The 69,011-nt window shown below is 43.7% G+C and overlaps 9 protein-coding genes and 1 long non-coding RNA gene across 14 annotated transcripts in view; 5 read left to right on the top strand and 5 right to left on the bottom strand.

Moving 5' to 3' along the window:
- LOC112886457 overlaps positions 1-94 on the bottom strand; it is a 1,948-nt gene extending 1,854 nt beyond the window's left edge. The window contains exon 1 of the long non-coding RNA XR_003227387.1: positions 1-94. This exon is cut by the window's left edge and continues 1,166 nt beyond it. This is a non-coding gene — a long non-coding RNA (uncharacterized LOC112886457).
- A 1,951-nt stretch (positions 95-2,045) lies between these two features.
- On the top strand, positions 2,046-2,883 carry LOC112883946 (thaumatin-like pathogenesis-related protein 3). Its single transcript, XM_025949218.1, has one exon. The coding sequence runs from the start codon at positions 2,096-2,098 to the stop codon at positions 2,612-2,614; it is 519 nt and encodes a 172-aa protein (XP_025805003.1). The 5' UTR covers positions 2,046-2,095; the 3' UTR covers positions 2,615-2,883.
- A 1,985-nt stretch (positions 2,884-4,868) lies between these two features.
- LOC112886430 (thaumatin-like protein) lies at positions 4,869-5,742 on the top strand. The gene has a single exon (XM_025952332.1). It carries the CDS (start codon positions 4,926-4,928, stop codon positions 5,457-5,459), a length of 534 nt encoding a protein of 177 aa, XP_025808117.1. The 5' UTR covers positions 4,869-4,925; the 3' UTR covers positions 5,460-5,742.
- An 8,103-nt stretch (positions 5,743-13,845) lies between these two features.
- On the top strand, positions 13,846-14,498 carry LOC112887358 (thaumatin-like pathogenesis-related protein 3). The gene has a single exon (XM_025953503.1). It carries the CDS (start codon positions 13,910-13,912, stop codon positions 14,468-14,470), a length of 561 nt encoding a protein of 186 aa, XP_025809288.1. The 5' UTR covers positions 13,846-13,909; the 3' UTR covers positions 14,471-14,498.
- A 1,037-nt stretch (positions 14,499-15,535) lies between these two features.
- On the bottom strand, positions 15,536-19,518 carry LOC112886326 (dihydroceramide fatty acyl 2-hydroxylase FAH1-like). Of its 4 annotated transcripts, none has more exons than XM_025952191.1 (8): positions 19,298-19,518; positions 17,822-17,891; positions 17,077-17,169; positions 16,801-16,997; positions 16,620-16,725; positions 16,216-16,362; positions 15,973-16,132; positions 15,536-15,875 (listed from the first exon to the last, which is right to left on the bottom strand). In XM_025952191.1, the coding sequence occupies exons 2-7, from the start codon at positions 17,870-17,872 to the stop codon at positions 16,013-16,015; spliced, it is 714 nt and encodes a 237-aa protein (XP_025807976.1). In that variant the 5' UTR covers positions 17,873-17,891; positions 19,298-19,518; the 3' UTR covers positions 15,536-15,875; positions 15,973-16,012. The 4 variants fall into 4 exon arrangements, with proteins under 4 accessions (XP_025807976.1, XP_025807979.1, XP_025807980.1 ...); XM_025952194.1 differs by having other exon boundaries at positions 15,536-15,782; XM_025952195.1 differs by having other exon boundaries at positions 15,536-15,776.
- A 3,056-nt stretch (positions 19,519-22,574) lies between these two features.
- On the bottom strand, positions 22,575-23,973 carry LOC112886730. Its single transcript, XM_025952709.1, has one exon. The coding sequence runs from the start codon at positions 23,856-23,858 to the stop codon at positions 22,797-22,799; it is 1,062 nt and encodes a 353-aa protein (XP_025808494.1). The 5' UTR covers positions 23,859-23,973; the 3' UTR covers positions 22,575-22,796.
- Positions 23,974-27,208: 3,235 nt separating this feature from the next.
- LOC112887054 (nucleolar complex protein 2 homolog) lies at positions 27,209-33,577 on the top strand. 2 transcript variants are annotated; one of them, XR_003227485.1, is made up of 14 exons: positions 27,209-27,387; positions 27,468-27,531; positions 27,945-28,050; positions 28,271-28,322; positions 28,405-28,499; positions 29,133-29,198; positions 29,366-29,881; positions 30,669-30,968; positions 31,598-31,924; positions 32,129-32,335; positions 32,607-32,696; positions 32,800-32,872; positions 32,956-33,062; positions 33,147-33,577. XR_003227485.1 is itself a non-coding variant. In XM_025953136.1 (13 exons), the coding sequence occupies exons 1-13, from the start codon at positions 27,273-27,275 to the stop codon at positions 32,970-32,972; spliced, it is 2,028 nt and encodes a 675-aa protein (XP_025808921.1). In that variant the 5' UTR covers positions 27,209-27,272; the 3' UTR covers positions 32,973-33,577. The 2 variants fall into 2 exon arrangements, 1 of the variants encoding a protein (XP_025808921.1); XM_025953136.1 differs by having other exon boundaries at positions 32,956-33,577.
- Positions 33,578-49,690: 16,113 nt separating this feature from the next.
- On the top strand, positions 49,691-50,375 carry LOC112887620 (auxin-responsive protein SAUR71-like). The gene has a single exon (XM_025953844.1). It carries the CDS (start codon positions 49,719-49,721, stop codon positions 50,094-50,096), a length of 378 nt encoding a protein of 125 aa, XP_025809629.1. The 5' UTR covers positions 49,691-49,718; the 3' UTR covers positions 50,097-50,375.
- A 2,313-nt stretch (positions 50,376-52,688) lies between these two features.
- Positions 52,689-60,765, bottom strand: LOC112884994 (anaphase-promoting complex subunit 5). Its single transcript, XM_025950656.1, has 20 exons — positions 60,474-60,765; positions 60,000-60,159; positions 59,785-59,900; positions 59,437-59,674; positions 58,577-58,670; positions 58,381-58,459; positions 58,185-58,270; positions 57,474-57,606; positions 57,332-57,364; positions 56,362-56,616; positions 55,977-56,054; positions 55,568-55,839; positions 54,989-55,048; positions 54,755-54,822; positions 54,546-54,651; positions 54,324-54,465; positions 54,003-54,101; positions 53,637-53,901; positions 53,329-53,396; positions 52,689-53,193 (listed from the first exon to the last, which is right to left on the bottom strand). The coding sequence occupies exons 1-20, from the start codon at positions 60,702-60,704 to the stop codon at positions 53,038-53,040; spliced, it is 2,739 nt and encodes a 912-aa protein (XP_025806441.1). The 5' UTR covers positions 60,705-60,765; the 3' UTR covers positions 52,689-53,037.
- An 831-nt stretch (positions 60,766-61,596) lies between these two features.
- On the bottom strand, positions 61,597-64,653 carry LOC112884995 (phytoene synthase 2, chloroplastic-like). The gene is made up of 6 exons (XM_025950657.1): positions 64,101-64,653; positions 63,236-63,286; positions 62,956-63,128; positions 62,602-62,837; positions 62,131-62,323; positions 61,597-62,012 (listed from the first exon to the last, which is right to left on the bottom strand). The coding sequence occupies exons 1-6, from the start codon at positions 64,519-64,521 to the stop codon at positions 61,863-61,865; spliced, it is 1,224 nt and encodes a 407-aa protein (XP_025806442.1). The 5' UTR covers positions 64,522-64,653; the 3' UTR covers positions 61,597-61,862.
- Positions 64,654-69,011: the final 4,358 nt, after the last annotated feature.

Here is a 69,011-nt window from a genome sequence, read left to right as displayed (position 1 = left end):
AAGACTTTGTACAAGTAGGGGCTACGATCTCGATTCTGCCTGCAAGGCATATTCTAGTACTGACCAAAATGTTGGAGATGGATGGAATAACATACATATGCCTTTAGTGTATACCATACCATGGACGATTAATAAATAAGCATGTAGTTGCAGTATATAAATTGTGTAAGATCGGATCAATGTGATAGATTTTTTTTCTTTTTTGAATCAAGAACACCCCCATTTCCATTGCAAGAACGGAAATACCAGTAGTTTGTACAGCAGCAGAAGAGGGAAAGACGGGGGGCGGGGGGTTGTGACGGACAGGATAACCGGTACAAGTTTGAGAGGAGGATCACCAGGAGGTTTGACCTTCGAACCTCTGGCACCCTAACTACCGATTACCCAGAACCTAGGTCTCCTAGGACAAGTTCCTCGTAGCAAGAGTTCAAGCATTACAAAAGACAACCCTGCCCAAAGTCCTCAGGCTTCTTCCTCAGAGGGATCTTCATCATCATCGCGAGGCTGCGTCGATCCAGGTAGCAGAAGAGGAGAGGGACGCCTTTGTTGAGCCATCACCTTGTGAACGCAGGAGATTAGAATCTTCACGCCTTCCAGAATCTAGCCATGCATTTCTGCTCCATACAAACCTGCCCAAAAGGTCATTAGAGCACACGCATAGATCAAGATTTCAGCCGGGTTCCGTAGCGGCTTGTTATCAAAGCAGGCTTCATTTCTTCATTTCCAAATGGCCCAGCAAATTGCTGCAACCGCAAACGTGTATACTGGACTCCCCCTGGCAGCCAGTGTTGTACCCAGATTTTGTATTGGGAGAGGTTACCCGGGATATTAGTAGCACCCAGACGAATCCCCACCAGCCCCCAGATAGCTTTCGCCACTGGACAGAGGAAGAAAAGGTGATCAATACTCTTAGGAGCTAAGCAGAAGCAACAAGACGGGTCCCCGGGCCAGTTTCTCCTACTCATGTTTTCTTTAGTGAGCACAACATTGTTCTCCATGCGAGCCATATAAAAATTTTAATTCTGTGTGGGATCTTGGCTTTCCAGATGTGTTGAAAGGATTGTCCAGATTCATTGGAGGATAGTGTATTATTATAAGAGTAAGAGTAAACCTCATTTATCAGAGCAAGCCAGGACTCAAATAGGATAGGGGGTAGCCATCTAGAGAACTGCAACTGGGCATTTCTCGGAAGAAACAAATGGACAGACACAAACTTATCTGTGCAAAAGTCATATAGAACGGGGTAAAGCATGCATAGAGGCTTGTTCGCCTTCAGCCAAGGATCTTCCCAAAACAGAGTTGATTGGCCATCCTTCACTATCACTGATCTGTTCTTCAGATAAATGTATCAATGTGATAGATTGGTGCATCCACACACTGATGCATAAGCGTGCGGTGACAAGCCTGCTTTAGGTCTCTCTCCAGAGGCAGAGAGGCTAGGGTGGACCGCTGACTTGTCTGCGAGCCACATATTTTCCATAGATTTTGTCATGAGCGTGCACAAGATTACAATAAGAGGATGTGGTCAGTACACCCTACACGAGCCGGTGCAAAAAAAGAGACGAAATCCGGCTTGCACGTATGTGCTGTGACAAGTCTCCAAAGGCTCGACTGTTGACCAGTGGGCTCTTTGACCACTTCCATCCATCGATGATCGATCTCTTGCAAGTTTGGTCCGACACCAGCCACATATTTTCCACATTCATTCAATATTTTCCTCCGCAAATTTCGGCAGTTAGATATAAGAAAATTTTAGCACAAGACTAGAAGCCGCCCAAGCTGGAACGGAAGGGTATTTTGTTAATGTGTATACAAAATATCTTTAAGAAAATATCAACAGGAGGCTGGAGTTGTAATAATGAATGATAAGATTGCAAAGCAAAGCTCATGCAATAATAAAATTTCTTTTTCCTAAAAAAGATGCTCAATCTCACTGTCAGCCAGCATTGGCAACTCAAGGGCATCTTTGTCATTCCAACAGACCTGACGTTTAATAGCTCTAGCCATCTATAAATACGCATGCATCGTCCCTCTTAACCCCTCCACACTACAAATCTCTAGCTAAGCACACAGGCAACAAGCAGCATCGTCATCAATGGCGTCCCGTGCTGCCCCGTCGGCCCTCTTCCTCGTCCTCGCCGCCTTCGCCGCCGGCGCCAGCGCGGCCACCTTCAGCATAACGAACAACTGCGGGTACACGGTGTGGCCGGCGGGCATCCCGGTCGGCGGCGGCACGCAGCTGGACCCAAGCCAGACGTGGACCGTCGACGTGCCGGCAGGCACGAGCGGCAGGTTCTGGGGCCGCACCGGCTGCTCCTTCAGCGGCGGGAGCGGCCACTGCGACAGCGCCGACTGCGCCGGCGCGCTCTCCTGCTCCGTCTCCGGGCAGCCGCCGGCGACGCTGGCCGAGTTCACCATCGGTGGCGCCCAGGACTTCTACGACATCTCGCTGGTCGACGGCTTCAACCAGCCCATGGACTTCTCGTGCAGCACCGGCGTGAACCTGCACTGCGGTGGCTCTGGCTGCCCCGACGCCTACCTCTTCCCGAAGGATGACAACAAGACCCATGCGTGCAGCGGGAACAGCAACTACCAGGTCACCTTCTGCGCATGATCAGGCAGCTCGTCGTCGATCGAACCATGCATGCATGATACTCAAATTAATATGGGTACTACTAATAATGGAGAATAAAGTTGATGAATAAGGCGATGTCGTGAAAGTCGTCCATGCTTGCATGCATCATTGTAACTGGATTTATATGCATGTACCCTTCAAACTACGGATGATACAATTCCTTTTTCATTATCTATGTTTTGAGACAAACATGTAATTTTTTATGGTCTCGGTTATTGTCTTCTTAGTGACGGCTAACCTGTCACAAATGATGGTCTGGACTCAGTCGATGCCTAATTGCCTATAAGTAGGAAACACATGCATGTCAAGCGCTATCCTTGATAACAAGTTATTCTAAAATTTAAAATTTATCACAGAAAAGTTATTTTACCCTATTTAGAAAGTGTATGTAAGAATCAATTACTGCCAAATATAGGTAAAAAATAGAGGCAAACATGCATGATTATTTTATTTTTTTTAATCAATCCTAAAATTTCTAGAATAACTTATACTTTGGGTATATAGTGCAATAAAATTTGTTGAAAATTTGAACTGTTACACGACATTCAAAAGTGTCTTACTAGACGTACACAAGTAGTTTGCCTCGCGCGGAGCTGATATCAAACAAACGAGAAAAATCGCCATCGATGCATGCAATCAAGGCACGTGATGAGCAAAACGACTGATTAGGCACTGCATGGACGAACACATTTCTATTCTTTTTTTTCTCTTTGGACAAACATGTATACTACTCCAGTATTATGTCCACTGAAGACTGAAGTAGTGGGTGGAAATCTGCCAACCTTTCCAGTTCCAAAAAGAAAAGATCGAAGAAGAAATCTGCCAACCTCTGGGTATAGGAAGTCATGCACGTACGACACGCAGATCGTAGTTTTGTTGGCACACATAGCTTTCAGTTTTTGATGGCATCAGCCATCATGTAGCTCGCTTCTGAACTTGCATGCAGATCGTCAAAGCAGGCAACAGGGAACGGCATTTGCTCGGAGGAATAAAAAAGGACGAAAAGGTCAGCATATAACAGCATTAATAAACTCTTCTAGGTCGATCGATCGACTCTGCACATACATAGAGAATTCGAGATCCCGTGCGATCTCATCAACACTACAATTCAACAAATTAAATCTGATCCATGATGCATACATGGTTCACCGTTAGTTGCGCTTGTGTTGCCACTGTCTGCGTGGTGCGTGGTTTATTTGTAACTTTGCACTTCGGGGATTCTCTCGAAGTTGCGTCGCAAAATTCTATTTCTCTTAATGAAATACGTGCTAAGACACGTTCGAAAAAAATTTCTTTCTCTATAATTCATTGAGCCTGCTGGCCCAGGCCTAGGTCAATATTGAGGTGTGAAATATTATGCACCAGGCGCGGAGGGAGCGCGATTATATATCAGTTCAGCTGATACAATCACTCGATCATTTGAAGCCACCAACCCACGAGTGAGCGGCCCACGAGCAAGCTTCCTCCCCGCGCTACCGGCCACCTCTACCTCCGGTGGCTCCCGCCCCTGGAGCCGCCATCACCGTGGCTGCCGTAGTTCCTGCTCGCCCCCGCACCGCCTTTGACTCCATTTTCAATGGCTCCCACCATCGAATACACCGTCGCCAATCCCGCTGCTGTAACCGAGGTTCGCCGGATATCAAGAGCTCGTCGTGAATCTCCCGCCGCATCCACGGGCCACCGATTATCCCTCGCAACCTGTGGCCGACGTTATCCCGCCGCTCCGTCCACAACCCGCCACCACCGCCTGCTACCTTGTCACCGGCAACCTTCCTCTGTAGCCGGCCATGCCGGAAACAACCACCCGAAACCCCTAAGCTCTTAGCCCTATCTCTAAGAAGAAACAAATTAGCGGCGGCGGCACGACGAGAAAGAAGCATAGCCGGACCGAAAGTTTAATGAGGCCGAAATCGCTTTCAGACAATAGCTCCTGCTTTTTAGTGCCAGTGGTATATAGCTCGCGCGGAGAGTACTAGCTATATAGCATAGTAGCATGTGCCGTCACATGCTACGGATTGAAAAGACAAGGAATTCTTGGGCAGCTAATGAATTATGTCTTGAAATAGTAGCTGATTGCTGGACGCAAATTTCCATGGAAACCTTATGCAACCACATGTACATACGCGAAATCTGTTGGAAAATTTGACCCCAGAAAAACCTTCATCTCTTGATGACTTGTAGCATACCCCTATAAATACTCATGCGCCTACCAGCCAACTCCTCCACGCTTCCCACTACGTAGCCAGCTCGATCACTTGCATTGTAGCAGATCGGCTGACCACCAGTATCAATGGCGTCCCCGGCCGCCGCCTCCTCGGTCCTCTTGCTCCTCCTCGCGGCCTTCACCGCCGGCGCCGGCGCGGCAACCTTCACCATCAAAAACAACTGCGGCTACACAGTGTGGCCGGCGGCCACCCCCGTGGGCGGCGGCAGGCAGCTCAACCCGGGCCAGACGTGGACCCTCGAGGTGCCCGCTGGCACCCAATCCGGCAGGATCTGGGGCCGCACCGGCTGCTCCTTCAACGGCGCCGGCCGCGGCCGCTGCGCGACGGGCGACTGCGGCGGCGCGCTCTCGTGCACCCTGTCCGGGCAGCCGCCCCTGACGCTGGCCGAGTTCACCATCGGCGGCGGCGGGGCCAACGACTACTACGACATCTCCGTGATCGACGGGTACAACCTGCCCATGGACTTCTCCTGCAGCAACGGCAAGAACCTGCACTGCGGCACCCCTCGCTGCCCCGACGCCTACCTCTATCCCAGCGATAACTCCAAGAACCATGGGTGCCGTGGCAACAGCAACTACAAGGTGACCTTCTGCCCGTGAGCGAGCGAGGCGGCCTGCCGCCGGTGGTCGAACAATGCATGGTGAAGCATGCAGTAGTCGCAGTACGTACTGCATCATGGCCACAGACGTGACTTATACGGGTGGCCAATAATAATAAGTTAATGATGAATACTTAAGACGATCTTTGAGTCGTCCATATCCTATTGATGAATAAGACGATCTATGTACTTTCGTGAAACTTCAATAATATGCACGTCTTGTACAGTGTTTGTCCATGTCTTATATATTGATGATGAGGACTCAAAAGTCCCAGCTGAAAGTACTCATATAGGAGCCGGCACTGGTTTTCTAGAAATTGTTGTTCATATAATTTTGTTGTTTCTTTGTGCTCATTTTGTTATTTCAGGTTTGAAACTGAGCTCATGTGCTCTCAACCAGCACGATTGATGATAATTTCTTCTTATATCCTGTCCAGTAAAATTTAAGTTAAACATGACTCTGGATAATAAAAGAAGAACAAATATAAAAAGAAATTTAGAGAGTGAAGTATAGGGTGGATAGCCCAAGTTTCCCTGCACTCGCAACCCCAACTAGTGGTTTGCTATCAAGCTCAATGTAGAATAAGTGAATAACTCATAACCCTCTTAGTCTACGGTATATTAATCCAAAGAGTCCATTGCAGCCATCAGACAACAACTTGATATGTACATGTTGATTGGTCTAACTAGCCTATCAACCCGTGATCCCGCAAGAGCTAATTAGAATTAATATAAAAATATAGCTTATAGCTAATATTATAATTATCTATCTCATGCCCTCTTTCTTCTAACACATACTCTAAAATACATATTTATCATTATCTAGTTACAATAGATTTCATTTTGCATCACACCTCCATGTGTGTTTGATATATATTTAATCAAATTATTTGTTTATGAACTGGTATTCTTATCTCTTCCATCCACATATCGTGGGTAGTATATTTATATGAATAATAACATAAATATTATATTAATAATGATAGAAATAGTAATTTAGAATTTTATATTGGTGCCCTTTAATATTTTGTTATAATTATATAATTTAGATTCAGATTTAAAGGTTACTTTAATAATATAATTGGATAATTTATATAAAAATTTAGGGGGTTATGGTATGGGTGGGTAATTTACACGAAGATTAGGAGATTACTTTAGATAATGGCAGAGATGGGTAATTTAGATATGTTTAAGGGTTACTTTAGTCTATTTTTATAATAGCAGAGGTGGGTAATTTATTAGGAAAGATAACAGATCCAATGACTATTATGATTAGAGTTGTCAGATTGATAGCCGGATGTTTCTGATTTTTGTATGATTAGAGTTGTCGGATTGATGGACGGATATTTTTTTATTTTTATGAGAATTTCTCTATTTTTTTAAAGTGTCCATCTAAGATGCTAAGTGGCTAGCTTCACGTGGAGGCTTCACAAGAAGCCTCCAATTAGCTCCAATTAGTAATAGTAAGATAACTTGTAAACTGCTCAATTTGGTACAACAACTTAATAAATATGCGCATTTACAGAAATAATGTTGCTAGCATGGCAAAATACATGCTAACATATTAGCCCTAGGGTTGATAAATACCTGCTTTGCGGTATATATATATATGTGCCTAGCGCGCGAGGCTGGTGTTGGGCAGTTTAATTTGAAGCTGCAAATTTACACATAACCTCCGAGTGCTGCTCAACATGATCAAGAAGCACCCACCTTCTTTTCGAGATGACACAAACCAAGGAGATTCTTGGCAACTACAAGATGGCGCAACTAAACAAGCCAGCCGATCTACCGATGCCGCAGAGATTTTAATCGTTTTCGCGTGGCCGAGCGACACAAGGTTCGGGCAGCAAATCCAAAGCGAACCGTCCGTCCCCTGCCATACTAACACATCCCGCACGGCAGCCATAGCTAACACAGCTAGCATGCTCTCGTAGTCTCGTAGCAGCGGCGGCTCTTCCCCTCTTTCCAATCCGCCGGCGGATCTGCCCTCCTCTGATCCTCTCCCTCTCCTCCAATCCGGCCAGCTCCTCCCCTCACAGCGAAGTGGAGCGTGTGCCACGGTGTCTAAGGCTTCGGCAGCGGCAAGTAGCTAGAGCTGCAGCACCTCGATCCCCTTCTCCACAGAGGCGGCGGCCCCGCCGGTGGCTTCTGCCCATGGTCAAACAGTGGCGGCGAGTCCATTGAAGGCTTCGGTGTGCCGCGCGATTACTACAGAGCGAGAGAGAAGACGGGGCTTCTTGAGGAGTTCCTCCACCTCAGTGTGGTGCTGGGCGTCGAGTTTTTGCGCACGGAGAGGTGATGGTGGCGTAGAGCCGTAGATCTACGATGGCGGCTACTTCAGGCAATGGCGGCAATTCAATGGTGCTACGGCACAAGGGCGCAGACTTGGATTTATGGCCACAGGTGAAGCTCCTTGCGTCTGCGCCAAGAGCTCGGTCGCGGAGGCCACGCTCGAGTCCGGTTCGGTGAAGTCCACGAACGAACGAACGAACGAACGAAAGAACCAGCGGCGTTCGTGTCCGGCTCTGTAAAGTCCACGGACGGACGGACGAAAAATTGGAGGAGGCAGAAAAGCACGAACGATTTTTTTTCCGTGCTTTAGAAATAGGTTGTTGTAGTAGTAGTAGTAGTAGTATAGAAATATGACACCGTAGACTATATTTTACACGGAGAAGCAAACATTATCAGCAGCTGCAATAAACTACAAACCATCATCTGACCATAGTAAGGAAGGGCTCTGTTCTTCATCGCAGAGGCCGTAGCAGCAAAGAGCATCGCAGAGCAGAGACGGGCAAAATAGAGAAGCAAACGAGGCTTAAAACGAAGATCAAACAACACAAAGCAAACAAAGCAATCACGTATGGAGCAAACCGGCAGGACGCTTCAGAAGACAATTCCGAAAGAAGAAGAAACAAATCCAACCTCTCATACAGGCAGCAAGGAAGGAGAAGGGCGGAGGGAACGAAGGCAGCAGGGCCTTACCTTGGAAGGAAAGGAAGGAAAGGAACAAGGGAAGAGGAACAGTCAATCGCAGCGGATGGAATTTATCCCGAATCGCTCGGAAGCAACCGCGACGAGGCACCGTGCAGCGACGCCATCGCAACAGTAAAAAACCACGCGGCACGCCCAAGGGGGCGTACGAGTAGTTAATCTACCAAATCGATGATTAGTAGATGTTTTGCTTTTTCTCTGATAATTTCTGGGGCATCTTTGTTTCCTAATGTGTCTTGTGATGATTAGCATAAAGGCTATAATAGATCTTCCAATTAATAATAATAATATTGTATTTATTTTCTCTTCTGAAATGGTGATCTAAGGAAAATCCATCTGCTAAGTGGCATTTTGAAATAGCCCCAATATATTATGTGTCTGCTTGTCTAGCATGCTTTTAGTGCAAATTATTACTGGAGTATTGAAAGAACTACATAAATTATTTTTACTTGAATTGCTAATAACTATACTAATACACCTTATACATTGCCAAACATGTAGGTACCTCATTGTCGTTGATGGTATGTGGGACATAAAACCATGGAAGGAGATCATAGGACTTGCTTTAATCGAGAATAACATGAGAAGTAGAATAATCACAACCACCCGTATTATTGGTGTTGCTGAGCATGTCGGCGGTTGCTATAGGCTCAAACCACTTTCTGATGAGAGCTCTGAAATTTTATTCTATGGAAGAATATTTGGATCAAAAGATAAATATCCTAGGCAATTTTCTCAAGTATCTAAAAATATTCTGAAGAAATGTGGAGGTGTCCCATTAGCTATCGTATCCACATCTAGTTTGCTTGTTAATAAATCAGAGGATACAAGAGTGTGGAATGATGTGTGTAGCTCAATTGGTTCTGGACTCGGGAGGCATCCTGCTATGGATGATATGAGGAAGATACTTCTGCTTAGCTACTATGATCTGCCTTCTCATCTGAAGACATGTTTATTGTACCTATGCATATTTCCAGAAGACTATAAGATTCAAAAGTATCCGTTGATACGGAGGTGGGTGGCTGAAGGTTTTGTCCAACAAGCAGCCGGAGACCAAAGTTTCCATGAGATTGGAGAGACTTACTTCAATGAGCTTCTAAATAGAAGCCTGATCCAGCCTGCAAACATGGATGATGTGGATGGTACACCTCATGCTTGCCATCGGATGGGCTGAAGAAGCTGACCTCCCTTGAAGTGCTACGTCGGGTGGCTGTGACGTCTAAATACATTGCTGAAGAGCTGGGCCATCTGAACCAATTGAGGGTACTTGATGTCTCGGTCGCATTATATAATGCAGAGACTGATGATGATGAATGGACGGCGTGCCGTGAAGCTTTGTTGGAATCCTTAGGCAAACTGACCAAAGTTGAGTGTCTTCGTATTCGTGGTCCTAGTCCTATTAACCTCGATGGCTCAATGGCGGAAGGCAACCTACGTTGGCTTTCGTTGGTTACGTCAAGTTGGTGGCCACATGGATTAGGCCTGCGTCGGATGGCAACAATTAGGGAGTGTTGCCGTTGATGAGGACCTGGGCCTGGGCCTTGGCCACCTCCCGTCCCTTGGGAGTGTCACTGTTATTATTGGCTTTCACTATTTGGGAGTCTTCATGTGCAACTTAATTTGTTTGCATTTTTCATGCATGCATATGCATCTCTATTACTGTTAATTATTTCTTCATCAACAGCACCCATGCAATGCAACCTTTTTTCACCATCGACCAGGGCCCACATGGCCTTGACTTCGTCCTCGTCAGCTACGCCAACACCAAGTTTGTCCATCTTCCTTTTAATTTGCGACGCCCACCGTCTCCACGGCATCGCTTGTTGTATATTGCTCCACATGTACACTACCTCATGATGGTCTTAATGTTTCACCGAAGCAACAAGTTATGAAGTGGCAAAAGGTATAGACATTATTGCTGTGAAAATCGGACAGTGAATCTTACGGAGCACGATATGCTAAGATTTCGGAGCTCTGCTTATCTCCAGTACAGGTGCTGCAAATTAGATTCAGAGTGTGCCAGTCAATTTGATCTTCAATTTCAATTTGATCTACAATTGATAAGGAGAAGAAATTTAATCAGTGAAACAACAAGGAACCCGTCGGCTGGTATTCCGAATAGTTCCATGAAGCGCATCGGCCAAGCCATCCGACCCATATTTCCTCGCAATCGGCAATGAAGCCGATTCTAAAGCGGAATAGGATTAAGAATAATAGAGCTGATTCTATAGCGGAATAGGATTAAGAATAAAGATAATATAGTTCACTTTCATTAGGCAATGTTATTGAACATGTAATTTTCAGTATGTCAGCATTCCTACTAGATCTAAAAGCAAGTTCTTTACAACTATTTGTTCCGTTTTTGCAGCATGATCTGAACTATTGTCATAGAGAAATAGGAGCATTCCTACTAGATCTCATCTGTTGCCCCTTTGATTAGATATGTTTCTCCTTATTTCTTTATGGAGGGGTAGCAGGCGCTCTGGCAAACATATCATGAGAGCATGGATAAACTTAATTCACACTGTCCTACCTTTATTTCAAATGCGCGCTTCCGGACATGTAGCCAGCCTACTCGGCCTTTTTTATCCATGTCATATCTCTGTAAAAAACTACAGCTAATAGTGCACATTGGCATTACCCCCTTTTCAGGGTATTTTTAGAGGTCATGTTCACATTCTTGTGCAGTAACAAAGTAGTTTAACAATATTGAACTGGTATTTAAGTAGTACTGAGGTAGCAATTTAATAATATTTGGTAGGCAATTTCAAAATGGTCAGCCCAAGCAATTTAGTAATAACATTTTTTGTGTGCCTATTGATTGTCCATTGATTATTAGGATACATAAGCTAGTTCTTGCATGCTATATACTAACCGATCTGGTTCTCTTTTTTCTCATTGTACGGCAGGTCATAAAAGGAGATCATCAGTTATGCAAGTATGAAGATAACGTGCATTTGTAATAATATGCTGGTAGATCTCTTTTTACTAAGATACATGCACAACACCATGAGTCATGGATGTTCACTTTTGCATGTGATGTAGTTTTGGATTCAGGGAGGCAAATATGTTTGTGTAAATAGCTTATTATAAACCAAATTGCTAGGTTTACAACCATTTGCAGTTCTAAATCATATGTTGTACATCAAGACATATGTACATTCTGATATGCCTATGCTTTTCTTTCTGATCCTGAATCATCAATGCATTTGGGCTGCGGTGTTATTTTTTCCAAAAAGAGAAAGCAGATAAAAAACGGATGATCCGGTTGTCAAAAAGGGACAGGCCGTCGTTAGCCGGGTCCTAGAGTCAAAATCATACCCCATTCAGCAAAACGGTACTAGTCTTTCCGAGTTAACAGACTAACAGAGTAACAGTTTTGCTGGAATCACTCGCATTTTTATCATACCCTTTTGTTGCCTAAAACTAGATCTTATTAGGTTCAACTATGGGTAACCGATTCAACTGCGAGGTAAAAACAAATTACACAGAGAAGCGACGAGGTACAGCAACTGTATGTGTTGAAATAACCCTCCCATCGTTGGTCACAAGCAAGGGACAAAAACTTCCAATTGTGTCATCAGAATGCACGGCTATTCTCGCTCAATCTATCGGTTCACGCTTTCCAGCTGTGCATTTTGTACATTCATCTCTACACCTGATCCGAACAAAGCAGGAACGGCCAGCAATAGCAGCAGCATCTCACATTCACCACATAAAACTTTGCTTCATCTGATGCGGGAAAAGTTCAACATGCAAAACAAATTACTTGTCTCACAAAATAATAAATGTAGACATACCTATTGCTACCAACAGACTGTACACATGGTAATAATCTAACAAGGGGAATAATGAAACATACATCCTATGAATGCTTGCTGATGAACTGGACCTGAACTGCTTTGGAATTCTCACCGGGAGAAAGCACAGAGGTACAGACTAAAATTGTCAATGAGATATATCCTCCTATCGATCGTCTAAAACTAGCCACCAACTGGTAATGGTATCGAGGCCAATGTAATCGTCGTCCCGAAAAGGTGTGCCTAGCTCATCATTGAGTATATATCTTATGAAAAAAAGTACAAGAACTTCTGATGGTGACAGTACTTTCCTACGGTGAAAGCCATATTCATAGGTATGCTTGTTCCTTTATCATGTTCTTACAAAAAAAAGTTCAGGTAAAAGAACTTAAAAATTAAAAACTCATTATACATTTATACTGATAAACTAAGCAAAAGTTGAGGATGCAGCTCAATTGTTAGAATACTAAGCTTGGCAGAGTAACAGAGATCGAGGTTCAACTCCTCGCATCTCCAATTAGCTCCATTTTTTCAGTTTCTCAACTGGATAATTGCTGCAACTGGCCATCGGATAGTGTCTAATTGGCACTGTTATTATAGTGCAAGCTAAAAAAAATAGAGACTTCTCACTAGTACTAATTAAATCATTTCTGATGGAACTAATTATGTTGATGGAAAACATATACATATTCATCAAAGTTACCTTATGAAATCGGTGGTGCTGAAAGTATTTTCTGCCAGTGAAAGACGGATCCGCAGGTACACTTTCCATAGTCGATTATCATGACTTGTGACATATGGAACCAGTGGTAGCGAAAAGTGAAAGTATTTCCTACTGGTGAAAAACGTAGTCGCAAGTACACTTTCCATTGTCCAATTATCGTGACTTATTACTGGAAGTAAAAAGGAGTTCCAAGTTAATTATATTGCAAAACTAAACACATGTTGTGGAATATTACTTCAATTAAATTGTTTTAATTTCTCTCAACAGAGTGAAATATTCTTTTGCTACAAAAGGTATACACCATTCGTCTAAGCAGCCTTATAGTCGAAGTTCTCCCCATTATTGGTTGAACAAGCAGCAACTGCATGCTCCCATATCTGCCAAATACAAAATAAAAAAAATCTGCGAAATACATTTCCAGAATAAACCAAAGCTTCACTAACACGGCTAGAACCAAAAATGTTGGTGATCGGTCTCTATGTACAATTGTGGTGAGCAGTTGCAAAATAAGTGGTGGGTTTCTTCCGCTAGAGGCCACCTGAATTCATCTCATATCTGGCCATGGCAGCTTGCTGCTTGTAGCAGGATTAGAAAGGCGAAGGGCGTCTCAAAGACGCTGAGCCAAAACTACCAGATTCATCAGAATTCTGGAGCCTTAACCCTTAAGCTAGCTACGTTCATGTATGAACCATGCACATTGTTGGTAACAGACTCACAAATCCCAAACATGCCCTGATGAACAGCTAGTCTTCCAACATTACAAGTATTGGTGACTCGAGGGCATCTTTGTAATCTCACCCTGCCCTGAGCAACCTTCTATATATACAGCCTCGCATGCCTTGTGCCCTTGTTCTATGCCTGCCACGCTCTAGTAGCACACACAATTCGTACACAAGCAGTCAAGCAAAGCAACAAACCGTACCGTGTGCAGCACCAATGGTGCCTCCGGTGGCCGGCTCCAAGCCAGCCATCTTCCTCCTCCTGGTGCTGGTGGTCGTCGCCCTCACCGCCGGCGGGGCCAGCGCGGCCACCTTCCGCGTCACCAACATGTGCCCGTTCCCGGTGTGGCCGGCCGCCATCCCGAGCGGCGGCGGCACCCTGCTCCAGCCCGACCAGACGTGGGTCTTCACGGTGCCCGCGGGGACCAAGGCCGGCAGGATCTGGGGGCGCACCGGCTGCCTCTTCGTCGGCGACCACGGGCGGTGCGTGACCGGCGACTGCGCAGGCGCCCTGCGCTGCGAGCTCTCGGGGAGCACCCCGGCGACGCTGGCCGAGTTCACTCTCGGCGGCGGCGTCAGCGGCGTGGCGGACTTCTACGACGTCTCGGTGGTCGACGGGTTCAACCTGCCCATGGACTTCTTCTGCGACAAGGACGGCGAGGCCCCGATCCAGTGCAGGGACCCCGGGTGCGCCGACGGCAACCGCCGCCCCGGCGAAGGGAAGGTCCGCACCTGCAACGCCAACAGCGACTACATCGTCGTCTTCTGCCCGAATTAGGACTGGTGATGAGTGACTTCCAAGTATCTATCTAGTGCTGCATGCGATTGCGGTTTGTTCTAATTTCACGAACGAACGAATGAATGAATAAAAATAAGTTGTGCATGATAATCTGAGAGGAGACTTATGAGAGAGAGATGTAATCTGAATGATCGCTGATGGATGGACTGAACTTGAACAAAATTGGTCTCAGAGGAAGCAATTAAGCATCAGACACAATCTTCGGTGATACATGCAGTTTATCTGCAGACAAGTATCAAGAATAGCATTTGTGAAGAACATAATCTGCGAGTAAAGAGTTAATTAACGCTAGCACTCGTGAAGATGGTGTGGTAGGATAAGCTTCAAAATGAATAAAAACCTTGAGGCGTTTTGTAGGATCTGACGATGGCTGTTGCTGCTTCAAAATGAATAATAACAGAGCAGCCAAGAAAGAAACAAATTAAGTTCCATGTTAATTACACTACCTACTTGGGCAATGAATCAACGATCGATCAAATTTCATCAACGATGGTTTCTCAAAAAAAAAATCATCAACGTTGGCACCTTGTTGTGGAAGTCGTCCCTATTACTGGTTGAACAAGATGGAACTGCATGTTCCCTCTGTCTGCCAATGCATGCCCAACCAAATCAATTTAAAAAACGGCAAGAACCTTCTAATATTGATGCACTTACACATGTGCCAAGCAGTTGCAAAGTGATTACAGAGCTAGTTGCCGTTGAGATTAGGAAGACACTACGTGTATGAACCACGCATATTTCCTAGATTCGAAAAATACTTTTGTAATTGCCGTAGGAAAATTAAAAAAAATGCAGCATGGTAGTATTCTGTACGAGTGGCGAGAGTTCTACTTTTACTGACAAATGATGAGTACAATAGTGTACCAGTCTGAATGCTAGAAGATGTTAATTTGATAACATCAAACGCTTCATTTCCAACTACGGGGCGAAACAGATCAAACGCTCCATCCCAATGCGCAGCAATTCTGTCTAGGACTACCGATTGTTCAGCAGAGTGTAAAGCAACAAAACTCATGTTCATTGCACTGACAGAACTCAAGTTCGTTGCAATGAGAAAAGTCCAATCTGTTAAGAAATTACTTGTCTCAAAATTATGTAGATATATATCTGTCTGTGGCTACCAAAAGCGATTGCAGAGGCTATACTAGAAAACTCTGTACATACATGGTAATCTAACAACAGACATTACAGACAATCTGAATGATCACTGATGAACTGGACTTGAAATGAAATTGTTCTTGGAGGGAGGAAGCACCGGAGAGAAACTTCAGTGATGTCTGCGAGCCTGCAACTGGTGATTAGATCCGCAGTTGGTAGGCAGAGAAGATTCAGAAACTGATTAATAGTAACTCATACAACAGATCCACCACCGATCAATGAAAATCTGCAAATGATAGTCCTCTTCATAACACAAGTCTATTATGATGGAAAAGGAAATTGGGCGTAAGACAGTGGACGCAGGGAATGGGAGCAAGCCTTACCTCACTATTAGCCTTTGCAAGGTGGAAGATTCAGTTGAAATCAAATGCTCTTGTCAGCAGCTTTTGTTGAAGGCAATGTGCCAAATACATGATCCCACAGGGTCGAAGTTATCCCAAAGCCCTTGGTTTGAATTCTAAAGTGATGGTTCAGATGGTATTTCTGAGGTACAGCAGAAAGTTGTGTAAGTGTACCACAAGATGGAGTGGTTGAATAAGATTCAGAATTCAGAAGGAAACAAGAACCTTGAGATGTTTTGCAGGATCTGATGATGGCTGACCATGATGCAAGTAGTAGTGTGTGCAATCATAGATCACATAACCCAACAGGCCACCTCCAAACAAGCCAGGAGTGGTGGACGGAGTTGAAAATAGCTTGATCAGGTTCCAGAACTAGATAAACAGTTCAGGAAAAAAAATAAAAATCGATGCACAAATGAAAGTAAAACAGCTAAAGGAAATCCTGATTAGCTTGAAAATGTAACAGCTTTCATGTACAAACAGGCCACTTCAACAGGCTTCAGAAAAAGGGATTAGGATGCAGCATTGAACAAATGTAGAAAGTTATTTCACATTAATTTTGTATACATCTGAAACTTGTGAACAACAGTAGCTACCCTGGTATGTAATATGCAAGGAAGATTATTTACCGGAAAGCACAAAATAGCTGCTGCTGCTGGTGGAAAGACAAGTCGAAGTCCATCCATGGGATGCTTGTGATGGCAACCGTGAAGAAGATAATGCGCTGTGTTTCCCCTGCGACACATCAAATGACTGTGATAAGGAAAGATGTTTAACTCATATAGAAAAATCATTGGCAGAATAACTTACCAGTAACTTTTAGTTTTTATGTGGAACAAGAATCGGTGCAACACATATTCGATCAGTGTCCACAGAAATATTCCAAACACAACCATCATAGCTACTTCTGTAATTGTACGGCCCATCTGGATAGAAGTACTCAAGCACCAATAGACGACAGGCAACCAGATAAGAGGAACTGCCCACCATTTCGTGCGTGTCAAGAACTGAACCATAAACCACTCATCAGAACACAGTTTTCAGGGTTTTAGATGCTATACAGTGCAATAAATAGAATATATTCACCTCCAATACATCATTTTCAAAAAACCGTGGCCCTTCCTTGCTAACAATCGGCTGGTGAACCCATTCCTGATACTGCTCCTCTAGATGGCCAACCTGAAAATTTAAGAAAAGTAGTTGAAAACAATTGTCAAGGACCTACATTTCATATTCTTCCAGGCATCAAATAACCGATTAAAACAAAAACTCGCACTTGGGAAAGACTTCATGAATCAAGAAATGCCAACTGTAAGGTGTGCATAGTAGTGACCTCATGGAAACTAACTGGATCGTCATTTTCAGCCATGTAAATAATGTCAAAATTCTAGTATGTATTTTATATATCTACTTGAGAAACACATAATAGACATCAAAAGTTAATAACCAAACAACGCTTGTAACAATGAACTCTTGGCAACCAACTACTCCCTCCGTCCAAAAAACAAGTCATCCTAGGAATTCTAGGACAAATTAACAAGAAGGTAAAATGACCATGTTTGCCCCTATTTATTGCCCATATTTGGCACTAATTGATTCTTGCATGCACATGCACTTTCTAAATAGGGTAAGATGACTTGTTTTTTGGGACAAATTTTGAATCCTAGAATGACTTGTTTTTTGGGACGGAGGGAGTAGAGATTATATGTTTTGCTATAAGCTGTACTGCTGGTGCATGAAAAAAAAATGTGGTATACAAAGAAGGAATGTTTAGTTGTAACATGACAAAGATCAAATTTCCATTCAGATAAAACTTCAAGAGTTATTTTACCTGGAATACAAGAGGCTTGTCCAAATCCACTGTAAAGGCTGCCGCAACCATTTTCTCCGAACAATGATGGCTGTGATAATCGAAAGTTAGAGCATGAGGGAGTTGCATTCAAAAATTGAGATTTCGGATAAAAATAACAGGAAATATGTTTGAGCCCAACTGCCCAACAATGGAAGAACCTGACAAATGAAACTATGTGTTAAACTAGTGCCAGATTGCCAGCTATGTTAGTGGTGGGTACTTTGCCCAAATTTGGCAATGTAACTGACCCTCAACTCCTCAAGTGATTCCAGACCACCATACTCCACATCTATGTCATGATTTGGATAAACAGTGTACCCAATATTTTAACTAGCTTAGTAAGGTTCTTGGCCAGTTGGCCCACTACTGCTGAAACAAACAGCAAGTGGTCATGACGACTGGCATTACTATTCTATCAGGATCTTGGGCCCCAAAAGGCCAAAACCATGTTCTGTGGCCATTCTAGGCCTGTGTTTCAAGGACTCAAGGTGTACCGGAGCACCGCAAAACAGAAAAATCAGACGGTCCAGCACTCACGATCTGGCCTGTCCACACAAAATATCTAGAGCAAATCCAAACAATCAACTTCACAGACAAGAGCACATGGCACAAGCTTTCGTCCATTATATATTCTTGTGCAATTTGACTCTGTATTCTGATCAATTTGAGAAAGAATCCAAAAGAACCACAGCTAGGAACCACCTGTTGGGCATCCCATCGGAATCCAAGAAAAAGCAAGAGAAAGCTGTGTGCCGCCTGGGACTTAAACCACTGATGGGTGACCACTTTAGACTAAACATGGGACATAAGTGATCCCTGTATCAACTGTTCAACAAGTTGGATGACCACTTTAGACTAAAATTGGGATGTAAGTGATCCCCAAATCAATTGTCCAAACAGGTAGTGAGCCACAGAGAAAAAGGTGAAATCGAGCATCTCAAGATGTGGCGTATATTTGTTTCAGAAAAAAAAAAGATGTGGCATATATAATCAAGGGACAAATGCCTTGAACAAAAGTTGGTTGTGTTGACATTCTAAATGAAAGTGAGAACTGGAGCAAAGCTTGCCAGATCCTTTCCCCATTGCAAATTAAAATTACTCAAGCATCTAGTTCAAAAACATCAGACATTACTGCACACCCCAGATTCTTTTCTCCAAGCATACTCAACCAGAGTTCTCCAAAGGTAAGACCTTGGCTCGGAAGAAGCAGCATTGTCTCCACAATTCTAATCTCATAGATAGCTTCACCTTGGATGACACATAGAGGAGCGAATCGACCCAAATCTCGGGCCAAGCCGCCGCCTTTGAGGTCACAGCCGGTCAATGCGGCGCTCAGGACGGATCTAAACCCCAAAACTGGCAAGGATCTCGGACTACGGAGACGAAGCCGAGCTCTAAGTGAAAAAACTGAAGAGGGCGACTGTGAGAGAAGGGAATTCTCGGATGCTCACTCACCAGCGCAATGAAGCAGAATGCCGGCTCCGGCGCCGGCGTTTCCCGCAGGTGAGATGAAGAGGGCTGACGCGTGCTTCCGGCACGGGGGGCGCGCAAGAGAAAGAGACTCCACTGCCTAGCCTCCCGCTCGCCGCCGCTGCTTCGCCGTGGGAGCTCGGAGGTGGGCAAGGAAGAAAGGGGAGATGGGGAAGCCAAAGGCGCCGGCTTTTGTACACATGACGGCGACGGCCACCACACCGAGTTCACTACTTAGCTGGGCCGTTTTTATAGATCACCCCCTAGTTTACAGTTCTACCCTCCCCAGGACCTCGTGTCACCTTCATGAACAAATTCACAAACATTTCGGTGGTTTCAGTGAAACGAATTGTGAAAAGGTTTTCATCGCGGTCCCCCAACTAAGGGTATGTTCGAATCTAGCAACCTAATTCGTAGGCAGCTAATTTTAGTTAGGATGGATCCAAATGGAACAGACTAATACGTAGCTAAAACTTGAATGGATCCGAACAGGATCTCAAACAAGTTAGACCCCATTTGGATCCAATACTTATGGGTGAAAGTGCTAAACTTTAGCAATAGTATATTCAAACATAAGTGCTAATGGGGTGGGCTAAAGTTTAGCTAAGATTTAAAAATATTAGCAAATATATAAGTGTTAATAGGTGTTAAAGTTTAGCACTCAACTTAATCTAGAGGTGGTGGTAAAAGACTTTAATTTTTTAGTCTAGATATTCTAATTTTAAATAGATCCAAACGGCTGGGCTCTAATCATGACCCTAAGGCTTTAGAATCCGACCGTTTTAGCCTGCTTGAATGGATCATGGCCCTAAAGCTTGAATGGATTCAAACAGGATCTCTAAAAAGATTCAATCTTATTCAATTTTAAACTAAAAATATTAAAAATTAAGGGCCAAATTAGATTGTAAGAGAGCATTAGGATCATAATCCGTCACCACCTCTATTTAACCCCTCCAAATAGACCCTAAAACAATTGGAAAGACAGCAAGCATTAAAATGGATCGGTTTTGGAGGTGGAACCATAGGAAGGTAATACGGGGAGAAACGATAGTGCTACTACTAGGCATTATAGAAATCTTTGTAATGGTTAAGAGCATCTCCAAGAGTCTCTGTAAAATAAGTTGACTAACTAAAAATAGTAAAATTGGGATAAAAATCGAATCCAACAATCATTCCAAAATCCTCTCCTTGCTATCTAGCTCGGTATCCAGCCCCCTCCGCTACCCATCTTTCGCGAGCCCCCCTCCACTCGTCATCCTCTCGTCCCGAGTGCTCTGTCCTCCTCCTGCACGCCCTTCCCGGCCCAGCCCCTCTCTACCGACGGGGCCTATCCCCGCCGCCCCTCCCCTGTCGGCGCGGTCCGTCCCCGCCGCCCCTCCCCCGCCAAGGCGCCTCATATAGGCGGAGCACCATGAACTTGTTGCGCTGCTCCTCGATCTCCTCCGCTGCTGGATCGTTGCCGAGGCGGCGGAGCGGCTCCTCCTCCTCCAGCTTAGTAGACGCCGCCAGCTCCTCCGATTCTGGTCTAGGTCTAGTTGGGGGCTTGCTTTGATCTCTTAATTTGTTGCCTTGCTCTTGTTGCTTGTTGTTTGTTTGTTGGGGAATCTAATCCAATCGGTTGGAGGAGGAGGACGAGATCTCCCAATCAGCAAGCAAGGTGCTGTTGCGAGCGCCGCGGGAGAGCAGTGAGGACTTGAGCTTGGACAGCGCGTACAAATCTCTCTCCAGCGAGGCTCCTGCGGAGACAGCCATCACAACGAAGAGTACTGGGAGGCGGTGTATCCACGGATGGATACAAATATGAAGAGTTGAACATGACCTGCTATTTTTTTTTAGAAAAATAATAATTCAATATCCCGTTTCTACATCACAATACAATATATTCAGTTTTTATTATAAAAATGACCTCCGCTTTTTGCTTGAAGCAAATGCAGTTCAGAAATCAGAGTTGAGAACTGTTGCAATGGCGTTCGGACGTTACTTGTGATCGTTCACCCAACATGGATTTTGACGGTACATGTGCTCAGTAACCCATATGTGTCTGTCCAAGATAATTCTCAATTCAGATGCATGGATGATAGAAATTCCAAATTACAACAATTTCTTGAAAGCAAGTTTGATATTTGACACGCACATTGCCTGCATTCGTCGGAGAGCTAGGCATTTTCCTCCTCCTTTTTTCGTCCAAATAAAATCAGTCACTCATCATGGCACGATTGGAGTGAGTAGCAGGCCCGATGGGCTTCCAAGTGATTGGGCTGGGCCTCTCCTTGTGTGTGCCGCTGCAAGTGTTGTTGGGCCGGCCGGCCCTTCTCGCAGCAGAAAAGGAGAATGGCACAGGCGGTGGTGGTTGAACTGCCGACGCGTTGCAGGGCTTGCAGCATTGCCTTGTCCGCCTGTACCAACAACTGGACAAGCAAGGCCAGGGGAGTAGGTGCCCTCTGATTCTGAATATGAACACTGTAGATCTGATTGTTCCTTTGCTAGCCGCATGGTTTGTATCATTGTATGGAATAATTTGAGGTTCAGAGACACGAGGATCCCAAAACCGACGAGGGCAACTTCCCGGAAGAAGCATGCACAAGCTTCAGAGTAGAACCATTCACCTGGGACTGGGAGACTGAAATCCTGAAACCCAACCACTGACAGCAGCCATATACACAAGACAACTAGCTGATGATTGATCTCACTTCTCGGGATCACGATCTCCTCCTAAACAAATCGCTGTCTCTGACCACCTCTCCAGACAAGATCTCCAACCGATTTGCCACGGATCTCCAACCAATTTCTCGGTTTCATTATGCGACTGGTGTGGCCACGCGTGCCGATATCATCAGAACATTGGTCGAGTATAGAAACACATCGACAAGAACATCGGGGTGTACATGCCCAGACAGGCAAGGAAAGCGGCAGCGTTCGTCGCCATGGCCGCCAAACCCACGAGGTCCTCGTGAGACACACAGCACACTGTACACGACTCCGCGTACAGCCGTACATGTACCATCAGAATGGTGGGGTTTCAGCTCATCCTGATAGCATTGTTCCAGGATGAGCTTTTTGGAGTTGTTTTCGCGAGAGAAGACGAGCATCCATCCACGTCGTCCAACTACGCAGCGTCGCGGCCTGCGTGACCACCAGTTTGTTTAGCCTCCGGTCGCTGCCAGTGAGCAGCTGACCGGACCAGCAGCTGTTCTGTTCTTGTGTGCAGGGCAATCGAACTTCAGAAACTCAGCGCGTCCAGGAACAGGGCAAACAGCTCTTCTCTTTTCACTTCACTTCTTATTCGGATTCAAGAAGGAATGCAATTACAAATGTTCGGACAAAAAGAAACCAAGAATATAAATTGTGTACACTTGCTTGTTTGTGTCTTCTCGTGGCGCTAATTTACAACCAACAATGCAACAAACTAAAATGAAAAATCTGCAAGGAGTTCCCTCGGTTTTGTGGGAGGGAATCTGACTGAGCTCCGGACCGGACGCTGCTGCTACCTCGGATCACTCCCATGGCCACTTGCCTGAGCTGCGGCGTCTGGGGCTCTCTCCACTGAGGTGAAGAACACGGCGCAGAGCACGGTGAGCGCCACCGCGGGGAGCGTCCCGGCCACGAGCCCGGCGAGGATGACCGGCACGAACGCGGCCAACGGCAATGCGGGCCCTCGACGACGGTGGCACCCCTCGTCGGTGACCGCTTCCCGCGGTGGCGCCGTCTCCTCGGCAGCGGCAGCAGCTGCTTCTGCGGGCTCGGGGGCGATGACCTCGCCGGCGCCCGGCTGCTCGCTCTCGCCGCCGTGGCGGGAGTCCTTGCTGCCCTCCTTGGATCTCTTGCCGTTCTGCAGCTTATTGGCGAGCAGCTTCCGCAGCGATCTCCTTTTTTCCTTCCTCTTGTTTGGGCTGGTGGAATCCGAATCGTTGCCGGCGAGGTCGGTCGAGTCGGCGGCCCAGAGGGAGGAGACCTCGCTCCCCGTGTCGGACGCGGCGCAGCTCGGCCTGGGCGTCTCGGCCGGCGACTCCGCCTCCCGAATCGGCGATACGAGGCCGCCGCCGCGCGAATCCGGCTCCCGTTTATTCGTCTCCGGCCGCGGCCGACGGCGGGAGGCGGGCGACCTGACAGACTCGATCCAGAACAGCGCCACCGACGCGAGCGTGGCCGCGGCCACCAGCTGCTTGCTCCAGATCACCAGCAGCGCGAGCGCCAGGACCCCGCCCGCCGCCAGGAGCTCCGGCCGGATGCTAAAGCCCGCTCCTTTGCCGCGGGCCGGTGCCGGAGCCGGCACCGCCGCGGCCTGAGCCACCGAGAGCTCCCGCCTTTGCTGGGGCGCCGGCTCCGCAGAGGCGACCACCGGTGGCGCGGGGGCGCCGGCTGCGCGGTGGCGCCTCCTGGGTTTCTTGAGGCGGCCATGGTTCTTGACGACGAGGTCGGCGAGGGAGGTCGGGAAGCCTGTCTGGACGGGGAGCGGCCCCGCGCGGGCAGGCGGGCGGAGGGAGGCGAGGAGGCGGCGCAGGCGGCCGCCGGCGGAGGGGCGCTTCAGCGGGCTGGTTGTTGGCATCGCCGGCGGCGGCCGACGCCGGCGAGCATAGGAGGCGACGCGACGCGAGGCGCTGCGCGCGGTCGGTGAGCGTGTAGGGGAGACAAGGAAGCGGCGTTGGGAGGAAAGGAAAGATGGCGATGGCTTTTGGAGGTTTCGGTTTGGGTGTTTTAAAGGTGAGCGTTTCTTGGTTGATTCCTCCTTGGAGTTTGTGAGAGCCGGGTGAAGAAATCAAGGAGACTGATGCCAGCATCATGTTTTTTTAAAAAAATGTTTTTCTTTTCTGAAGAAGATATTCCTTTTATTATGGTACTGTTGTAGCAAATAGAGAGATGATCAGTGATCATGTGAGGAAGAGAAAGGTAAGAATGTGAGTACATGGGTTTAAATTAAAGAGGAATAACTGCACACTTTTTCTGCTGAATTATGAATTATGTGGTAAAAAATAGAGTTTTGTAAGGGGGTAGTAATGTATGTCAATCTATCATGACCATTGTATCCTTTGGGTACAATAATCCAAAGTGCTAAATTGTGGTTGTGATGTTGGGTTAAATTTAAATCATATTCGCCTAATTAATAGGCATGACTGAATTGCGTGCCAGCAGAGATATAGTAGAATGGAAGATACTTTTTCTAATAGAAATGTTACTTTCAGCATCAATAGGAGAAACCGATCCCCTGCAATAGGTCTTAACTGTTGAAAAGGATACATATCGCTCATGAGTTAATTATCGTTGCATATTACGAGAATGCGATTAGTGGGTAGTATGAAACCATGTCTCATGGCAAACACACGCACTCATGAATTCTCGTAGAAAAAGTTACCGCAGCAGACTAGCATGTTCTTGTTTTTGTCTGTTTTAGCATGTTTTTCAACATGCCATATGAGATAGGGCCAAAAAGATAGGTTTAACTCTGTTTCGTCCTTTTTTAAAAAATGAAAAGGTTGACTATATATATTAAGATAAAGTATGTGCTCATGTAGTACTTTACATGAACATAAACGTACTTTAAGTTGTTGAAATAACAACGCGTCGCACGCTAGTGCCCCCCGCGATCTTTGCTGGCTGTGTGTCTCGTTGACCAGGATGTGACGGGGGACCAAGGACCAGCATGTCCAAAACATCGTATTCCGCGTGTACTGTAGTTAGGTCCACTATATAGACTCTAGCATTTTTTTTCTTTTTTGCACAGAAGAGAGAAAATAAGGAAGCACTTTCTTCGAGCCTACTAGTTCCGTAGCTTTGTGCTTCGTTATGATGCTAGCGACGAAAAATGGGTCAAGGACATGGCACAACGACTGAATGGCACCATCTGTCCTGCGCATACCCAAAAATGGTTCAAACATGTTTCATGTGAAATTCGGACGAAATTGTGCTCAGATTCCCCATCTCGTGCCAGCAGGTTTTCAGGCAATCCCAGAACAAAGCTAGCCTACCACTAGTTTTTCATATAATACTAGGGGAAAAAAAGCAAAGCGGAAAATGAAAATGGGTACCAGCTTTCAGTTGCAGCAGCAACGGCCCCAACGGCACAAGCCCGATGCAACAAGGAAGGAGGAAACACAAGTGACGTGATGGGCGTCTCCTCTGGCAGTGCCAACCCAATTGGCAACTGCAGGTGACTTTTGTGACCGGCCGCGGCCTGCGCGTCGATCGTCCGTCAGGTGACACCAGGTGGCGTCGTAGCGTCGTGCTCCGTACTGCAGGAAACAAACAGAACAGCTTGATCTGATCTGACCGACAGACGCTGTACTTTGGCTGCATCACATATTCAGAGTTTTCAGACCATCATCCAGGACCCGTTTAGATCGCTTCCAAATTCCAAATTTTTACACTCTCTCTCCATCACATTAATTTTGGGACACATGCATGGAGCAGTAAATATATGTAAAAAAAATAACTAATTGCACAGTTTAATTGTACATCACGAGACGAATCTTTTAAGCCTAGTTAGTCCATAATTAGATAAAATTTGTTAAATATAAACGAAAGTGCTACAGTAGCGAAATGTTCCAACTCTTATAAAAACTTGCAATCTAAACGTGGCCCCAGTTTTTCAGTAGTTGTCTGAAACCGTGCCGTCGACACTTGGCGGCGACTGCTGGACACACACTCACACATGGAGAGTTCAGAGCTCGATCCATGACGGATACCTGGGCCCTGGATTCCGTTTGCCATTGCCAGGGCATGCGACTATGCGAGGGAGATTCGACTGAATTTGCAGCAACTTTTGGGCCTCCTTTGAATTTCTCGCACCCGGCACGGTATCAAAATGAAAGCCGGAATATACTCTGTCTGCCTCCCTATTTTCAGTTCCCGGCTACCAACCTTTTTTCCCATGACGTTTTTCCTTGGAAAAGAAATCTTTTTTTTGTTTTGTGTGAATATTCCTTTGGCTTCGCTTGCTGCCGTTTCCTCACACTTTCTGCCTTTTCCAGCTAGCTTGACATGCACACAAAGACTATTTTTCCCCCTTTCTCGGCTTAATTAAAAAAAAGGAAGAAGGTCATCAATGGATTCCCTCGGCCATCATCAGGTGGATTATTGTTGTTTTGTTTTTGTCCAAAAAAAAAGCAGAAAGAGGCTTTAAGCTGGTGGATCGGATAGTACAGTAGACTGGTAGAGCACGGCGTTTGTGTTGTGCGGCGACCTAGTCATCATGAGTACGTGCACGAGACGACAGCCGAGACCAAAGCTGGCGTGCATGCAGTCATGCAGATGCAGCACAGCACGACCTCTAATAATGACTTTATTTTATTAGAAGCGGTCCACGTACTTGCAGCATCCTGGGTCCCTGCTTGCGTTCTACCTTGAGCTTTCTAGAAAAGATACTACCAGTATTAGCTTTCTAGGTATTATGTTTAGAAAGAGAAAAACAAAGATGGAAAGAAAGAGGTAAGAAAATAAATGAATGAATATAGAAAGAGAATTAGAGGAGAAAAAGTAAATAAAAATTAGAAGAAAGAAATAAATAAGGAGAACTAAAGGAATAGAAAAACAACATGAACGCTGGAACTAGCTTTAAGCCTCGGCCAAAAAAGAAACGGGCAAAAAACGAAAATGAATCAAAACAGGAAGAAAAATAAATAAAAAGGAAAAACCTTATTGGGTCTGCACCCGCTCAAACATCTGGAGACTATCTATATTGGGCCTCCGCTTTTGCCACGGTGGATGATGCAATTGTAGCGCAGGCGATGTGTAGTCGCTGCGGTCGGCCACGGAAACCACGCCGGTGTTTATTGGGCTTTGGTGGGTCGCCAAGGCCCATCTGGCACATTCGGACAGGCTGCGTTCATCGTGCCCCTGAAAATTAGAGCAGGCCCACGTGTCGTGTCCGCCTCTTCAACCAGGTCCAGAAAGGGAAGGGCCAGGGGTGGAATAGGAAATCCAAACCCTAAACCCCCGCGACAGAGGGAGAACAGAGGCGGCGGCGATGGCCAAGAAGCTGGGCAAGAAGGCGCGCAAGTTCGCGCGCAAGAACCTGCAGTCCGCCGCCAAGCGCAACCGCAAGATCCGCAACCAGTTCAACAACCGCCGCCCCCGCAGAGGTGAGCCCTGCCCACCCCACTTCGCCTCCGCTTGCTTGTTTGGCCGTGCGAGGGGTCTAATTGAGAGCTTTTGGTTTCAGGTGGGAGCGGCGCCCGAGAGGATGGTGACGAGGACGTGCAGCAGCGGGTGGACGATGCCACCATGTAATTCATCCTCCTCCTCCTCTTACCATGCTCTGTGTAACTTGGCTAGTTCAAATGCTCCGCTGTAATATTCGATACCCGAATGCGATTAGTCGTGCTTCACAAGTCCGCCGGATGTTTGAGCGTTTTGCTGCACTAGTTTAGCTGGTCTCTTTGCGTAAAGATTGACTTTTTCTTTAAATCTCTTTTTGGGCAACACTGAACATCTGCCAAAGTGCGAGCTGCAGCAATCGTATTCACTTCTAGCTATTTTTAGTGTTCAAGCTTATGGTGCTTGCCCTGGTTTCACTACTTTAGCTTAAACTCAGCTGAAACCACACTAGTTTGCCAATAATCAGGCGAATGTCCTGCGCTAATTCATGTGGCACGTTCATTCCTTTCGTTAACTAAGTTCGGACTGATTTTTTATGTAGGGCCACTAATGATACTGCTGATGCTTTGATTGATGGCCTTGAGTTTCCTGAGGATGACATTGAGATAGACGCAGATCTATCTGACAGTGACGGCTATCTTTCAGAGGTATGTCTGTTTATCCTGTACACAGGCTTGTTGTTGCTGCCAACCAAAGCCTATGGATTACCGCCCTTCACCCTTCACCCTTTTTAGCCTCTTCCAATTGCAACAGCGCCAATCATTTCATTGCTTGGTCAATTTGCTACAAAGAGTTTATGCATGTCAGTGCGTCATATCTGGGTTGCTACTTGCTTTTATAACCGGCTGCTTGATTCATAATATGCAGGACCCTGGGTGTCCGTACTATTCTGACAGTGAAGATGGAGACGATGTCAAAGGTTAGTGTGTGCTGTTGTAACACTAATTGAGCTCGGGCTGTGCCAGAGTGCTAGTTTTTGAACATCTCAATGTTTTGTGCAGGTTCTATCATGCAAGATGGCTTGGACAGGCAGAACGATGATATGAATCTGGATATTGAAAAACAAAAGAGAAAGTTGAAGAAGTTGCTGGATAAGGTTCAATTTCCTTTCACCAACAGAGATGAATCTGCTTATTTAAAATCACCAACATTCTTTTTACAATTTCAGGCTGTCTGCTTCTGGATATCTTGCTCCTTTTTGCAGATCAATAGCCTTTTTTCATCATAGAAAACAATTTACAACTTGCTTTAGCAGGAAGACTTGTTTGTATTTTGTTCTCGTTACGTGTAGATTTTCAGCATACCGAACTCATCATACAAGTGATAGTGGGACTGGAAAAAAGGTGTGGAAAAAAATTGTTGGCAGAGTTTCTGTAGGCTGTAGCTAATAGTTGTTTGTACCTTAGTATTTAATTGTAACCTCTCTGCCCAATGGATTGGGTAAGCTAATTGTTATATTAGATCAGTTCTACCTGGAACTTCCAGTCCTGTTTATTTAGTAAATTAGTAATTGAAGTACACAAATTACATAGTTTCTCTACTAATTCCATGAGATTTTCATGTTACAACCTGCTACAATCATGCTTCAAAGTACCTGCTCTACCTGCTACAGCCAAATAAGAAGTAAAATAAAAGAAGTCACTGCAACGCCAAATGGAATTCTAGGCTTGTGATGTACATTGCTTTTAGTGATTTCAATGTGGATTTTAAGTGTTCATCTTGTTTGTAGGACCCTGAGTTTGCAAACTTTCTTGAAAAATGGCAGTCAGAGTTGGAGAGCTACAGAAGTAAAGAAGTAAGTATTAATAGCTGCTGCAAAATGCAGACGCACATTTTTGCACTGTTCTGTGTAGATTGTTCTTTCTATGCCTGATCTAACCAAATAATTTTTCTTTTGTCGTGACTCGTTTTCATTACCAAATAATTTTTCTGTTGCCGTGACTTGTTTTCAATCTCCAATAGGACTCTGATGAAGAAGATGGGATGGATTCTATGGATGATGATGATGACTCCAATGATGCAAATTCCCCAGATACTAAGATCCTTACAACTAAGACTATAAGTGAATGGTGCCAGTTAGTGTCAAAGGATCCTAAATCATCTGCTCTACGTAATCTGCTAAATGCTTTTCGGGACGCTTGTCGATATGGTGTTCACTCTGATAGCCCCTCGATGCAGAGATTTCAAAGTACCAGATTGTTCTATCAGATAATATCATTTGTCCTTTCTGAGTCAGACAACATTTTTCGTGCTCTTTTGGAGATTTCGGATGATGCTAACAAAGGGCAAATTATGAATCTGAGAAATTCAAAGAAATGGCAACCTGTTGATCCTCTATTGAAGTCCTACTTACGGAATTCTCTTGATCTGCTTAGTCAACTAACTGACAACAGAATACTTTCCTTTGTTTTGACTCGACTTAGAGCATCAGCGGTTCTTTTTTCCGCATATCCATCAACATCAAGTAGGCTTCTCAAGGTACTGTGGCCTTTTGAAGATGTTACTTGTTGATATTGTGTCTTAATTTTGCATGTTCATTTGTTATGAAGGGAATTCATGTTTAAAAGCTAGTCGAGCCAATCACTTTCTTGTTAGAAGGTGAACCCATGCCGTAAAGTTAAAGCTAGTCGAGGCAATCATATCTAATGATTTGTTAGAATTTAATTTTGTTTGCTAGGTAATATGTTTATCTTAGATATACAATAAATTAGTGATCATCACTTAATTTGGTTTCTATGGAGAAACATGGTTCTGTTTTTGGCGAAACGCTACTGCATGAAAATTGTGATTTTATGATGGCAATATGCTTGAATTCCTTAAACATGTTTCTTTGTCATCTCATCTGTTCCTGGTATATGTTAATAAGGAATGTTATTTCAAAAGTCTGGTCCTGTTGCTGGCTAGAGCTAGACCCTATTATATCGAAATTGTGATTGTACGATGGTAATAGGCGCATACTTGGCCTCTAGTCATCTGTTTCTGGTGTTTGGTTTCATGACCTATAGAAGAATACTGTTTCAAAACCTTCATGTGGTTATTATTTATATATCAATTTGTTTGATAGCACTTTTGAAGAATATATGCTATAATGTTTTGTATTATGGCAGTTTTTCGGTGGTAGTACATATCTTGTTAGTCATGAATTATTGATGCTTAGTAGATGTCAAAAATTCATGTGGTATTCAATTATTATTCAACCATGTGAAGATACTAGCTTCATTTCCCCTTTTTTTTCTGCGATTTAACTTATCATATTCTGCTGCAGATTTTATTTCGCTTGTGGGCAAGTGGCGATCAGAGCTTATCTCTGTCTGCATTTCTTATGATCCGACAAGTAGCTGCACTGTTACCTGACTGTTTGGATCTCTGCTTAACTAAAGCCTACAATACATACCTTGCCAGCACCAAGCTTGTGAACGACAGAAATACAAAGCATATTGATTTTCTGATGAACTGTTTGGTAGAGCTATATTCTCTGGATGTTCAGAAGTCATGTGAGAGGGCAGTAACCTCTGTGGGGCAACTGAATGCTATTCTGAGACAGGCTTCTAAAACAAAGGAAAAGGTATGCAATAGTGCTTATATCTGGACATTCATGTGCACTTTTTTTTAACTCTAGATCAGTGACCAGGTGTATGAAGTTCTTACTGTATCCTTTCCATGCTAGTCTTGGGGCCTTATTAAGTACAGTATGTTCTTCCCAGGCAGACTCTTGGTGCCTTCTTGAGTATTCTTGGGTCCTAAGTATCGTGGATTGGTGTATGTCTCATGCATTCAAACTGGGCCCAAAAATGTGTCTGGATGCCAGCTATAATAGTACAGCCACCCTGAAGTCTGTCTAATTCCAGTTAAGATTGTTAGTTTTTACTCTTTCCTGTCTGGAGAGTTTAAATAATATTTTTAAAATTGTTACATGCACAAAATGATATGGTGAGTTCCCAAGCGACAACACATTCATTATGTTATCCATATCTTCTTGGCTGTTGAGAGAATTTTAATAGTATTTTCTCCATAAGACTATATAAAGATCAGTTATGTTAGTACAATAAGATACTTATTGATACACATGCCCTTTTTGCATTGGAATAAGGAAGTTCTGCTTGTGCGTGCTGAGGTTTAGCCTTCATGATGTTGTCTTTTATATGTTCTTTTGGTATTTTAGATTAACAATTGTTTCCTTGCTTGTGTCTGCAGGAAGACCTCAGGAAGATTGATAACTGGCAATATATTAATTGTGTGAACCTATGGGTTAGGTTCCTGTGTTGTAACTACAAGGATTACAATCTCAATCCATTATTTTCTCAAGTTCTTCAAGTAATAAGAGGGGTGGCTCACTTATTTCCAGGCACACGGTACTTACCGTTAAGATTGAAGCTTGTGCAGATGCTGAACGAGCTTTCTACTTGCAGTCAGATGTTCTTTCCAATTCCGTCGTTGCTATTTGACTGCCTAGAATTTAGAGAGGTCTCTCAGAAAGAACAAACTCAAAAAACAAAGGTCAACTTCTCATCGCTGTTGAAGGTATGCCACCTGCACTGAAAACAATCTGGATGATGATAAGAATTAGAATTCCTTATATTCTTTTGTGTCTGTTCTGAAGTCACAAAAATGTCAGATTAAGCTATGAAATATTTTCACTGTGTTACGACTTACAACTGCACGAATACGATAAAGTTTGTTTATCTTGAGAATGGTTTAGGTTAACTACTGTTTCCTTGCAATTAGGTGCCAAAGAACCTTCTGAAATCTAGAGATTTCCAAGAGGAGTGTGTTCTTTCAGCAATTCAGGTTCTATCAGCACATTTTGCCCAATGGAGCTACCATGTGTCTTTCCCAGAAGTAGCCACCATACCTCTTATCCTCTTGAAAAGACTACATGAGCAGACAACAATTGAGTCGCTTCACCGTCCTGTTAAACGATTGATAGACCAGGTGAGTACATGCACTACAATGTTCCTTGCTAGATCTGTTAAACTTCACGTTGTTACTCAGTAATGACCGCCACACATTTCATGTGACCATCAAAATTTGCATCGAGACTTGGATGTGAATATGCGTGACATATGCTGGTCTTGCTATTTTTATCTTGACCTGATGGAAGAAAAGTAGATCCTTCCTCTATTTGAGTGAATTGCACATGAATTATTCTTCTGCTGTTCCGTTTGATGTAAATCTGATGGCTGCTTTAATCCTGAAATTGCAGGTAAATGAGAACAAGGATTTTATCGAAAGGAAAAGAGAGGTGGTATCCTTTTCACCCAATGATAAGGCATCAGTTGATAGCTTCCTTCAGGTAGGATTTGCCTAGTTGGCGCAATGTTCCTCCACTGTAGTCAGTTGCTTCGCATCGACCATTTATCCTGCTGAGCGAGGTTGCTAACTTTCCTTGAATGCAGGAGGAGAAGAGCAGTGGAAATGCTTCATTCACACGATTCTATGCATCCATAGCGGAGAACCGTCAACCAAGAGGTAATAATATTGTAAAACCAATGCCTAAGAAACTACCGGCGTTTTCTAATTTCCAAACCACTAACACTTTTGCGCGGTCACAGGGAGAAAAACTCTTTAAGTGCCAATGGAATAACTGGGTGCCATCTGGAAACCGGTTGGATGCCAAGTGAGGACTGAGAAGAATCGCTTTAATGTGGAACATGCAGGTATTGGGCCTCAGCATTTTGGACGCAGATACATGCTGAGGTGGCCAATGCGCAACATGCACTGATGCTGCTAGTCAGTTATTCAGATTGGGCACAAGCATTGTGTGCGCTCAGCAATTTTGTGTTGATGTAGCTTTGCCATGCATTTGTACACTAGAGTTGGTTTGAAGTGACACGGGAGCAATGGAAATGTTTGCTGCTGCTGGTAGTCTTTAGATGAGATGGGGACATGATTTGTTATATTATTATTTTGCCGTGGCCGTGTCTTCTGATGGTACTAATAACAGTCATGCAGCTGCAGCACATGCAAGACCATGTCTTGATGTCACGGTAGTTTGATGCTGCTGAAAGCTTGAATCGCATATGGTTGCTCTTCCCGCCATCTTTTTATGGACAAAGTGTACTGGTTTACTGGCAATTAACCTATCCTCTTCTCCATTGTTTCTAACCAACAAGACTGGGAGGAGATCACATTGATTTTCATGTGTAACTTTACATTTACTGTTTCTTGCCCAAAATCTCTTAGAACTGGTGGTGAGTTCCTTGATTTCTCTCATGATGGGTTTATAAACTTGATATTCTTAAATTGAAAAAAAAATATAGTACACATCTCGAACCAAACAAATTCACCTATCTTTCTAGCTCGGATGATACATATCTATACAATGAAATAATCACAACAAAAGTAGAATACCCCAAAAAACGAGAGAAACCCACAAGAAACATAAAGAATCACCAGCCTATCTACCTGCTTTCGGCATCAACCCGTTGATTACATGCTCGAAATGGATCACAGAGCACGGGATCCTCAACACGCCATGTTGTCCATGCCCGTATTGCTGCTCTGCCAAGCCCAGCAGTGCCTCCATGCACGGCTCTCTTAGCATCTTTACCGGCACCAAGATCCTTTGGCCCTGTTCATCATCATCCCCATCGACGAGCATCATAGGGAGGTACCCTTTTGGGACCTTCCCGGTGTCACCACCAGTGGCACAGGCATACCATGGTGTGGCGAGGGCCTTGGCGCATTTCTTCCTTGATCCCAATATGTCCATCTATGCTACGTAGAGTTTGGTGTCAAAGATTGACTATTATGATGGATGGTGATACACACTGAATGCTGTGCAATATATGCGTAGAACGAATGGGATGGTACTGACAGATGGTTAGATACCAATCAACGCAATGGAGCTTATATAGCCATGCAGTCGGGGGATCGGAGATTTGCGAAGAAAGGACTCATGAGCTGGTACAGTCCGGGCCTAATAAGTAACTAAGACGGTACGTGCACCGCCTGAGAAGTTGATTAGATTATCGCAAAGCTAGACTTGCAGGTGTGGTGATGTTGACATGCATGTATTACAGAGATAGATGAACAGAGGGGGAAGGGAAGACATAGTCTAATGCTTTAATTAGCTTGGTCTTACTTTGTTTGCTGGTCAAGTGGCACATATAAGTTTGTTAATTGGTAGAAGGTTATTTAACCAGCAGTTACGTTTCTACCAAGAACGAGTACTGTCAAGGTCAAGTCTAAACAGATAACGTACTTACGTACGGAATAATCTTCGTGCAGATCGGGGGGCGCGTGTGAACTGGATTGACAGTACAGCTCAAGCAAGTAGCATCACTTCAATGGCTGTCGTCAGGTCAATATTCATATCATGTTTGTCAAAATGTCGCCACAACTTAACGCACACCCAACTCAAATTTGATGAATCCCTCAAGAGACAGACATACTTCCGTCTGCATTAGGCGTTTTTGGCTATACAAAGAGCTTTGTTGTTCCATAGACCCTGCGGTTCGGCACAAATTAGAAAAGGCAATCAGGAAGCTGACTAGCTACACTTGACATTCACCCAAGTATTCGATGATCTCTGAGGACTGCATACCTCAGTTGCATGTCAGAAACGCTGCACATGGAAAATGGGGAGAGGATACTGGTTGACGTTGCCCACAGGGCATCAGCTGCAGATACCATCACATGCATTGCTCACACTGCAAACATGCTTACTATCAATTTTATTGCATGCAGAACCAGATCAATAGTAGATAGAAATTTCCAAAGACATTTTTGTTTCCTTGTAGTACCAGTCATTTCAGTTGATGAGTTAATTGATCAATATGTACAGAAAGTTGCACAATATAATCTCGAATATATGCTTAGACTAGAATACCCTACTGCTAACAACTTCGCCATTTTTGACGGTTGTATAATGGTTGTTTTGAAGATGGCTTTGCTTTATTATTCTTCACTGTGATAAATTATAAGAAGAGAAGAAAACAAAATCCTTAAATCTAGAACATGCACTGTATGTCCTCTTTTCACCGTGTCAAACTACTGTGCTAAGAAAAAAAAGGTTCTACTTAACACAATCCTGCTCATTGATGGAGATCATCGTTGAATGTCTACTTCTTGCTACTGTGATCACCAGCAATCATGACACTGTTATAAAATCTGAAAGGACATCTTTGTGTAGGAACACAAATAATCTCAGCTTGTTGTGGTAAAATTATGAAGCTTTGTTATGACCCATGAAAATGCTTGCAATATAATTACTAGAAGCAGACGATACTTCTTTGCTTAGTTAAGTAATATGCAAAGCTACGTTGGTTTATGACGTTGATATGTATTATATTGGCGCTCGGACCAGAAAGAAAAGAAATGAAATGGTCTAACTAGTTTGGACTCACTATGTTTGATCAATTAGCACAAAATGTTCATATGACCACCTAGAACAGATAGAACATATGATTGAATTGACCTATCTTTATGAAAAAAAGAAATAATAATATACATGTCAAAATTGACAAATAAAATTGATTGACCTTTCTCCCTACTTAGGATGTTCGTTACATGTCTACATCAAAAATGAAAAAAGTAACATTCCCAATAAGTAAATAAAAACAAAAAAGAGGAAGAAAAACCCATGATGAAACATATATATAGAAACACAAAATCCTAAACCTTTCTAGCTGCTTTCAACTTTAACCCGTTGATTATATGCTCGAAATGGATCACAGTGCACGGGATCCTCAATACGCCACGTTGGCCATGCCCGTATTGCTGCTCTGCCAGTTCCAACAATGCCGCTATGCACGGCTCTTTTAGCATCTTTAGTGGTACCCAGATCCTCTGTCCATGTTCATCGTCTTCCCCATCGACGAGCATCATAGGAACATACCCTTTCGGGACCTTCCTAGTGTCACCACCAGTGGCACAACGGGCGTACCATGGTGTGGCGATGGCCTTGGCCATTGCTTCCTTGATCCCAAGAGGGCCATCTACCGCTATGTATGTATGTTTTGGTGTCCTAGACTAAATGTGATAGATGATGGTACCCTTTACGTACTGTTATGCAATATATGCCTGCGATGTGTAGAATGAAATGGTATTGGTAGATGGTTAGGGTTAGATGTTGGGCAATGCAATGGAACTTATATAGCATTGCCATCAAGGTAGGTTTGTGAAGCAAGGACTCATGAACTGGTACTGTCCAGACCTAATTAAGACGGTACGTGCATTGTGTGAGAAGTTGTTTAGATTATTAGCAAATTAAAGCTAGACTTGCAGGTGTGGTGATGTTGACATGCACTACAAAGATAGATGAGAAGGGGAAGAGGAAAACGTAGTCTAATTAGCTTGGTCTTACTGTGTTTGCTGGTCAAGCGGTACATATATATAAGTTTGTTAATTGGTAAAAGATTATCTAATCAACCGTTTCTACCAAGAACAAAGACTCTCAAGGTCAAGTTTAAACAAGAAATTTTAAAAAAAATTAGCGTACTACTTAGGTATGTAATTAGCAATCTTCGTGCACATAGTGGGCATGTGTGAACTGAATTGATAGCTCATGCAAGTTCCATCACTTTAATAACTGTCTTCAGGTCAAACAACCTAGAATGATTAAGAATACCACATTCATATTGGTCAAAATATTGCCACAGCTTGACGCACGCACACAATTCAGATTTGCGTTAGGCTTTCACACTATACATCTAAAGAGCTTTCCTGTTCCATATACATACCAGTGCTTCAGCAGCCACATAAAAGAAGGAATAAAGATACTGACTACGCTTGACATTCTCCCAAGTATTTGAACTTCTTCATAATTTAAACTGTTATTCCATTATATAATCATATCAACTCAAATGTCATCTCTAATTCCAAATCAAGCCTAGTACGGACTCTCTTAATTCATGTTTGCTTTCAATACCGAGACTAAGGCGCGTCATTCTTCTTGCTAATAATCAATTCCTATCTCTGTCCATGTAAAATCTTTTTTGAGACACTGACCATCTTCCAACCTTATCTGGGCACAAATTTAATCCGAAATCCCGATCATATATTTACCATGGGAGCCTTTGTGCAGTAGAGCCAATATTTAGCTTTGCCCCATGAAAATTATATATACGAGTGAAAAGAAACATAAACCTTCACCAAAAAATAAAAGGAAAAAAAATCAACACACCATGTCGTGCACAATAAAGTGAAGCAAATTGAATCAAACCATGAATATTTACATACTAAGACATAGGTTATCTTTTTTATATATGAAAGCTTAATTGATTTCAAGAGCATTACATCGAGTTGATACAAAGTTTTGAAAAACACTTCCGACCTCTGCAGCACCTAGGCTGTTATTACACTCTACATCAGAAGGAGAAATAGTATCAACAAAAGAAATAAGCAAATCAAAGAAACAAACTACACTGTATTAGCTGTCTGCATCATCTATGTTGCAGCTCCAAACTTCAATCTATTTATGATATGCTCAAAACAAGCCACACGTCGCATGGGACTTTAAGCACACCATGCTGGTCGTACCCAAACTGATGTCCGGCCATCTCTCCATTAGTGCCACCATGCATGGCTCTCTTAGCATTTTGATGTGCCAAGATCCGTTTCCTTGCTTACCATGTTGGCCATCATCGACAAGGACCAGGAATGTAAAAACCTTTTCGGTACCTTTCCACTCGCACCACAGCATATTGGATGTTCCATCCTGGGATGGAGCCCGGCCTGGTGCCACTGCACATAGACATCCATCAAGATGAAACTAATGATTACTATATGCTAACTGAGTTAGATGAGGAGGACGGCTATATATATTATATAAGAAAGCCTAAACCCTATATATATATATATATATATATACTGACTATAGCTAGAATATGCAGAATGAGACGACGACGTTGTATACGGCTGCATGCTTAGATGTTAAGGGATGCAATGGCTTATGTATAGCCATGCCATTACTTGTGATATTGCTTAAGCTGTCTATGATCCATGAAAGGCTGTAATCAGGATCTGAAACGGTATGTAAATTGTGTGATTAGTTAATTACTAAGAAAAGCTATGTTGGTTAGTTTCTGTTGACATGCTTTGTAGTGGCCAGGACCAGGGAGAAAGGCTAGGGGAACAAATTATGTTTCAAATTTCATTGAACCTGTTGCAATCTGGTAAAATACTCAATCGGACCTCTAGACCAGCAAACACTTTTACCCCGCGAATGAATTAATATTCTTGATGCAAATTCTTAGACTGTCAAGGATAAAAAAAACATGTACCAAGCAAGTGCATTAAGAGCCAGACGAAACACACATATATATGGAAGTACATGATGCTCCTTTCGTTCACATTTTACATAAATTATTATTTGTAACAAACCAATCATGGGCAGTAAAAGATCTGGCAGGCAGAGCATCCCTTCACTGACCGCAGTAGCAAGCTACCTATATGACTTACTTTACTAGTATTTCTTTCAATCTAGGATTATGTAGACTAAAGCAAGTCATAATCATACTATGGTTGATGGTCAATATCGTTACAGCTTGTCACACATTTTAAGAAATGAAGACTCGCTCAGATAAGTTAATTATTCAGATAGTTTCTACCTGTGAATTTAATATATATTTAATATTTCACACACATCTTTTGGGCACTGGCATTTCGTGGAAAACGAAATCACTGATATGTTCCAAACGCATCTTTAGGTTCTTATTGTGAGAGACCAGCGAAGGCTGCCCACCCGGGCTTGAACCTGCTGGGTGCTCACAGTTGTTGACAAGTACCAGTGAAGGTCTTGTTCAGTTAATCCCCTCGATCCCTCATGAGTAGGACGACGGCAATGATGATGACTATATAGGGTACTACAAATATATGGAGACTGAAGATATATATCTGCTATGTTGAGTTATGTGTAAGCTTGTGGTGTGTGTGGTAAATGTTAAAAGAAATAGCCCAGACAGGCAGCATCGGCATGCTAAAGCAAGTAGGAGAGGGATCCGCTACTTGATGACTCATGAACAATTGTAATCCGCATCTAGACAGTATATACCTGCATTATTTGAGAAGTGCTAGCTGATGTTGACATCAACCATAAAATTAAATACGACCGGGAAAGGACGGACAATACAAGGTCTGTCTACTAATATGGTCCTGTTGTGTTTGCTCAAGCAGCATAAGAAAAATTATTTAACAATCTGTTACTGTCAAGAAGAAGTAAAAACTTCATACGGCATTCTACATCAGATAATCTTGTGCTGTACGTATAGGTTCATTAACTAGTTCTTGACGCAAAGGCACAAGACCATCAAGGCTAATGCAAAAAAGAAGTATATTACTAATCAAGCAGAAAGCCGGACATTCTTTGCGCACGTATGTCATAATGATCCTTTTGCCAATGCTCTGAACTGACAGCTCGGACAAGCGGAGGTAGCAGCATTCGTTTTCAGTGACGAGGAGGACAGTCTCCCTTTCGAGCTAGAAAGTATTATTTAGACCAAAGTAATCAGCAAGGCAATCTTCTAAGTTAGTAAGACTCCATATGCAGACTAGCTACCTATATATTCATTATTAGATAACAACTGCTGTGAAGAATACATCCTTATTAATCATGCACCGATATCACGTAATCAAACCTCGTTAGACCTTATATGGTTTAGTTTAAAACTCCCTGATAGTCATGCTCTGGCTGCAAAACTCCCATGTGAACTTATTAATCCATCAATGCTTTACCTTTTTTCAAAAGGGGAGATTTTATATATCTATATACTTTACCTACACGTCAATTGTTCCATAATGCTTGTTATGGGGATTTTTTTTATTTTATTGGATGCTTTTTCACTGTTGTAAACTACAAGAAGGATAAGGATCGAGAGACCCAATAGCTATTTTGTGCTACCAGTGGATACAAGACATCCGCAACCATGACATTCTCATAAAATCTAGATTAGCTCTCTTGCTTGCTAGGATAACCTATATATATGCTAAGCATGTCAATCAACTCATAAAATCTTATTTATTTAGCTCTCCTACAGTTTAAGTTTTACCTATATATGTAGCTCTTGCAAAATCATGTACTTTGTTCTGATCAGCTAATATAATACAAGTCACAGACCGCATGCACAAGCTCACCATATAGCTCCATATATAAAAAGAAAATTACAGAAGGTCAGACATCGATAATTCTCGCTACCTCACATTCCATGCATATGCACCTCATACCACTTCAAGGCAATCAGATAAACAGAAAAAACATATAAGTGACAACATTGTGCAGTAAAAGATCATTACCATAATTATGTGCACACTGATGGTGTTACTGGCACATCCAATCAACATGAAAACAACCACAAAGTACCAAAACCAATAGCAGGCAAAGGGTTTGAAGCATGGATCCTCAGTCCACGGCACACATGCCACTTACTCGTCGCATGGATAAAAATAAGCCTGCTGAACTGAGTATGAAACGCAGGGTAGATTACTGTTCATGACCGTTTGACTTAAGCACGGTGTTCTCATACGGATAAAAGGAACATAAGAGTTTATTGGTAATGTTCATATCGAAGCAGCTGCATAGTAGTAGCAGAAGCATCAGGAGCAGTCGATCAGTGGCTCCATCAGTTGCGCCACGCAGCCATTAGGACACTCTCAGTTCTCGGGCACGTTGGAGGCGGATCATCATTACTTGCACAAACAAGGCACACAAGCAAGCAGATATATAGCTCCTTTAGAAAGTGTATTCGTTCCAAGGTTGTACTGGAAGAAGAGAAAGTAGACAGATATTACTGTGACCGTCCGAACGAACAGTGTCATGGCTCCAACCGAAGCAGTTCTTGGCAGCGTCGCGTACAAGACCATAGAAGCACTCCATGGCGGCCTTGTCATCGTTGCCGCTCCAGTCGCTCTCTCTGCCTCGTGGCGCCATGGCTGGCCTCTCCCATCCTGTTAATTATATTGTGTGCAGAACATGTAGCTTGGTCAGTGCATGTAGAAACCGGATCAAAGAACAGAAAACAATTTTGTTTCTTTGGAACAAAAACGAAACGTTCACATAATGCAAACATCATAAGATGGACCATAAGTGATCGCACTGACACAATAGCATGCTGTTCCAACTGATGTGACAATCGAGCAGCAAAACAAACCACATAGACAAGAAACGGATGCTATCGGTGGTGAGAAGCTGAGAATCAATGCATTGCCAGATCAGATCCATCCATCAAACAACATTCTTGTAGCTGAAACAAAGGCTGGCCGTATGGCGAAGAAGACACAAACTGATGGAGCGAGATAGATCATATCTAGCCATCTAGTAGAGGTAGGGAGGGAGATGGAGATGGAGAGAAGTGGAGGGCACGCGTGCATACCATAGCTGCAGCTCCTGGTGGCGTCACGTACAAGACCATAGAAGCACTCCATGCCATCCATGGCGACCTTTTCATCATCATTGTCGCTCCAGTCGCTGTCTCCAGAGCCACTGGCCGGCGGCGGCGGCGCCATGGCGGATGGCCTCTCCCATTCTGGTATTTTGTGAGGAACAAGAAGTAGCTGCTTTTCAACCAGATCTTAGAACATTATGCAAACATCAACAGATGGACAGTATGCCCTCTCGCTGACATGTAATCATTGCCAAATCGATTAGGTTGAGCACAACACATACATAGATTGGTGGCAAATCGGGACAAAGAACTGAAGAACCTATCAAAGTTAAGGCAAGGAATACCCGCAAAAAAAAAAGTTAAGGCAAGGAATGAACTCGATCGCAAGCCATCATGCTCAAGACAGGCTATAGGAATCAAGGTCACGCTGGATCTCGGATCCATGAAACAACATCGATCCACAGCTAGATCGAACGACTGGCCTCACTGGGAAGAAAGCAAGCACATAATAAAGATGGACAGATGGAGCAGCGAGATCTGGAGGGAGACGACGGCTGGAGAGAAGCGGAGGGCACGCATATATACCGTAGCACATCGGCGGGCCATGGGCGATTGGCAGGCAGGTCGGGAGCAGCGCAACGGCGGTGCTGCCGGTGGTGGTGCGCTGGGTCACGGCGGCGAAGTAGTCGGCCGGCATGGTGCCGAGCAAGTAGGTGCCGACGACGCACAGGATGACGACGACCTCGACCCACACGCCTGGGCCGGCTTGGTCCTCCTCCGGCCTCCGCCCCCGTCCCCACGCGGCGGCCTCGTCGCCGGGTGGGACGCGGCCGTAGAACAAGTAGGTGGCCACGTACGCGGCTTCCGCGGTGATCCTCCACTCGGGCTCCTCGTCCATCCTAACGGCCGGGGAGGTCGCGCTTCGAGGGTAGGCAAGCAGGTGGTGGCGGCGGTGGTCGTCAAGGAGGCGGCGGCGGCGTGGTGGAGGGAAGCGAGCCCAGGGTTGGGTTTGAGGCGAGGCGAGGGGATGGAGAATGGCCTGTCGGCTTGCAGATACGCGTGACTTGAGAGGAAGGCAGGAGGAGATGTGAGCTGGGTGTGGAACTGGAACGGAGATGGCAGTTTCGGTCACTTCCGGAAGGAAGGAAATGCTCGCCGGCCCGGCCGGGCAGGGGCAGCCGGCGGTGGTCCCCGTCCAGTCAAGACGTGGCCGGATTTGTCTTCACGTAGCTAGGGTAGGCAGGCGCGCGCGGCCCCACAAACATGCGTGTCGCGTGCCGAGGACCCGGCTCCCGGCCGAGGGCTTAACAGGTAGTCATGAAAACGAAAATGGTAATTTCCGATTTTTGAGAATCGTTTTCGATAACTTTTAAAGCTAAATGAAAATAAAAATAATTATCCGAAAAACAAAAACGAAAATGGTAAAATAATATGAAAATGAAAACGAAAATGATTTGAGTATCCTCCGATCGTTTTCGACAACTATCGTATTTTTGGGGTATTCTACCGTATTTGATCGATAAAAATATCGTATTCACGTACAATGCCAGCACCCCTATTATCTATATTTTTAGAATATCATATTTATATTTTTAGAGAGTCATAATTTATTTGTCCTAATCCTAAATCACAACCTAGCGACCTGAATTTATAGGACTATGAATAGTTTCTTGGATGGTGGGATTGATGTTTAAATTTTTAGTACTATATAAAATGAGATACATGTCATGGATGGATGGATACTTGGATTAACATCTTAACCATCGGTACCTGTGCATGAAATATGTCAATTCATATGGTTAGAGTCGTGCTCTATGGTTTGACATATTTATCGTTTTTCAAAATATCGTTTCGATAGGTTTCGATCATTATCGATGTATTCTCGATCGTATATTTTCGTTTCTGAAATTATCAAAATACCGATGTTATTTTCGTTTCCGATTATATCGTATCGTTTTCATTTTTGATGAAAAAATGTGAAAGTAAAAAATGATAGAGCCTTTCACCGATCGTTTCCGACCGTTTTCATCCCTACTAACTGGCACTCTACTAGCTATGCAGATTGTTGTGATGACTGATGAGCTAGCAAGCGATGATAGCAGCGTGAGCCCAGCACGGCAAATTAAAGCACGCGGGGTAAAACCTAGTACATGACAGATAGAGAGATAGATGATGAGAGTGTTTGGATGGATGGAAACAACAATATTTTGATAGGCCCAATTTTGAATTATGCATAGTTGGAGTAGATATGTACATATAATATGTAGCGTTAGAAAGAAGAACGATGTTAAACTAAAAGTACAAATAGATGATAAAATAGACTTCTTCAAAATGGGTAGAAATGAATAGTATCATATGTGTGCAAAATGAATATAAAGATTAAGGGACATACATGCATTCCTGCTTGACTGCTCACAATCAGAGGCACTTTTTTTTTGAAATACAGTTACAGGCACTGAGAATACAAAATCTGCAGATAAAAGTGTCCAGCACTAGTACACAAACCATTTGTGACGACACTACCTAAATTACGGTGCTGGCTGTTGACAATACCAACTGCCAGCACAAATGAGTAGAGGACCATGCCTTAAGAACCGCCAACACACATAAAGGTTGTATGTGCTGGCGGTCGCTTATGACACCCGCTAGCACAAATGCACATCCCTATAACTGTTAAAACTGCTTTAATTCTTCGTACTTAATTTCATTAATTCCAAATTGAACTACATGTACCTCAAATAATGTTTAAAAATTCTTGTAAAAATATTATCCAAGTTCATATACCCTAGTTTAGACCATATCATAAAAAGAATGTGAAACAACGGAAAGATTTGCTATGGATAATCCACACTTATGTTTACAACTTTATTAGTAACAATAATAATAATACTCAAAAGAGCTTCGAACATTTTGAAAATTTACATGGAGTCATTTCTAAGGTGTGCAGCCTCGTCATAAAAAATTCTAATACATTTTAAGAAAAGTAGACTATACATTATTCAGAAGCCTCTACATCTCACAAACACTTTCATATAACTAAAGGCAATATGTGATGTTTGCACATTCTAATACAATATTTTCATCCATATTACATGGAAACTTTTTTGACATGTTATATATTGCATATAAGTTGCCGTGGAGGAGTTTTGTAGTTTTTCAAAATGATTTGCTATTTTTAACGATTAATTGAATTTATTTGTACTTAGTCTCATTAATTCCAAATTGAAATACATGTACCTCAAATAATTCTTAGAAATTATTGTAAAAATATTATCTAAGGTTATATACACTAGTTTAGATCATATCTTAAAAATAATGTGAAAGAATGAAAGGTTTGCTATGGATAATCCAGACTTATGTTTATAACTTTATTATTACTAATAATAATAATGATGATGATGATGATGATACTCAAAAGTGCTTCAAAAATTATGAAAATTTGTATGGAGTCGTTTCTAAGGTGTGCAACTTCGTCATAAAGATCAACGCATTTTAAGAAAAGTTGACTATAGATTGTTGAGAAACATACACATCTCACAAACACTTTCATGTATCTAAAGGCACACCCTAATACAATATTTTTGCCCATATTATATGAGAACCTTTTTGACATGTTTTATACTGTATATAAATTACCCTAGAAGAGTTTTATTTTTTTGAAATGATTTACTATTTATAAATAATTATTTGATATTTAAGAAAAGATAAAAATTATTTGTGCTGGCGGGTGGTCACCCGCCATCATAAATCTTTTTAATATTGAGTGTGGGACTAAAAATTGGCGGCTTGTCTTTTTAACTATGCAGCGCTCCCTCCCTCTCCTCATCTCTTTACCCAAGTCTCTCTCTTCCTTATCTTCCCCCTCGCTTTTCACCACTTTGCCCAGTCGCCGCCTCATCTCCGTCATTGCCTTCCCCTAAGGTAGCGCTTGCTCATCTCCTCCTCACCCAGCTCCTCCGCCGGCTACCAGCGGAACCGGTTGCCGCCACGCGCCACCTCTGGCTCAAGCCGCCCCTCCCCTCGAGGCACCGTCACACGTGGCCTTGGCCTTGGCCTTCCCCCTCCGTTGTCCCGGGGGGAGGGGGGTGGCGGGGAACCGCCCCCGTGGCAGCTCATCCTGGAGCGGAGGCCTCGACCGGCTCAGGCCCCCTAGGCGGCAGGCGCCGTGCCGCAAGCGGATGAAAGTGCATTTGGCCTCTAATTGAATTTTAGTGTTGATGACATGTATAATTAAGGAGCTAATGTGTTTATCAAGCTATGGACAAATTAAAATTCAATGAAATAAAATGTTTGCATGAAAAGACGTCAATTTACTTGATAGACGGTGATGGAGCTCAAAAGAATATTTTTATTTATTTTTTATTTTGAATTTGAGTATAGAAACATCATACTATTAAGAATGATGCGAATGTATAGATTAAAGATATCAAAGTGCTTAATTGAGATGCTAACTACCTAAGAGAGATATAAGATCACACACTTGTGCACTTAGTTTTCTCACTGGCTCAGTGTGTCGAAAGTTCCGACCCCTGCCGGAATCGGAAGTTGCTTGATAGTTCCAATAGGGGGTCCTCGGCCGGCTGTTTTTAATAGGGTCGGAAGTTCCGACCCCGGGTCGGAAGTTCCGACAATTACTTAACCAGCACAATAACGGCTAGTTTTGGGGGGCTCGGGTATTTATACCCTCTCAGGTCAGCCCCTCCTTCATTGGCTGCTGACCTAACACGAAGAACACACCTCTTTGAGCTTCAAAAACACTTCCCCAATCTCTCCAAAAGATAATCCTTGAGTTGATTTGAGCTAGGACTTTGGTGAGAGCAAGATTGAGGTGTGAGGCTTGAGCACTTGAGTGAGAAACTAGCCAAAAGTTCATCTCAAGAGCACTTAAATCATTTTTATCCATCGATTCGCGTTTGTTACTATTGAAGCTTGCTTCTAGACGGTTAGGCGTCGCCCGGTTGAGCGTCCTCTCGTGTGTGTACGCTCCGGGAAGTTTGTATTATCTATCCTTTATGGATTTCGTAGTAAGTGACCCAATCCTTCTTTGTGGTTGATTGAGGTAAAGGGTTAGTGGAAGACTCGGCTTTTTGTGAGCTCCCAACGGAGACGTAGCTTCCTTAGTGGGAGTGAACTTCGAAAAATAAATCTCTTATCTATTGTGCTTATTGCTTTTATTTAGTTCTTGTTGATATAGAATTTATTTTATCCTGATCTATGTTCTCGAGTTGTTGTGCTTGTAAAGAACACTTGTAGAGATCTCCTAGCATTAGTGGTGAACTTTTGATTCAGTCAGGTTCTGCAATTTCAAGTTCAATTTTGAATTTCGCATAGAACTTCATTTCGTCGGAAGTTCCGATCAAGTGTCGGAAGTTCCGGTCCATCAGAACTTTCTACGTAGTGTCGGAAGTTCCGACAAATTTAATTGTTGAGAGGAATTTTTCAGATACAGCTGTTCAGATCCCCTCTAGTCATCACTAGAATCTTTTCATCAGCGGACTGTGACAAACCTTGTACAAACCTCGTATGACCGCCATCACAAAACATTTCTGTGGTAGTGCAGACACGCATTCCATGGTGGAGTCCAGTTCGATCCTTGATTCCTCCTTGAATAATGAAGAGCTAGCGTCAACAAGGTTGGTGGTGGTGCCCTAAAGCACCAGACAAAAATGCCCACTCACAAGTCGTAGTAGTAGTACACACATGCATGCATGATATTGGTCTTGCATTGTCGGTCCATCCGGGCAGCATCTAGTCATCCTCCATAATCCATCATATATAATAAGATGCAAATCTTTGGTGACCCAATCCAAGTGCCGTACACGTACACATGGTACACCACCACGAGAGACGACCAACAAAAAGGAAAAGTGCAAGTTCAACTGTACCATAAGGTACAAGTAGTAGCACGGTACCATGCATATTGCTGCGTGTATGCATCGTGCAACGACAACAAGGCTGCTTTTAAGATGATAGTTGAAGATGGCATCATATGGACATGGAAGATATTGTTGTTGCACATATATACATGCACGTTAAGATCGTTAGTAGTGGAGCTTGCATCACAGTCCACGTACGGACAGATATGCGGCTGCCTTATCTTTCCGCCTGTACGGCTGCTTCTTCTAGTCCTGCATGCTAATTTGTTGCCTTTTGTTTCCACCGTACGTACGCTTGCCTAGCTGCTTGCTACGTCCACTGCACTCACGTACGTCATCTTTCAAAGAAAACAATAATTAGCATATATGCACCCTTCGATTAATTTATTTATTTGTAGGATTTGACTTCCACAGCAATCAATAGAAGATTAGTACTGGATTATCCCCGGAGCTGTCTTCCAAGCTAGGCAAAGTTCAAATTGAGTAGTTGGAGGCCGCCGGTGCATATAGGAGTCACTACACCACAACTCCAAAACGGCGACGGTAACGGTAGACCGTCGGTAGAACGCGGTACTTGTACACATCAGCATTATGTCTCAAAGCAGAATTAGGATATGTAGTTTTTAAGTTTTAACTAAAGTTTAGCGCACCAATTAACATTTCCGTTTGGATGAGTTAGTGCTAAAATTAAGTAATTGCACCTTGGATCCGAGCATGAGCTTATATATACAATTAGACTCCAACCAACAAGAGCTTGGAAATTTGAGCATGCAAGCAACACCAGCGACAAAAGGTTAATCCAAAAATGTCAACAGCAAGATCTCCACCATCTAATCCTAGAGGACATATATAACAAAAAATTACCATGAATTATTAGCTGCCTATATATATCTAGCTAGCTAGATTATTAGTATTATTATTAGAGCGAACAATTTTAACAAATTAAAAAACAAAAATGGTGCTCCGGTGTTGGTTGCGTTTTGTCCATGCATGCACACACATGTCGTCGTTGTTTGTTGCCCAGTCAGGAAAATGTTTTCATGTCCCCGGCGGCACCCACCCAGTGCAGTCGTGTCGCATCGTTCGTTTGCATTGATCGAGACCACTCATCAACTTGTACATGCCCTGGATAATCACGGGTCATTAACCAAGGTTGTTAATCGTGTCATTTAAAGATGTGCATATATACGATCGATCAAATCAGGCATACAGTGTTAGCATTGATGAGCGCTAGCTGTCACCTTCGGCGAAAAAGTAGAGCACCAGCCATACAGTAGGTTGTCACATGCCTTTGGCGAAAGCATCAAATTAAACTCGTCCAAATTGAAGAATGATTCTGAGCATATTTGGTTGAGTGCGATCCAAATTGCTCTCAGATTGTCCCACAACACGTACTACGCATAGGAGAGCTGTGCATCTTTGTATTCTAAGGGAAAATTAGTCCTAGTTATATACGCTCGAGTACGCATGTATAGCCCTAAACATACCACACTCACACATCGGCGAGTGCGCATCGAACTTAACCGTACCAAACAAATACATGGTAAATCATCGATGTCCTTCCAACAAAGGAAGAGGAGAATGGAAATGCATCCATGCTAGCCAAATAAATGGAGTGGCCACTGAGCCGGCCGGGGTACAATAGTTTGGTAGCCATGGCTCGGCAAGTCCCTTTTGGCCAAACAAATCTCTGTCTCGCAGCAGTGCACTCACTGCAGATTCCAAGCAAGCAGACCTGTACTGCACTGCACACCCAAAAGCCCAAGAGATTTGCAAATATTCTCTCACTGTTTATGAATATATAGCACCAGAAAGAGAGAAAAAAAAGGAGGAATTAAAGGGCAGGAAACTGAAAGGGCGTCGTGCCTGACGCCGTACACCCACTTGTACCCTCCTCCACTCCACCTCCCCACCCACCCAACCACGCGCCCGACAGCCCACTGACCGGTGGGTCCGCCGGCCGCGCGGCCCCACAGGCCAGCGTCCGAGCAGCCACGCGCTCGCGCCGGCTATAAATGGAGCCCTCGCCCCCGCCGCCACCACCCCTTCACTGCAGTGCACCACACGCAGCGAAACGCCTCGCTCGCCACGCTCGCTGGGAAGCTAGAGAGATCCGAGATGAGGCAGCTGATCCGGCGGCTCTCCCGCGTCGGCGACTGCGCGTCGTCGTCGCTGTCGTCCCCGGCGGCGAGGCGGCGCGGCGGCGGGAAGAAGGCGCGCGCGGGGACGACGCCGGAGGGGCACGTGCCGGTGTACGTCGGGGGCGGCGGGGCGGATGGCGAGGCGGTGGAGCGGTTCGTGGTGCGCGCGGAGCTGCTGGGCGCGCCGGCTCTGGCGGAGCTGCTCGGCCGCGCCGCGCAGGAGTACGGGTACCGCCACCAGGGACCGCTCCGCATCCCCTGCCCCGTCGCGGTCTTCCGACGCGCGCTCGCCTCGGTGGCCGGCGACGACGACGACGAGGAGGAGGAGGTGGAGGACGACGGCGCGCGTAGCTAGCTGCTAAGCTGGTTGGGGTCGTGGGCCTGGGCCTAGGAGGTGTAACTAAATAGCCCGGAATTTTGAGGATTGGGCTTAATTTCTAAGGTCTTCTCTTGTGTTTTCTTTTCATGTTATTAATTACTACCTTGGCTCCTCTTTGATGTTATTGTGGTATATGTAAGCTGAGAGGGGTCAAGGGTCGAGCATGAGCTTCAACTACTCTTATGTTAGCTTCAACTGCTTTTGTGTAATGGATCGAGTGTACTACTAAAAGGATTAAGTTGACCCTTTGCTGAATTGCAAACTCCTTACTTTGACCCCTTTTTCAGGATCACTATATACGGTACCACTATCTACATCTGCATGCATCGCCCCTTTTTTTCTTTTTGCATTGGGTTGTCAATATCGTCCCTTTACACCGATAAATAAACTCCGTCACGCACAACAACTGCAACACCTGAACCCTCCCATTACATAGCCTGTGCCGTGCGGTACGGTGCTCCCATCATATATCACATACTTAATTCTTGTAGCGCAAACGTACTTTTCCGTACGGACTGTCCATTGCCTAATGACAACCTAGCTACCATGCTATACGTGCCCATCTCGCACAGCTCTTCCTAGCTTTGGCTAGCCAGTGGCGGAACTGGAGAGAAATCTATAGGGGGCTAAATAAATATATAGAATAGTTTATTTTATCCTCAAACTTTCGGCCGAAGCTCAACTTCACCTTTAAGCTTCAAAAATGATCATTTTAGTCCATCATGCTCAATTTAGTCCTTCATCCTACGTGGCATGCCATGTTGGCGTGTCTCATCACATCTAGTCAACTATGGTTTATAAAAAGTTAATATTTCTATAAATTTGATCATTATAAAGTTTCAACTTTACGAAACTAAAATAATATACGATTTTTAAGGAAGGGAGTTAATCTCAAATATATTTATTATTTACATACAAAAGTTTCTTTTTAAAAAGATTCATGTAAACACAAGTTAAAGTTTTGTTATGCCATCTTTAAGCATGTGTGCACCAATATTTGTTGCTGTAAAAAACAGTAACACTTAGATGTTGTTATGGCATGTCAACGTAGCAAGACACGTATAAAATGAAGTACTAAAATTAGCTATTCCGCCATAGAAAAATATATCCTTCTTTTAGTTTTGAATTGATTTCCTAAAAAGTTGATCAAATTATAAACTTTGTACTGGTTCACCGCCCCCCCACCCCACCCCCCACCCCGCCACTGCGGCTAGCAATATTATGGCAAGGAGCTGGTTTGGAAATTGAGGAACTAGAAGTCGGTAAAGGTGCGCGTTTTTTCATTACTCTCTCCATTTTAAATTATAGATTATTTTAATTTTTTATATATACAGTTTTTGCTATGCATCTAAATATATATTATATTTATATACATAGTTTTTTTTATATTTAGATTTATCAAAATAATCTGTAATTTGAAACGGAAGGAATACATCATGGGTCGACTTTGAATTCTCATGCTGCTATAATTAAGCTAAATATTACAAGGAACCAGTTTAGGATAAGCCCTCCTTAACGGTGCGTATAGAAACAGCATATGGATGCATGCAGGAGCCAGTAGCACGTCAGCTTCATTTTCTGCAAGGGGAAGACGACGTGGTCAGGTGCATGCCGGACGTGGACAATGACGCATAGCCTGACGACCTGGTAAATAAATATAATTTAGATATATTTAGATGAATTAAAGTTGAATGTTAAATTTTAGCATCTATTAGTACTCATGTTCCTTCTATATTTTAAAAATTTTAGCTAAAATTTAGTTCGTTCCATTAGCATTTCTGTTTAGATGGACTATTGCTACTTTAAAGTATTAGTATTTGAATCCAACACCCCATTTACCTCCTTCCCTGAGACGATGGTTCCGCTCGATCAGTAAAACTAAACTAGTAAACGACAAGTTAAAACCAGTTACATTTATATGCAGCACGAAACAATCGATTGGTCGATGATTCGACGCCCGCACGGCACGTATGCGTACGGAGGTGTCGGCTGCGGGCGCACGCCCTCCACCGTACCGATCGATCCGTACGCCAATTATTGGCGCAGCACCGTACGGCAGACAGGCAGTCGTACTGGATAGCATCATGTCAGGGTGTACCATGCTGATGCTGGCTGTTTGGTGACATGTCACGGCTCTCCAGCGGATTTCAACTCCTCCGTTCAAAATTGTATTATTTTAGCAATTCTAGATGTATAATTTTTAACAATATTTATCTAGATGCATAGTAAAATTATATATTTAGATTTACCAAAATGATATTGGAAGGAGTACCTAGTTCTCAGCCAACCATAAATGAATAGCCTAACTTGCCGGTGGACGCACGGCGACGCAGCTCGTCACTGGAAAATCTCAGCTCCGTGTGTACGCGGTGCGCCACCATGGCGCTCACGTGGCTTGATGAATGATGACCAGGTTTACAATCTTCTTTATTTTGAAAATATATTTTAGTTGAAAAGAAAGGCAATCTTACGAAAAATATCCAGACACTTCCAATAGAATTATTCCAGCACAAATCCTAGAGATAGATTAGGACGCAAAAAATATTTGACAGGTGACCTGGACCAGCCTTGACTAACCTGAGAACCCAGAACAAGTCACAAATAAATATGCAATCTGAGGGTTTATTGACCTGTATGAGAACTAAGGGTAACAAAACTACTAGTAAAATTCACTTTGGCTCTCATAGATTTTGTTTCAACTTCATATTGGGCAGTCTGATGTATCATGTGTAAATGCTCTGCACCACAATGCCTCAAGTACATGGCAATGAGGGCGTCGATTTTACAACAGTCATTGACTTCACAATATACATCAATCGACTTTTCCCAAGGCGCTTCAGGATACCACACATTCACAGGTCGTGCACCTTCCTACCACGACATGGTATTGTTGCGGAAGCCCCTGGTCATTGCAATCTCAGTATGCAAGCGAGTCCTCTTCGTGGTGCGGGTTTTCGAGGGCAGTGATGTGTTCCTTGAAACAAGCCGCGGCTTCCTCCCTCTCGTTGAGCTTGCCGAGATGGTTGTATGCCATTGCCTTCAGATAGTACGCCTCTGCTGCCATCTCATGGTACTGCATATGACACCGGATTTAGCGTATGTGATGTCAGAAGCCTTTGTGCAATCAGCACAGGATGTCAGATTCTAAGTGACATCTTGTGACATTACAGTAATGGGGAGAAGACACAGGCCCGAGCAATCAGCTCACCTCCAAAGCTTGCAGATCCTGGGTGGCTTGGTTCAGAGGATCCAGAACAGCTTCAGGGTCTTCAGGAACTGCAAGAAGAGGGTAAAGGGAAGAACTAACAAAAGAAAGAACTGCGTCCATATTTTTAAGAATCATTTGCAGGTCTAGCTTCTAGCATCTAGGTGCATGTATCGAGCAGATCAATATCTTGACAGCTTTACAGAGCAATATCTTAAAATGTTTACGGAAAACATGTCACAGATCAATGTGGTTGCTAAACCACATTAAGGATCCGCCAAGAGGTTGTCAATGAAAGTACTGCAAAATACCTGAGAATTTCGGATCAGATAAATGGCACTTTGCTAAAACAATGTGAGCTCGAGCACACAGCTCAAGTCCACCATGACCAAGAATCATGGGAAGGCTCTGGTGGACAAGACTCAAGGCCCTCTCTGCGTGGCTTGATCCAAGAGCCAGCCACAACTCAGCAAGAGTAAGTGTGGCTGAGGCTTCAAGCAGATCCAAGTTGAATGATTTGCAGAATGATTGGCTGGCTAATGCATAAGGGAGCCCAAGGACTGCATTGTCAGATTTCTGGGAGAATTAGAAAGAAAAAAAAAAGATTACTAACTTGCTCTCTGCAGGATTGCAGTATTTACCAGGTTGTAGTTTACAGACAAAAATGGATATCTTACTCTATGTATTTCAGCAAGTAATAAAAGAACACTTGCATTCTCAACTTGCATATTATACTTGTAGCACGTAGAGAAAAGAGAATTGGCCACAGCTGCAGCCTGCGCGAAGAAGTCAGGTGTCATAAATAGACCTTAATCTGTCAGTTCATGTATTGTCATGGTTATGAGTATAATCAGGATCAGGAGGACCCCTGTAAAACCTAAAGGAAGGAGGGGAAATATCTTTTATGCAATGTGCTTGGTAAGTTACATGGGTAAATGGACAAATAAGATGAAATGCATGCCTCTTGTGTAAACATAACAAGTAAGCAAGTCCAGAACCTGGCTATACTGCTTTGCAGCAAGTAGAGTGCGAGCACGGCGGACACTAGCTTCTATCTTTAGCTCGATGTCTACTCCACAGACAGAAGATGACAACACCCCAAACTCATCACAGATTTGCTGTGCAACCTTTAGATGCCCTCTACATATATCAATTTTACACACATCAGAATATGGAAACCAAATGCAACTACCAAATGAAGTGTAGAAACAGATCTGTACTGATGTAGTGCACGCTCATGTAGTATCTGCATTCTAAGAAGCTGGATGTGCAAACTTGTTGAGGATGGGAACTTCTTTTCAGCAAGCTTTAGAGCACAGAATGCAGCTGCAGATAAATCACAAAATAAAAGGCCATGAGAAACTATGGATATTTGCACAGCTCTTAGATGCTACAGCCTATAGCACATCTAGGTTGCATGAGAACTAACCAGAATATCCTTTGAACACTGCCAATTGTTGAATTAGCTTGACATAAGCTAGTGACAGCTCTGATGAACTGTAGTAAAAAATACAATGCCATCACAAATCCAGGTTTGCAAAGCATCACGAAGATTTAATTAAAAAAGTTAAAGACTGCATGAGACAGTTAAAAGAATAGTGACAGTATAATATATAAAGCAGTAAAGGTATTGAACAGTAACTAAATTTTACCACATTCCCACCTTGCAGCATCAGCAAAGCAAGTTGCATAGACCAGAGCATTCATTCGTACCATTGGAGCACTGTGAATAGGGTTGACAAAAAAATGAAAATATTACTTTTCTAGAAAGGGTGCAGGTAGAATTATAGCACACTCTAAGATTCGATATAACATAAAACAACCATAAAAAGGTAATGAAAAGAACCTCTAGCAAATAGACAACAAGCAAGACAGATAAGTGCATCAGGGGCTGCATTAAAGCTACACAACACCAGGATTGTCTAAAAGGTCTTATGTTTATAAGGTGATAGTACTATAGAACAAAGGGTGAGGTACAGACCCTGTTATCCCAAATACAAATAGGTGCAAGGCTGATAATTCCTGGTACCAAATAAAATATCAGTCGCTAATAGCCACTATGAGCCAAACTCTTTTAGTTTGTTTGCCAGGTATCTGCTCTTTCTTAGTTGCAAGGGACACTTGTTCATTGCTTATCCAAACCCTCCCTTTCCAATACAACAACACTGTACAAGCTGGAAAAAGTTGTAAGACAACTGCTATGAAAATTGAACCCTTGCATTAACAAAAAACAGATAAGTACCTCCCATAGTGCTCCCATGCGGTGGCTCTCAGCAAATATCCTGAGCCAGCTAATTGCAATACTGGTGCAGGTACTGGACTTGGTTGTGCATGATAATGGAAATTGTCGAAGTCATTATGTAACTTTGTAGATTTCATAGAACTGCTACGCCATGAGTCAGAAGCAGCAGACAGATTCCTAAGCCACGAAGTGCTAAAACTACCATTATCATTTGAGGTAGATAAAGCATCTGTTCCAAAGTCAGTCAACACACGGGTACTTAATCTCAAATTCTGTAAAAGAAAAAAAAAACACAGGAGAAATTATTAATACTTTAGTATAGTGGCAAATATATACAGCTGCTCGCAAGGATGTGCATAATGATTTGAGTTGTGCATAATGATTTAAGTTTAGAGTAACTGCAGCATACCTTACAGACATCTGAAGGACATGTTCTGAGCTTTGTAGATGCATTGGGACCAAAGGAGACTAGTGGCCTTTGGACATGCTGACAAGTGAGAAACAAACGTTTACAGTCAGAAGAAAAGGATAAATAGATAACAATGATCTGTGAAGTACACTGAGTATTCTTAAAGCCGCATCTAGTCCTTTCAAGATCAAAGGACTGATGCCTAGTAACAGTAATATCAATACAGCAACTACCAAGCTGTAAGTTCGAAGCTGTGTCAAGTTCAAATTGTGATATAACTAGGAGAGATATGCATGGATGGACAAGTAAATGAACTTAAACATGGCAATGTATTAAAGATGTTTTCCTACAATCAAATAATACCAAATACTAGCAGGGATCGTACCTTCAGCTCGAATTTTGCCAGAGAAAGGTGATCAAAGGATAGTAAGCTTGGAAGTTTCAATATATCAGCTCTCTTGAGTGATCTCTTTAAAAGAACAAGTAACTGTTGCTGAATCGATAATGGTGTGCCCAGTCCAATATTGGTCCCAAGTGAATATGGCGAACTGATTATTCCAACTGTGTTTGACATGCCTATCTTTGATAATAGATTGGAAATTGCTCCTAATACATATGCAAGGCATGAATCATCATTATTCTGAAAAAAACAAAAACAAAATGTAGGATCTGTTAACACAACTGAAGAGCACCTGTTAGTTTGCATAAATGTTAATATCATTGGGAAACACAGCACACCTGAAATTTTGTTCATATGTACGAGAACTTGTACCAAACTATCCCTAATTTAGCAATCCGAACATTAGAAAAATTGGACTCTGATGAACGAAGGGGCTTCAACAAAAGGCTGTTAGACTAAAAATTTGGAGAGATGCATCTTCCAACAATCGTCAGGTCACCTTGGCATTCCAGGAGACACATAGATGCAATATATATTTAAGTTAAGAACCTGATAGGACAAAACTGAAAACTCTATGACAAGGAGTGTATTTTTCATGTTGTGCTACTATTGAAACATGCTGGGGACCGGGAGTGTCAAATTTACGAAGACTAATGAAATTTGATGATTCATCATTCTATCAGGTGATAAGATTTTATTTCAATTGACAGATATTGTTCAATATAGAATTATTTAGAACTAAACAGGGAGACCAGAATATAATTTCGTGGACCAACAATGTGGCTGAAATATAGGAAAATCCAAACCATCCTGCCAGAACTATATTAGCAATAGAAAAACTAACTGAAGCCTTCCTCATGTACCTTTAGTAGTTTGAGACAAATTTAATTTCAAGTTTCATTCAAAATAACTGGATACAAGCATATTTCAGAAAGATACCAATTCAGTAACTTACCATTTGAGAAACACGCACTGCTTCTGCAAATGCCTGGAAGAAAGCAAGCCAGCAGAGCATAAACAATTTGCAATGAAACAAGTAGTTTCAAAAAGTGATGGGCTGATAGTACAAAACAAGAAAAGTGAATAAGTTACATTACCTCTAGGGCTTTCTTAGGATGTCCAAAGTAACAATGCAAGTTGCCTAAGCATAGCAGGGCACTCTCATACTTTCCAACAACAATATCTTGCATTGGAGACACAGAACGACCAAAAAGTCCTTGCATCCCTGCACTACATCAACCAGATAGAATGACCAAATAAGAACATGTTAACTTGAAGTGAAAAAAAAAGAACTCCAAGATTTAGATAGCAAGAAGGAAATAATGGTTAATGAAGTATTGAGAGCAAAACTGAACAAGGAAAAAAAACACAATGGTAAATGAATATTCATGTGGTGGTTTTACTTCACGTATGTGCTCTCATGATCTAGCCCAAGGGCAACCTTGTACCTTGTATTATCACAATTCCATCCATCTTGCTAATTAAAAAGCAAAAGAAATTGAGGTAAATAGAGAGACTGCAGCATTCTTAAAAGCAAACAGAAAGGTCATGTAGTACATTAAACATGCTAGAGATTAGCATTCCTTGATTCCATACCTATAACTGGCATACTTGGTTAGTAGCCATTGATTTACTAAAGTGAATATTTTGTCAACATTTGTTTGAATGAACAGAACAGTGGGCCAAAACATCAAGCACAACCCGGCCTTGCCTTGGTCACTAAATGTTCAAAACTGCTATATACTTACGAAGAAGATGGTTAAAATATGAGGCACAGCCCATCATATAATAGGGACAATGCAACTGACCTGTAATCAAAGTATCGGTGAAGATTATCCAGTGAAGCAACATAGTCATCATGGCAAAGTGCATTCAAGTACTGCAAGAATTGGACCTGACAAGCAGAACATGAATACGAAAAATCAACATGATTAGCATTTAGGAAACATTCACGGTTCCAGAGTCTCCTAGAAAATTAAAGGCATTCACTGTGCCATAACTTACACGATGAAGCTCCGGAGCTAATGTCTGAAGCTGTGTCATTGTGGCATTAAATGAATTCAAAGGCACTGAGCTGGGATCCCTACAACAGAAGAGTAGTCACTAAAGAGTTTTATCTTTCATGTCCTTTTAGAAGAGTAGAACAAGTTTGTGGTAGTATTCACTATTTAGCCTACTACATTTAAGAATAGATACTCACTTCTCAAGAATATCAGCTTGTTGGTTAAGGTATGCCTCTAATTGCCACCTTGATCTCAGACATGTTGGGTTGTCATCCGCTTTAAAATTATTAGCTAGCATAAAAAAGGAAAATATCAATAAAATTTTTAAAAGAAGATCTTCCTTTTGACGCCCAGATAAAAGTATAAAACTAAAATAACTCTCGACAACAATATTGCATAAAGTATTGAGAAGCCGCACTATAAAATTAAAAAAACTTACACCCTAATCTATTTGGTAATATAAACCAATTAGCTAGCACAAGTACAAAAAAAGAAATATCACAAATTATACCAAAATATAACTTGCAACGCTTCGCTTTTTCAGGATGGTATTTGAGACAGAAACATGATGGTGAATGCTGGTAGGCAAGATAAGTATATGACAAAAAAAAAAAGAAAGCTACAACAGTAATCCAGCTAGATGCAATTATATAGATGATCTGGGAGTATGGACTTTGGAAGCAATCTATCTGGGCTAGCCCAGTTCTCTAGTATCCAATGCCAATGTTGTAAAATGTTATGACGCAAACTCGTTAACCTTGGAGGCAAAAAATACTTGTATTGGGTACTGCTCCTTAGAATCAAGTACTAATTCAGGCAGTAGACACTGGACAGCCCTTTCCATGGTTCCAGATTACAGAGAAAAAAATATGCAAAAAAAGAAACAAGGGACAGCTTTCCTTCCAGGTTATGATCATCCCTTTTCTTTTCATTCTGGAGTTCGGTCAGAAAATGTCTATGCCCTTTATATTATTTCTTTTTTGGCATCTTGCAGTAATTGTATGCTTCTGCTAAAATCAAAGCAGAAATCATGATAGAGTTTAGAATTCAGACATACCTTCATCAAAATCATGGAGTGACATTGGTGCGCAAGTTAGAGCTGAAGTGCTCTCCCCCATATGGCTCTCAGAGGCATAACCTTGGCGGTATTTCTCAAATATACCAGCTTGAGAACCTATGTCTGCATCCATCAAGTTGTTCATTTCAGTATCGAAGTCCTCATCTTCTGCCAAGTCATATGAAGCATCAGTCGAGTTACAGTACATCACTAGATCTGCCAAAAGATGGCATACACCCTACACAGATTTTCAGTGAACACATCAGTGTCTTAAAGGCGGGAGGGTGAGGAAGAGGCCAGAAATGTGAAGAACAAATTGTTGTTGACGTCTTATACTACTTGCAGCACCTCAAAGGTCATTGAATTGAAGGCAAGTATGCAGCAGCGAAGGAAAACTCCAAGTTGACTATTTGGATCCAGAAATATGTCCTCAGCACTTGCACCTTCGGGTGCAGTGAGCACAGCTGGCAAAATCATTTCAGAGTTAGCTGTCTAATTGAATGTATATCTATTGAGGAAACAAAAAATGAACTGAAAACATCAACATATCATGTGACCCTCACCTCGTAGCTTATCGAAAAAGTTGAACAAATCATCAGGCGAGTTCAGCACTGACAGGGTACTTGTCAGCTGCTCACAGAGCCAACCATTAGTTAAATCGTCCACCGCCTTCAGCTGCCTCAGAAGTTCCTCCAGTGAAGGCTCCCGAAAATCATCGCATGACTACAAGATTAATATGTTAAGCATACCCACTTCACTTCTGCGATAAATGGAAGGAAATGGCGAGCAAACGGTGGTTCATTTACTGGCAGAAAGAACTAGCTGGGTCTACAGTTCAGCATACATGCAGATACTACGGGGTTTCACAAAATCATGGAGCTAATTCAAAAATCCTTGAGATCCTAACGCTCCCAATCCCAGAAAAAAAACTCCACAGCGCCATTTAGCTTAAGCAGTGAGCACAGGGCAGCGACAGGACCATGAGCAGAGCAGCATTTCGAGGGAAAGCAAGGAAGCAAGCGCGTGTATGGGCGTACCCGGGTGAGCATGAAGAGGAAGAGTCCGAGGCGGTTGTGGTGGGCGACGGACTCGAACGGGAAGGGCGGCACAGAGTCGCCCCCCGCCTGCGCCGGCGGCGCGAAGACCTGCACGAGGTGGCACACCGCGATCTTGTGCGGCGTCAGCTCCAGCAGCGCCCTGCCGGTGCCGCCCGCGGACGCCGGGTCCGCCGCCCCCGCGCCGCCCCCGACCCCCGCGAACAGGCTCATGGCGCCGCCGGCCGTCGCCGCCGGGGACGAGGGTTTTGAAAAATTTCCCCTCTTTTTTGGCTCGGGGACGAAACGGCGGAGCGGAGCGTGGTGGAGGAGTGGGGCTTAGGGCTTTGGGCCTCCCAGTCGCGGGCTCGAGTACTCGACTCTTTTCCGGCCTGCTGCCTTCGTCGCGCGGATTGGAGCCCAATGACAACTAATGGGCCAAAATTTGGGCTTCGTGTAGTAATTTCGACCCATCATCAATTTATTGGCTGAAATTTATTTTCCTTTCGTATAAATATTTTCCCGTGTCAGCAAAAACCGGTCTACGTGTCGAAACCGTCGTCATACCAGCGCAACAATGGAGCGGAAAGGTATAGACATTTTTCTTCTTCTTTTTCTTTCTCCTCTTTCTCTTCAGTGTTCCTTATTTTTCACTTCTTGTTAGGGAAAACTTCTTTTATATACTGAAGAAAAGGTTTGAAACTTCATCCTGCGAGTCAGGCCAGCCAACTCGCACCGGTGTATCACGGGATGTGGCTCACGACGAGGCCTCTCTCCCAGCCACAGGCGCAGCAGTGTCGGATATGCCACTTGCACCGGCCACCAATCTGCAGACCAGGTCCACAGGTAAAAACCAGCAGAAGCAGGCAGACCACCAGTCATATGCACCGGACCACAGCCAGTTGCGGCTCTCATTCCTTCACATTTCAGAGAGCACCAGCCTCACACCAGTCGCCACGAACAAGGCCAAAACTTGTTCAAAATTACAGTAGCAGGTTAGCACAGTCTGTCATTCAACAATGCAAGATTAAGTCAGACTGATTTACCCCAAAACAGAACAACAGAACCTGAAGAGTATTTGAGCCTGGACTCTGAAGTCTGAAGAGAAGTTGTTCAGGGAGAACAGTTATCCATAACAGATAATGCTTCTTGATTGAATTCTAACTTTCTTTCCATTCTGTGTCGTGACAAGAGCTGAGTATTGAGGGACCTGGAATGAGTCCCCTAGACTAAAAACTGTTTGTGACAGACAGGCTTAAGCCATGCAGGCAGCTGAAGCTGATTATATACAACAGCCAAGAGATCTCCCAAAAATGAAAGAAGAAACAAGGAACACCAAGCTGAGAGAAGAAGGAAAAAAAACAAAAAACGAACATCTGATCTACAGACGCATCATGAGCCAACAGCTGCTCTTGCGTACGCTACCGGTAGTGACAGCAGCTTCCTCGCCTTGCCTACGTAGGCGCGCTTGGTGAAGTTGTTGTAGTCGTTCGCCTCGATGGCGTCGAGGATCTGCCTGTACAGCCACAGAGACGCGAGGACCTGCAACAGAAGAATTGTGCAAAGGGTGAGTGATTCGGAGCCTGTAAAGAGAACACCGCTTTTCCAGGAGATTCAGATTGTAGGCATAGTTAAATGCAGAATTTCGAGGCTCGCATACCGGCCATCTGCTCGCAGAGTCTAGATGGGCCACGCCCTTCTCAGCCTCATCGAAGAACAACCTGGCACGCTGAATCTGGCCCTTCATGAACCTCCTCCACTTATCGGTCACTTTCCCTCTGAAAATGTCATCTTCCGTCAGACCTGCCTGTGCAAGCTCGTCCAGTGGAAGGTATATTCTCCCTCTCCTTGCACTGTAATTCCATCCACAACAATAAACACACTACATTACAATCAAGAAAAAGAAGAGAAATAATACTGAACAGCGACAAGTTAACATGTTCCTTGCTGACAATTAGGCAGAGTAAAATACAGTGCACCTACTTGCACTTTAAATACTATATTCTGCCCTAGATAATATTGCTGAAGTGTTTGATATAAAAATTATTGGGTGCCGTGTCAAACAGATTTAGGCCTGGCACTGATCCAACATACAATTATATGCTTAGTGATGGATAAAGTTGGTACTTACTCTTCGCCTACATCTCTGAGAATATTCGTCAGCTGGTTAGCGATGCCAAGAGCCAGTGCAGCATTGTACACGCTCTCAGTTGAGGCCTTTGAGTCCGGGGCGATGCCCATCACAGGGACTGTCATAAGGCCAACTGTGCCAGCGACGTAGTAGCAGTAGAGGTAGAGCTCATCAAAGGTCCTGTATCTCGACTTCCACAAATCAAGCCTCATTCCTTCAATCATATCTTTGAATGGCTGTGAATAGGAAAAAAATTGCGATGTTGTAGAACAATCAGTAAATTGCAGTAATTGCTAAATTTACTATTAGATCTTCAAGACATGTCGCGCCAAATTCATCAGTTGTCTGATTTACCTGGATATCTACCGGAAACTTTGACACCGTGTCTGAGAGGGCTGCATCGTACATATCATACGGACGGCCTTCAAAAAGATCTTCTAGCCGCTTCTCCCACCGATCAAGAGCAGTTGGTGTAATGTAAGACGCGTTAGGACCATCCACAAGCTCGTCGGTTCTTCTGCACCATACTGCAAAATTAAAGGGGACAAAAACACATGAGAAACCGTGACTTCACAAACAAGGACTAGAAGGTTAGTTTCCAAAACCGACAGGACCAAGTAAATCCGCAACTTACCGTAGATTGCCCAGACAGCTTTGCGCCTCTCAGGAGTCATAAGCTGTGTGCCTGAAAGGTCAACCAAGGCAAACGTGAGCCACGAGAAGCAAAATTAATACAGATAGATGATATAGTATCTGAGTATTAATGATGACGCTACTGGTACTCACAGGCCCATATGGTCAAGGCAATAGAAAAATCACCAGTTATAACTTATAAGGTCAGAGATCCAGGATGCTTTAAAAAAGGTAGAAAACTAAACGGATTAAATCAAGCCCATGCGCCTCCAGATCGATCACCCAAACCCCACCAATCACTCTAGGCCTGAACCTGCGCACTGAACTTATTGAAGAAATCAATCAGCTGCCAGTAGTCCACCGTAAGTCCACAGCCGAAATTATAAAAGCGCACAATCGTTGGGATTGATCATTCCTTGAGGTAGATGGCCCCACGTGCACCGTCTTCTCACCTACTGAGGTCGGCGCGGCGGGATTCTGAATATCGTAATAACGTGTCCAGTTGTCGAGACCCAGGCGAGCCTCCCTCATGTGGGTTGCGGAACTGGCTAGGGACAGTGGGAGGACATCTTCTGAATTTTATAGGGAACTCGAATGTTCAGAGTTGTTATTCAAAGGTTTTGAGCACCGATCGCTCTTATGATAGCTAGTTAAAAGCCTAAAAGGTGAGAGTATAGAAGCCATTCCCTCGATCGCACTACCAGGAATCGCATACGCTGGGTAGGGAGCGGAATCTAATGGCTCCACACCACTTGGGCTCCCATTCGGCTACTGCTAGTTAACTAGTAACCGTACTGATGTACTACTATGCAGCAGAGAATTAATTAATTAATAACTGGAGGAGGAGAGCAAGAGCACTGACTGACCGAGGTAGAAGGTCTTGGCGTACTCGGCGCAGACCTCGCCGCAGCGGTCGTAGGCGTCGCCGAGGAGGCCCCACCCGCGGAGCCCCTCCTCCTCCTTCTCCTCGGCCCACCGCGGGCGCTGCCGCCGCCGCGCCCCGGCCGCTTCCCCCTTCCTCGCGACGCCGCCCTCCACGAGCGCCGCCTGCCGCATCACGACCTCGTAGACGGCCTCCTCCGACGCCGTCCTGGCCGGCGCCGCGGTGGCGGTGGCGGTGGCGGCGGCGGCGGCGAGGCTCGCGCGCGGCCTCGCGAGGGAGGCGCCGCCCCGCCTGGGCGGGAGGGGGAGGAGGCGGGCCTGCGGGCGCTGGGACGAGGAGGAGGATGGTTGGTGGGGCCTGCAGCTGGCGTGGTGCGCGGCCCAGACCGCGGAGGAGCCCGCCATTCCGGCGAGCGGGGAGGTGGGGGGAGGGATCGGGCGGCGGTGGCGGGTGGATGGGTTGGGTGGGAGGTGCGGGAAGTGTGTGAGCGAGCGCTCGTGGTGCTGGGTGGGCTCGCGGCTCGGCCTCTCTCCTCTCTCGGGCTGCCTGGGTTTTAAATGGCTGGGGTGCTGGGAGCTACGACGGGTAGCCGTTTGGTCCGTGCATTCGGAGGCCGACGTGGACCCATCACGGCCTCTGAAGGGGGTCCGTGGTGGTACCACTGGAAAGTGCAGAGGTTTTTTCCTTCGTCAGACTCTTCCTTCTTCCTTCATTCACAAATGGCGGCTGGTACTGCACTGCACTTAAGTACTCTCACCATTTTTATTTACATATTATTTTAAGTTAAATTTAATTAATTTTAATTAAATCTATAAAAAGATATAGCAACAACCGTACTATCCAACCTATGCACTGTCAATGTATACTTCGTAGTGGATTAAACGAAGCAAATTTTGTATTGTAAATATTATTATTTTTTTCTATAAATTTAGACAAAGTTGGCCAAATTTGACTTAGAACAAACTTAATACGATATGTAAATAAAAACAGAGAGAGTACTCTTTCAGGTTTCAGCTCATAGAAGAGGGTAAAATTGGAAAATAAGGAAGATCTTGTGTTGACAGATACACTGTCAATGTATACTTCATAGTGGATTAAATAAAAAATTGTATTATAAATATTATTATTTTTTCTATAGATTTGGACACAGTTGGCTAAATTTGATTTAGAATAAACGTAATACGATACGTAATTAAAAACTGAGGTTTCAGCTCATAGAAGAGGGCAAAATCGGAAAATAGGGAAGATCTTTTTTTTTGAAATAAATAGGGCAGACCTTGGTTACATGGCTAGCAAGCTTTCATATTCCATCGAGGGGTTTGTTCGGACGGAAAAAATCCACATTAACAAATTGTGTTTTTCATGGATATCACTTTTTTTACCCCTCTCGTATGGCACCAATATTTTTTTTGCGGGCACGTTTTTCATTTGTAGGAAGAGAAGTATCACAAGGTTCTTTTTCGCTCTGATATGCTTGGAGATTGAACGTCTACCTCTACTCCCTTGTAGAAAATTGTAGCGTTTTTCTATTTATGGACATGGCGAGTGTTGTGACCCTAATAAGCTTTGGCTACGCTACGACCTAAAGCTGGGAAAAACAAGCGCTGGAATAGGATTCTCTACACTATATACATATATATATATATATATATATATATATATATATATATATAGGTAGGTAGACCGCGCGCACACTATATATATATATATATATATATTATTCATGTGCCGATGATCGTCCCTTAATTAGCTTGGGAACACAGGTAACGTATGCACCAGCATATATCTTCAGATCATATGTGCTTGTGCTTCACTGAAAATAAGAATCTCGACTTGCAAATGGAATCCAAGTTCTTATATAATTTCATCACCGGGCGTGATCATCATATCCTTGTTGGATTCATGGACTGTTCTACAGAGTATTTATTAGCTACCGAGGAAATATCAATATAATGGCCGGGGGAAGAGCTAGTAGTTAGATGCCCATCTGCATGTGCCGTGTCAAAAGCAGACAGCAAGCCGTCGACAGAGATATAATAAGAATAGCATGCAGTAGTATCATATATATATATATATATATATATATAACCCCGCATCGGTAATTGCGCCCTCGCCTATAAGAAAGATGGACGATCCATCTCTTGTTAATTAACCCGTCGCGATTGTATTAGGCAAGTGATGAAGTAGTATACTTATTCACGTCAAAGGGGATAAGTACAGGTGCTTAGCGCCAATGCGCCGTGTCGCAACAGCTAAGTAGGATCGGGGGTGCCCAAGATCCCTCCCACGACCGCGACATGCATGTCACCCCGTTGAGATCGATCTATATATAGTATAGTGCACTATTATTACCATATAGAAGTTGCGGCTAAGTAACACCAAGGTCTTGTTTAGATGCTCTCCAAATTGCAAATGTTATAAACCGGAGTACTGTAGCGCTTTCGTTTGTATTTGACAAATTTTATCTAATCATGGACTAACTAGGCTTAAAAGATTCGTCTCATGATGTACAATTAAACTGTGCAATTAGTTATTTTTTTACATACATTTACTGCTCCATGCATGTGTCCCAAAATTGATGTGATGGAGAGATATTGTAAAATGTTGGAATTTAGAGGGGATCTAAACAGGCCCCAACATGCAATTTTTTCATATACGGTGGTGTTCTAGTACATATATAGCATGTATAAGTACCATTCCGGCCACCAGTAGCAAAGTGACGTGGACGTGCCATTTTTCAAACGAACTATGTGGCGCCTGATGCGATAATAACTGTATAATTACCCATGTAGTGAGCGGCGGACTTATTTTGATTTCAGAAACAAAATAATTTTACCCTCAGAGTTTACCTAATTCTTTACCCTTCATTTTTCTTTTCCAGAAGAGCAAACACTATAACTAACCTCCTCCGCTCTCCCTTTATTTAGGGTTGCTCGCCTCCACCTACGAAGAAAGTTCTTGGCATGTAGTGTAATCGCTCAACCCAAAACAATTATCTCTTCTTCGATATGATTATTGAAGGCTTTGTTATATTAGGAACCTATAATCCTCCTCCTCCTCCATTATATTGCAAGAGGAGAGGAGTGGCAAATTGGTCATCTTTAATTTGAACCCACGATAGTACCGTATCATAAGGAAAAGTATATGTAAATTAAATGGCCATAACTTAGCTAAACTAAAAGAATAAAAAAATGTGGATAAGCATAAGTATATGTCATAATAATAATATAACAAGATATAGCCAAGTGATAAGGTTAAGTGACTGCTGGAAAGACTGAGTAAATCGACATTATAAATATGCATCATGTTCCGCCTTCGCTAGCTTGAGTTAATCATAATCATCACACGCAAATGCTTTGGTTTGCTCGCTGTTTCGTGTGTCCTGTTCAGCTGCTAGCTAGTGCAACAGATCCCTCTCGCCATTGCTGCCCGTAGCTAGCTGCTTCTCGTCCACAAGGAAGGCGACCACGGGCCGCAGTTCAACCATGCACGTCGCCGGCGACACCGGTACCGTGCGTGCGTGGCATGGCAATGTTGCTGTTGCTAGCTGTTGCTGCTCACCACCTAGCTAGTTCAATTCCCAGCGCCACTTGATGCACAGTGTCGTGGCCGCCGGCGCTTTGGTTCGCCCGGTGGCTGGTGGCTGGCCCGGCCCGGCCTTGCTCTCCTCCTCCGTTGTTTCCGGGCCGTTCGTCCACAAGGACGGCGACGGGCCATGCATGGCTTCCCTTCCTCCACGTCGCCTTTCGACCGATCGATCGAACCAGACATGCATTCCCGGCACATGCTTCAGAGGTACCGGTGGCCACCGTGCATCCGGAGAAAACGCCAAGAAATTGGATGGCTATGTGTGTGGCGCAGCTCATTTAATTTACGTACCCGCGCTCTTTTTTCACCGATCGAGAGGATCCGCAGGAGAGCTACGCGTCGGTGCTTTCCTCGCGGCACTTTTGTCGAGCTAGCTAGGGACAGAGATTTTCTTGATGCATGCGGTACCGGTCCTCGTTTCGTCGACTAATTAACAAGTTTCTTCGAAAATTCAGTGGCCATTTTCATGGACACGGATGTGGTTATATTCTCTTTACCAGCGTCGTTCGCCACACAAGTTCATTTACCAGCAGCCGCCAAGTTAGCTCGTCAGTTTCACGGATGGCTGCGCATTGTAAATGACGATGGTAAGCTTAGCTAGGAGCAATCAGACTTACTATATAACCAGTTCAAAGAAATACAGTATAGTACTACGTACTATACCTTGTATATATAGTGCCGTACCTTGGGGGCGGAGAGATCAACTTGACTTTCAGAAGAAATCTTCGAGAGTAAGATGTGGTGGAGTGGGAAGAATTAACAACACACTGCTGAGTGATGTCCGTATGTTGTCAGAGAAGAACCCGACTCAACACGGTGGGCTCCCAAAAAGATGAAAAATTCTCAACTTCATCGCTCTACAGAGAGCTGACTTTTCGAAAATTCATTGGCCCAAGCAAGCCGATTTGCCGCTCAATTGTGAAGAACGTACAGTTGCGCATCGCAGACGACAATGATTGCAGCCGCACCTGACTGGGGATACTAATTATTCCTCGTGATCTAATAATTTTGTGACACCTATAGCCTAATAGCTACATCGATGCTATATGGATTGACGTTTTCTTCTTTTTTTTTGGAAACGAGGACACAGTGACAACTGACAAGGCAAAATGGCAAAATGTGGAAAGATCTATGCATACATGCTTGGGCCTGCCAGATTTTTGTTGGGGCATTTGGACCCTGCTGTCTCAGTTAGTGGGAGCATTGCTGACGATCACAGAAGTACATCAGTAGAAGATAAATAAACAAAAAGTTGCAATCTGGAAGCAAGTTAGGCAGATGCAGATAGTATATATAAGATGCTACG

The sequence above is a fragment of the Panicum hallii genome, chromosome 3 (assembly GCF_002211085.1).
Source record: "Panicum hallii strain FIL2 chromosome 3, PHallii_v3.1, whole genome shotgun sequence".
NCBI classification, from domain to species: domain Eukaryota; kingdom Viridiplantae; phylum Streptophyta; class Magnoliopsida; order Poales; family Poaceae; genus Panicum; species Panicum hallii.
The sequence above is the reverse complement of the archived record's forward strand: the minus strand, read 5'-3'. Positions and strand labels throughout refer to the sequence as shown.

Coding starts and splice junctions, on each gene's coding strand:
- LOC112883946 (XM_025949218.1), top strand. CDS start 2,096: ATGGCGTCCCGTGCTGCCCCGTCGGCCCTCTTCCTCGTCCTCGCCGCC.
- LOC112886430 (XM_025952332.1), top strand. CDS start 4,926: ATGGCGTCCCCGGCCGCCGCCTCCTCGGTCCTCTTGCTCCTCCTCGCG.
- LOC112887358 (XM_025953503.1), top strand. CDS start 13,910: ATGGTGCCTCCGGTGGCCGGCTCCAAGCCAGCCATCTTCCTCCTCCTG.
- LOC112886326 (XM_025952191.1), bottom strand. CDS start 17,872: ATGGTTGCGGCAGCCTTTACAGTGGATTTGGACAAGCCTCTTGTATTC. Junction 17,170..17,821: donor ACAAGCCTCTTGTATTCCAG/GTAAAATAACTC, acceptor TTAAATTTTCAG/GTTGGCCATCTAGAGGAGCA. Junction 16,726..16,800: donor ATAAAAACTAAAAGTTACTG/GTAAGTTATTCT, acceptor GATGTGTCGCAG/GGGAAACACAGCGCATTATC.
- LOC112886730 (XM_025952709.1), bottom strand. CDS start 23,858: ATGCCAACAACCAGCCCGCTGAAGCGCCCCTCCGCCGGCGGCCGCCTG.
- LOC112887054 (XM_025953136.1), top strand. CDS start 27,273: ATGGCCAAGAAGCTGGGCAAGAAGGCGCGCAAGTTCGCGCGCAAGAAC. Junction 28,323..28,404: donor AGATGGAGACGATGTCAAAG/GTTAGTGTGTGC, acceptor TGTTTTGTGCAG/GTTCTATCATGCAAGATGGC. Junction 31,925..32,128: donor ACTTCTCATCGCTGTTGAAG/GTATGCCACCTG, acceptor CCTTGCAATTAG/GTGCCAAAGAACCTTCTGAA.
- LOC112887620 (XM_025953844.1), top strand. CDS start 49,719: ATGAGGCAGCTGATCCGGCGGCTCTCCCGCGTCGGCGACTGCGCGTCG.
- LOC112884994 (XM_025950656.1), bottom strand. CDS start 60,704: ATGAGCCTGTTCGCGGGGGTCGGGGGCGGCGCGGGGGCGGCGGACCCG. Junction 58,460..58,576: donor CAAGCTGATATTCTTGAGAA/GTGAGTATCTAT, acceptor CTTCTGTTGTAG/GGATCCCAGCTCAGTGCCTT. Junction 54,823..54,988: donor TGCTTTGCTGATGCTGCAAG/GTGGGAATGTGG, acceptor TTTTTACTACAG/TTCATCAGAGCTGTCACTAG.
- LOC112884995 (XM_025950657.1), bottom strand. CDS start 64,521: ATGGCGGGCTCCTCCGCGGTCTGGGCCGCGCACCACGCCAGCTGCAGG. Junction 63,287..64,100: donor CGCCAAGACCTTCTACCTCG/GTCAGTCAGTGC, acceptor TTGACCTTTCAG/GCACACAGCTTATGACTCCT. Junction 62,324..62,601: donor CTCAGAGATGTAGGCGAAGA/GTAAGTACCAAC, acceptor ATGGAATTACAG/TGCAAGGAGAGGGAGAATAT.